Below are 72,089 nucleotides of genomic sequence, written 5' to 3'. Positions count from 1 at the left end.
CATATAGTTAGGTGTTTGAAATACATACTAACTGAGTAATGCAACTCTCAAGCAGATCATTTTATACAGTAATCTGAAAGCATAACATATGTTGCTGTCCAGGCCAAGGCCTTTAAGTAGTACAACAGTAAAGTCAGACTGGGCCAGAGGATAACAATCAATCAACAGTAAGTAATACAGATGTATAGTTCAGCAGCCCCCAATTACACTCTGTACTCAACCCCTAGGGAGAAAAGAATTAAGTTGCCATAATGAGGATGTATCTGTTACATAACAATGCTTAACTGAAAACATCACTATCACATTAACAAACAAGAGTGTTACATACACTGACCTCTGGACTGCAGAAGGGCACATATTTTTTGTCCAGCTGTAGCCACATATATATGGACCCTACCCCACAATATGTGTGGGGACCACAACAGCACTGGAATGATGGCAGGAATGGCAGCATGACATAATCACAGGCCACTACATAACAACCCTGACTGTATGTCATATGGACAAAGCCTGGTATGTAGGTGGAGGACAGAGGCAGGGACACAGAGCCATATTTGAAATAGTGTTATTATACGCTGAGAAAGTTGCTTGTGTTACAGGATAGTTTGAAACATAACCTTAGTCAGGAATATGAAGTCAGAAACACAAATGGATGTAGCCATGTACTGATAGCACTCAACAGACACAATGCCAGTGATATATCTGACACAAGACCTGTGTGGTGGACAGAAAAAACATAACAGGCAATCCTCTGGCCATCATGTGGATAGGCCAACAGTTGAGAGATATGCAGACAGACTGCATTCCATGCTAAACTAGTATGTGCACACAAACCCTGTAACACTGGTGGTATACAATGCATATAACAACACTACTCACACTGCCTGTAGGTCTGGAACCTTAACAAATATGTAGCTGGCCTGAGTCTGAAAGTCCTCTTATAAGAGGTATTGTTACCTGCTGTCTGTAACACTGCTGCCTACATACAAGAAGGATGTCTTCCATACATGAAAGGTAAAGGGACCACGCCCACATAATGTTGGAATTTATAGTAGTGGGTTGCCATGACAGTGGTAATTGGAAGTACTACACAGCAGGCTGCATGCAGATAGCAAGTGATGGACACTGATTGGTCCAGAGGCCATCACCTGATCATGTGCATCACCTACAAAATCCATGCTGCAATCTATTCAACGCAGCTAAATCCATTTAGTGGAGAGAGAGAGAAAGAAATATAAAAAAAAAATACAACAAACAAACAAACACACATCCATCCAGCCATCCACACAGCAAACTGTATCCAGAAGAGACATCATTCCCACAAAAAGTATGTGAAGTGGGGTCTATATCATATGAGCAAATTGCACAAATTGCGAACACTCATAATATCAAACATATCGGACCTCAAACTTCTTATTGTGTGGGGCTGTGCCACCCACACCCCCGCTAAATATATATTCCAACTCTGAGATCACACTACAGTGAGGAAAGGACAAATATCCCATTCTTCACTGTACCGCAACCTCAGAAAAAGCACTTTGAGGTCCGGTACATTCGATATTATGAGCGTTCGCAATTTGTGCGATTTGATCATATGATATAGACCCTGTAAAGCATATATGCATGTAATTCAGTGTAGTACTTGGTCCATAATAATGGGATAGATGATGTGGAATGATTTATATGTGCCATCAGGTGTTGTAGTAATGATGTCCAGGTGAACAACTGTTATGGACAATAGTGTCTGTCCCTGTGGGCAGTGGGCCATACCTGTCAACTGTGCAAATCAGCACTGACTGACAAGATGTAAGCCATCATAGTGTGTGTTGTGTAATGCAAGACGTATATTAGCATGGCCAATAGCTGGTAGAACTAATGCCGTTATGATGGACACGTGGTTTCCAGAGCCCAACACTTGCAGAACAGTCATGTTAACATGTAATATAGCATGCACAAATGTCATAGGTGTGTAATAGGCTTACCTGCAATTTGTCCCTATATATACCCCCCTAATGTTAGGCTGTGGCACTTGTCTGTGTTGTAGCAAGAACAGAACAGTGCAGCTGTGCAGGAAGGAGAGTTAGAGAGTGTGGACCTTATGTCTGAATGCACCTATATATATATATATATATATATATATATATATATATATATATATATATATATATATATATATATATATATATATATATACATATATATAAATATATATATATATATATATATAGATATAGATATAGATATAGATATATGTCTACAGATGACAATACACTGGTCATGTTATGGCCATGGTATATTCCATGCACACATTTAACACACCTACCCATAATGCATGCTGTACATGTTCACGTGTTGTTGCTGTTAACTGCACTGCATCACAGTGGTTACCATGATGGTGTATCTGAAGGGTATGTCAGACTCCTGCAATATATCTAACATCCTGTCATTGCAAAATGTGTACACAGAGATGAATATAATGGTGGGACAAATGGCATACAGTAGGGACATGTGTGAAACATCACCCTTATACAGTGCTACCACAGTGTATATACCAGTATTACAATGGCAACTGTTACAGATCGACATTACGGCATATCACAATACTGCAGTCCACAACCCTTACAACCTGCAATGTGGTTCTAACATGAGTAATGAGTGTGTAATATGGAATTGTATGTTAGGACAGCAAATATGGGGAATGCATACCTTCACAAACACTGGAAGCATATATGTGCACACACTCCAGATAAAATATAGTGGAAGCAGCTGTTGAGGTAGTGACAGCATGAATTCTTCATGAGAATGGACCTTCCAGCAAGTACATGTTCCCAGTGTCACACCAAGAAATGGTCTGCTGTCCAAGACGTTTGGCAAGCAAATGTGCCCATATACCTCCAACAGAGGCAGCCATGGCTTGCACACATCTTACATGGTGTGGACCCCATGCCCAAAAGGTAGCACCAAGGAGTTGGACATGTAACCATACCTCACCATTGCATATACCATGACAAACAATGCAGACAGTAATGTATGTGGCGAGGATGTATGGGACAGGATTAATGTAGAAAATAAGCAGATGGCCATCCCTGACAGATGATGTCACATGTAGCAAACCGGTCATGCAGGCTGCCTAGTGACATGCCACAGCACTGAGGGAGTTGCAGGAATGTCTAGCAAGTATTAGCTGTGCAGTACCCATGTCAGCAATTGCCTGGACTCTGCATACTTGTGGCCCATGGGTTAGGGTAATCATATGAGACAGTTGTACTACAGGAACCATCAGACAGGCCTCTCTACAGGTAGCATATGTATAACAGAAAAGGTCTCCAAAAGGCATACATTACAATGTGTACTGGTGTACCAAGACCACATTGGAAACCTACAGACAATATTAAGTAAAATATAAGTGCTGCACAACCAACACCTCACCCCAACTCAGGCCCACCATCTCCATTTGTACCTTGCCGGTGCCAGTGTACACCTGTATGTTTGCCATTCATTAGCTGGGACTAGGCTGGCACACATGGTATTCAGTGTTTGGGACACTGCAAAATGACACACATTTGTAGGCCATAATTGTCAAGCATCTGCAAAAAGGCTAAGGGTGGGGAGGGGGTGTCATCATTGACACAACAGTGCACTGCAGCAGGGATCCAAAGGATGCTACAAATGCCTGTATCTGCACACAGTCAGGGTCAGGAACTGCGGCAGACATAACCCTGACTCCACAGCAATAGTGATGGCAGTGTGTGAACTACAAGGGATGTGCACATGAGTTGACCTTGCAATCATGCTGAGTTGGGGGACATGTGTAGGGCAGACTGACCAAATACTGGCAAATGCAGATGCCCCATGCTAGTATACCCCTGCCAGGAATAGTGACTGCTGTAGTACACATTACAGTAGGTACAACAAACCATCATGATAAGGGAGTGCACACATATGCTCCCACAAAGTGTACGCATCTCAATCAGCATCTGAAAAACTAACACATTTGTTTGACAGTGCATTTGATTGTACAGATCATATGTCACATATCAGGTTCATGTAATGTGAACATATGCGGTAATGTGGTCCCATGGCATATCAAGGAAGAGGGCATCATATCAATAAGGGTGTGAACACTCCCCATAACCACGATAAGGTTTGAAGGTTGTCAGTGTAATTGTATCTTATTGGCCATATATGCACTGCTGATGATGAGATCTATAAATCAGACATCAGGCATTCACAAATGACATCTGTCCAAATATTATCCCAGGTATGTATCGGACAAACACATAGGGGCTGTAAGCAGCAGAGCAGACATAACTGACACAATAATACACATTCAATCATGCATACACCAGTGAGGTATGGTGTACAGTAAATGCCAGGGTGCCAAATACACAGCAATACTGTGTACATGGGTGCAGTGTGTTCCTGGGGAAGGGGCATCACCTACTAACACAACCATTGCATCGCACACATGTATAATGTGCTAGCATGAATTGACTATAGCTGCACTGCATGCTGTTGAGTGCCATATGTCGTCCATGTTGACTGATGGGTAATGGGAGGTCTGTGTGTAATATCTTTGTGCAACAACACCTGTGTTTCCACAACAACGTCCAAAGGATCATTCAATGGCTAATGGAATAATAACAGCAGGTTTATTGGTAAGCATTTTCGTGATGTTCATCACACCTATAACTAACACAACAGATTGTGCTTATATACTCAGTTAATTTAAAAACAACCAATCATATTCAACATCAGTAGTTATACATCCCTTTCTTAAAGAGATACATCAAAAAACTGAAACAATCAAAAATATAGATAAAAAAACATAAAAAACAAACTTTCTTTAAAAATTATTATAACATTTACATTGTGAAAACTTAATATTAAAAGGGTGGTATTTACACTAACTGTAGCAGATTATATATACATAAAGGATCAATTAAATACATTAAATGCTTCAAGCTAGTTACTTCCTAGCTAGTGGTCTTGATTTTAACAGGGGTTTGAGGGGTACCCTATCATTCAGGCCCGTCCCTCTGTCCGCCCTTAACCTTACTGTCCATCTGCTCTCTGATGTTTCAGTTGAGTTCACTATATCCCCTCCTCGTTCATTTTCATGTACCATCTCAACTGCCATGAATCTGAAAGTATGTGTGGCATCTGTTTTATTTACATGCTTTGCCAATGCATTAGTATTGTCACAATTCCTAATTTTAAGCATGTGTTCCCTTATCCTATACCTAAATTTCCTGTTGGTTTTGTCAACATAGAAGGAAGAGCATAAATCACATATAGCTAAATAAACAATATTTGTACTGTTACAACATGCTTTGACATTACATCTAAATTTCATTTGAAGGTCAGGATGTGCAAATTTATTACTTGTGTCAATAAATCTACATTGGTTGCAATTATGGCATGGAATGGTACCTTTCTTACCACCCTGTTCAGTCGTATTTCCTTTATTATTAGATTAACACAAACATTGTTTAAGTGATTTTTTTATTCCTATAGGAAAAATATGGTCTGTCACCTACAATAGGTGCTATGTCAGGATCTTGAGCTAAGACAGGCCAGTATTTCCTAATAACATCTGTTACAACCTTCACATCACCTGAGAACACAACTGGCATATGTATCTATCTATCTACCCTCTTCCTGTATTTCTGATTCCTTCCACTTAATACTCCTTCATCTGAAAAATAAGGTCTCACTTCATTGTGCCTTAATTTTGCTACACCAAATATTATCTCATGGGTTCTCAAGTCAGTATACCCCCTCTCCACAAACCTCTGTTCCAGCACTCCTTACTCAGTGTCAACTATCTCATCTTCAGCGGTAAGTCTGGATACCTGCAGGATTTGCCCCTTCACTACATTTCTGAAGATATGTCAGGGGGGCATGATACTCCTATGCAGGAAATGATTCCTATGACATTCCTTTCTGTGTATTCTGATGGATAGTTTCCCATCTCCATCCCAATATATAGAAATATCAAGGAAGTTAATTTTACTAAAAGAGAAACTGACCTCCAATTCAACTAAAGGTGTAGTTGCATTTATGAAATCACAGAAGCTCATCAACTCTGCTTCATCACCCCTCCATAACAGAAACAGGTTGTCAACAAAACACCTGTAAAAAATTAATTGTTCCCATCTGTCCTGTGATAACACATATTTATTCTCCCATCCAGCCATTACTAGACTGACGTAGCTGTTGGCACTTGAAATGCACATAACTACACCTTCTGTCTGCAAATATATCCTGTGTTCGAACATCATAACATTATTCTCTAGTATAGGCATCATTAATTGGCATATCAAATCAACATGTCTGCCTTCATAAGTTTTATCCAATATCAAATATTCGTGTAACATGTAAACCCCCTGTATATTCGGAATGCATGTAAACAAGGAGCATACATCTAATGTGACAAGCAACACTGCACCCATCTCTAAATCAACACTCTTAATAAAGTTAAATAAATCCTGTAAAATTTGTCTAGAGTCTCTAAGAATATTGCGATTTTTATCAACAACTGGCCTCAGGTTTTTCCTCTACAAATATAGAAAGGGGCTCCGTTACCCAGTTGTTGCCAGAAACAACAGGCCTCAAAAGAGGTGTGACCGGGTTCTTATGGACCTAATCCTTTTATAACTGATGTGAAAGGTTTCACAACTTTAAAATAATTATATAGATTAAGATCTATTGTGTGATTTAACAGCATGTCATACAACGTATGCTCAACATTAGTTATCAATTTCCTAAGTTCAGAGGGATTAATCAGCTTATACACATTACTGTCATTAAACATCTCATGCATAGTCATATTATAGTAAACACTGTCCATGATTACTATCGGACCTCCTTTGTCAGCAGGTTTGATAGTAATGTCCATGTCTATCTGCAACATTCTCAAAGCCTCATTTTCTTGTTTATTCATGTTAAAGAAATTTTCCTTTCTACCACTACTCATTTTATTAAACAATTCTGCTTCACATAACTGTGAAAACATATTGATAGTGGTATTAATGAATGGCATAAATGTACTAGGTTTCCTATATCTTGAGGCATTAGAATCTATACCATTGTTAAACATTAATTTCAATAAAACATTCCTGTGAAACATTTTCAAATTAAAAATAGTTTCTGTTACCTCAGACTTTCTAGAAGGTATAAATGACAATCCCTTGTTCAGTAAACTGCATTGCGCTTCATTTAATGTTCTCAAGGAAATATTCCAAATAAGGTCATCCTGAGGGCCTTCTCGACTAGAAAGTCCTGTCAATATCTCCTTCTCATGCAATTCCTGTAATGGTTTGGTGTCTATTACTGAAATGCATGAGCATCGTTTGTTAAATGTATCACTGCAAAGTTTAATCAACATGTTAGAAGAAGTATTCAGAACTAAGTTCTCCTCTGACCTCTCTGTGTCATCTTGCCTGAGAAATCCTGCGAGTACCTCCATTTCATTTGGTTTCTGTTGGTATCCCTCTGTTCCCTTGTCTCTAATCGCTTGTCCAGGCTTATAGGAAGTGCTCAAAAACCCTCTGTGTCCCAAGTTTTCAACAACTCTGTTGCTGCTGACAGGCTCACCCTTATAGAGGGATTAGGTATTTCATTGCCCACACTTTCAATCCTTCTTTCAAGAGATATCCTCTTGTTGGAGTTGCAAATGCCGTCCACTATCTCATCTGTTGTAGTTAAGGGCATGGCATTCGCTTTCCGTTTGGTGCCAAGTTGTTCCTCTGTGGGTGTATTATTCGAAGTGCACGCTTTTGCTGTTTGTACATCATCCACTAGATTTTGTACCCTTAAGGTAGACTGGAAATCATCATGTTCTGCTGTGCAGTTTCTCGGCCACACAAATACATGGCCTGCCGTAAAGTCAACAATGTCCCTTTGCAACTTGCCTAGCTTTTGCCTTAATAATCTCTTTTCAAAGATATGTACTGAGTCAAGTATATTCTGCAGTTTCTCTTCAACTAGTGCACGAGTATGTGCAAAATATCTTATCTCTATGAGAAACAATTTGTTGCATAGTATAATCCTCCTCCTTATCGCCAAACTCTAGAAGTAAGCATATATAATTAAAGCTCATCTCTAAATTTAACTGTTGCCACCTTGATAATAGCTCCAGTTACTATTCACCATATGTGGGCATTTTTAAGATTCTAAGTTCCCTAGGAATTACTTTATTTTTAAGGCAAGCCAAAGATGCACTCGTTGCGCTTGTATTCTCTTTACTTTGTATGAGAGATCTTCAAACTTGTGTACATCTCTCAGAAAAGCAGCAAAGTCTATGTCATTATTTTCAATGTTGAACTCACTGTTGTTCAGTGTGTTGTCCAACATCAGATAAGGTTTCTTCTTCAAAAACTCCATCATTTTAGATGTAAAATTCTCACTCAGTCCTTCTGGAGTATATACATTACGATTCAAACCATCCACGAGCATTGTAGTCAAACAAGAGTCTTTAACATTATGAGTTTCCGCCACTGCTGCTAACCACAACCAAAAAATGTATAAATATCAAAGTATAAAACAAGTGGTGGCCAACAAAATGGGATCCTTGGATAAAATATATATGCACAGTTTCCACAACAACATCCAAAGGATCACTCATTGGCTAATGGAATAATAACAGCAGGTTTATTGGTAAACGCTTTCATGATGTAGATACACCACTTCATCAGACCTATAACTAACACAACAGATTGTGCTTATATACTCAATTAATTTAAAAACAGTCAATCATATTCAACATCAGCAGTTATACATCCCTTTCTTAAAGAGATACATCAAAAAAACTGAAACAATCAAAAATATATATAAAAAAACATAAAAAAACAAACTTTCTTTAATAATTATTATATTTACATTGTCAAAACTTAATATTAAAAGGTTGGTATTTACACTAACTGTAGCAGATTATATATACATAAAGGATCAATTAAATACATTAAATGCTTCAAGTTAGTTACTTCCTAGCTAGTGGTCTTGATTTTAACAGGGGTTTGAGGGGTACCCTATCATTCAGGCCCGTCCCTCTGTCCGCCCTTAACCTTACTGTCCATCTGCTCTCTGATGTTTCAGTTGAGTTCACTATATCCCCTCCTCGTTCATTTTCATGTACCATCTCAACTGCCATTAATCTGAAAGTATGTGTGGCATCTGTTTTATTTACATGCTTTGCCAATGCATTAGTATTGTCACAATTCCTAATTTTAAGCATGTGTTCCCTTATCCTATGCCCAAATTTCCTGTTGGTTTTGCCAACATAGAAGAAAGAGCATAAATCACATATAGCTAAATAAACAATATTTGTACTGTTACAACATGCTTTGACATTAAATCTAAATTCTGTTTGAAGGTCAGGATATGTAAATTTATTACTTGTGTCAATAAATCTACATTGGTTGCAATTATGGCATGGACTGGTACCTTTCTTACCACCCTGTTCAGTCTTATTTCCTTTATTATTAGAGTAACATAAAAGTTATTTAAGTGATTTTTTTTATTCCTATAGGAAAAATACTGTCTGTCACGTACAATAGGTGCTATGTCAGGATCTTGAGTTAAGACAGGCCAGTATTTCCTAAAATCATCTGTTACAACCTTCACATCACTTGAGAACTCAACTAGCATATGTATCTGTTTATCTACACTCTTCCTATATTTCTGATTCCTTCCATTTAATACTCCTTTATCTGAAAAATAAGGTATCTCTTCTTTGTGCTTTAATTCTGCTGCACCAGAAATTATCTCATGGGTTCTCAAGTCAGTATACCCCCTCTCCACAATCCTCTGCTCCAGCACTCCTAACTCAGTGTCAGCTATCTCATCTTCAGTAGTAAGTCTGGATACCCGCAGGGTTTGCCCCTTCACTACATTTCTGAAGATATGTTGGGGGTGCATGCGACTTTTATGCAGGAAATGATTCCTATGACATTCTTTTCTGTGTATTCTGGTGGATAGTTTCCCATCTCCATCCCAATATATACAAATGTCAAGGAAGTTAATTTCACTAAAAGAGAAACTGACGTCAAATTCAAGAAAAGTTGTAGTTACATTTATGAAATTACAGAAGCTCATCAACTCTGCTTCATCACCCCTCCATAACAGAAACAGGTTGTCAACAAAACGCCTGTAAAAAATCAGTTGGTCCCATCTGTCCTGTGATAACACAAGTTTATTCTCCCATCCAGCCATTACTAGATTGGCGTAGCTGTTGGCACCTGAGGTGCCCATAGCTACCCCTTCTGTCTGCAAATATATCCTGTGTTCGAACATCATAACATTATTCTCTAGTATAAGCATCATTAATTGGCATATCAAATCAACACATCTGCCCTCATAAGTTTTATCCAATATCAAATATTTGCATAACATGTCAACCCCCTGTGTATTCTGAATGCATGTAAACAAGGAGCGTATATCTAATGTGACAAGCAACACTGCACTCATCTCTAAATCAACATTCTTACTAAAGTTAAATAAATCCTGTTAAAATTGTCTCTAAGAATATTGCTTTTTTATCAACAACTGGCCTCAGGTTTTCCTCTACAAATATAGAAAGGGGCTCTGTTACCCAGTTGTTGCCAAAAACAATAGGCCTCAAAGGAGACGTGACTGGGTTCTTATGGACCTTGGGTAATCAGTTTATAACTGGTGTCAAAGGTTTCACAACTTTAAAATAATTATATATATCAAGATCTATTGTATGATCTAACAGCATGTCATACAACGTATGCTCAACATTAGTTATCAATTTCAAAGTTCAGAGGGATTAATCAGCTTATACACGTTACTGTCATTCAACATCTCATGCATAGTCATATTATAGTAAACACTATCCATGATTACTATCGGACCTCCTTTGTCCGCAGGCTTGATAGTAATGTCCATGTCCATTTGCAACATTCTCAAAGCCTCATTTTCTTGTTTGTTCATGTTAAAGAAATTTTCCTTTCTACCACTACTCAATTTATTAAACAATTCTGCTTCACATAACTGTGAAAACATATCTATAGTGGTATTACTGGATGGCATAAACGTACTAGGTTTCCTATATCTTGAGGCATTAGAATCTATACCATTGTTAAACATTAATTTCAATAAAACATTCCTGTTAAACATTTTTAAATTAAAAATAGTTTCTCTTACCTAAGACTTTCTAGAAGGTATAAATGACAATCCCTTGTTCAATAAACTGCACCTGTAATTGTGCGTTTGGGGAGGGGTGGGGGTGGGGGGTTATGTCTGTAAGTGGAACCTGGTGGAGCGGAGGGGATTGATGTATGTAGGATGCGTGTGTATATGTGTGTGCGTTTGTGTGTGTGTCCATGTATGCACATCTGCACATCTGTGATTGTGGGGTTGTTCATACCTCTCGACTTCCCTTTGCAATTGGGCAGGACATGGACAGACACATGAGACACCAGGAATACTTGTCTGACATGTAATCTCAGGACAGCTGATAGTATAATAAGGTATGTAGAATGGAACATACATTGGGAGGGAAACTAGACACCGGGGATACTGTTATAATTGCAATCAGCAAAAAGGTGAAAGAATACCCATGTATGCAGCACTACAGATGCATCAGGGAATTAGTAGACAACACCAGAGAGTGTTTCCAAATATTACTGTAGTCCACATAATAAGTTAATAGAGCAACAGATATTGCACTGACTGAACAATAGTTACGTATGACACTCAAGTGCATTACATTATTGAGTGACTGTAGTAGGCCCTAACATATAGGGGCCATGCTCAAGATGTCTGGACAAACCCAGGGTGAACACTGGATGACAGCAGTGAGTCTTTGAAAAACTGACTCCAATCAAGTCAAAGAGGCAATGGAGTAACAGGTCATGTTTTGTGATCACTTGTCTAGGCAATTAGAAGAATGATACATTAATGATCGGTATTAATGTAAGTTTCCAAGTCTGATGCAGGATGGGGAACTTAAAAGAATAAACTATGGACAGTCTGTAAACTCAGGGACAGGTAAGTATTATGGTGGAATGTCAGGGTGTGTGTGTATGTGTGTGTGTGTGTGTGTGTGTGTGTGTGTGTGTGTGTGTGTGTGTGTGTGTGTGTGTGTGTGTGTGTATATATACTGTTAAGCAATGATGTACAGGTCTTAAAGTGCATTTCTTGTTCTCCCTTCCCAGGTGGCGAGGTGGGTCAGTGTCCATCCTGCAGGCAATCTGATGTTGGTGTCCATACAGACACTGAAAATGATGATAGGTGTGTTGAGGCACAGGTGGGGTTGTCAGAGGCCAAAACTGTGCCATCGTTTGACATCCCCCTGTTATCCACCCCATCCTTGCACACAGTCACAGTGCCTATAGATACCCCATCACCAGTGGCCATAGCACAGGGACATTGGCGGTTGGTGGCAGTGCACAGGACATTGTGGTATCTATGGCACATGTGTCTGGACACAGCAGTCATAGCTGGATGTCCGGCAGGGTGCCACATAGGCAGATGTACAGGGGTGTTCATTGGAGGGCTGCTGCTCATCGTGCCCCTGGCAGAAGTGCCACATCTGGTACCACCAGATGCATGTTTCAAGGCTGTCATGAAGGCGCAGGCACATATAGAATGTTACACCAGACAGGGTCTAAGGCTGCAGAGGTCTACTCTTTCAGCTGTTACTGACAACATCCGTGATCTAGCAGGTTCCCTCCATTATTATACAGAGGTCATGGATGGACAGTGGGGTGAGATGGTGGGACTCATCGACCGTGGATTGTCCATGCTCGAGCATGTAGTGGGAGTTGTGGGATGGCCACATAGATGTAGGCCAGCAACACCAACAGCTGGAGGTCAACGTGGACATGCAAGGACACCAAGCCACTCCTGTAGTGGCAGTACCAGCTCCTGGACTGCAGGGGGAGTGCTTTCCACACCACACCACAGCAGGCCATGTGCACATGGTTCCAGAGGACATATGTCATCATCAGGGGAAAGTACTATATCATGGCTTGTAAATGGACGTGCCCGTGGAACCCCTGGCAGGCACAGTTCTCGTGTCCATGGCTGGAGGTGATGAACTGCACACCCTGCCAGGTATGGTCTTCAGCTGTACAACAAACACCTGTATAGAGCAGCCACATGGCAGAACTGTGTGCATACATGCTCAAACATAATACAAACACGGGCAACCCCATACCTACACACACCACATCACCATGGCCATATCAATAATTAAAACCCCTCACTCACACACATGGTGTCAAACATGTGGCTCAGCCTAGGTCTCTGGCAAACCTACAACACACCTCGTGCATATGATGATACCTGTGCCACATCCCTGTCATCCATAACATTGATGTAGGGACAGGCTAATATGGTTCTGATGCACACGGTGACTGTACTATGGTGTACCAATGTACTGCTGTGTAACATGTCAGCAGTAAAGTTTAATGTTCACATGTCAGAAAGTGTAGCTGTCCAGCCATGATGCATTATAGCTGTTATTAACACTGAGTGTTTGCGGTCTCCATAATGTTAGCCGTTTGTGTTGCAGGTGTCTATGTGACAGCAGGATGATGGTCTGCTCTCATATCTCACAAGGGGCATGGTGCTGTGGTGACACCTTGGCTGTGCCATATCCTAGGTACAGGTGAACTGTATAACAGTTACTGCCTGTGGCACATGGCTGATAGCTCTGGGAGTGGTGTATACAGCTGAGTGCATGGTGGCTGATGTTAGCAGCCCTTCTACAGTGGACAATGGTAGTTGTACTGGGTGGTACACACCACATGTTTGTGTATAACACACACAGAGGCTTTGGTGTTGATGCATTACACAAAGAATGTTGTACACATGGATGTATATACCTGTGCAAGGAACCCATTGTAGCCTATGTAATTCAGCCAAGCCAGACTAGGCACAACAACACATTGGGGAATAAGCAGTCTGCTAGTTTAATAACATTGGTGACGGTACTGTAGTGCAATCCTCAACTCAGTAAACATATGCGTGCTGGTGTGGGTGGCACACCCCTACCCTTTGGAAGGTGAGAGGTGCTGTAGAACCACAGATAGTGTGATATACAACTGCCTAACCTGTTAACATGAACTGTACAGTATTAGGGCCAGCTACACGGGGGGATACACTCAAAAGTAACCGCAATGATGTTGGCTGTGTCCACAATAGCCGCACCCAGCTATATATACCAACCCCAGTATCACTGCACACCTATACAGTGGGGAAGAGGTCATTTACACATCTAACACTAGTTGTGATGGAATGTATGTCCACAGGATGATACTTGTGAAATGTTAGCATATGCCAGGCAGTTCTTGGACAGATGACCTCCTGGGACATGTATATTCGGCAAACTGAAGTAGATTCCTCCACATACACGCACACTCTTATTTGGCAAGACTAAGGCTAGATCCCTACCTAGGTAAGTAGTGCTAGTGATGTGTGTGGCTTTAACTACACACACCACACAGCTTTTAGGATGAGGTGTGTTCCAGGTTACATGTTACATGCAGAACATCCCCAGGCATGTACAGTATGGTAATGGGGGATATAATGGTTGTTTGTGGACAATACATAGTGTGAGATACCGTCAAATACACATTGACAAACACATAACAGTCAGGCACACATCTGGGAGACCTGGGCCTATCAGTGCTAACTACCTTGTCAGTGTGTCCATTGTGTTATAGGTAGGTTGCACACAGCACATGCATAACTGGGCTGGATAGTGTTATCAGTTACCTGTATGGTTGATGGTGACAGTGGTCCCCTCCCCATACACTGATACATGGGATATGTACCAGGAGTACCATGATGTACTGACAGTATACCCAGCACCCACACCCCACTGTGGATATCGTATGAACTGAAACCCATGATAACACTCTGACATACCCACCATCACACATTGACCAAGACTGCAATACAACCCCTTGTCCATCCCAAGAGTGCTACTACAGGGATATGCATCTAATGCACATGCCACAGACATAATAGGGTGATGCATTGTCATGCCTCTCCTATGGTCAGCAACATCACTATCCCTAATACTGTATGGCAATACATATTGTAATAGGAGAATGTGGCCTTCGAATGCTGTACCCTACAGATATACACATATGCACACATACGCATACTTGCCAGAACTCTGTGGGTATCCCATGCCTATCAACCCATTTGTGCAACAGTGGTGTGCTGGTACTGCAAGGCCCAGGTAGCCCTTAGGGAGAAGAGCGTAACAAGGTACATGTAATGTCCGGTACAGCAGCAGCCACATCTAACTATGGCAACGGGGGGTGTGGTAGGTGTGAAGGACCTCAGGGTATTCTCAACTACAGGTTTACTAACAGACACTGATATTCTCAGTAATGCACACATACACATTTGTCAGAACTGTGGTGCATCAGTGCAGGTGTTCATAGGTATGTACCAGGCTATTGTCCATGGAGAGATGGGAAGTGTATGGGATGTGTGTACAGTGGTATCATGCCACTTGCCATGTGCCAGCAGGCCATCAATCAACAGACACCACTGGAGTGATCCTCAGGGTGAGAGTAACATGCATCAGCCAATCATCTGGGTGCCTCTTGGAGAGGGCCATTGAGATGCTCCAGTTGATGTGTATGCAACATGTATTACATAACATGGTCAGTGTCTGTCTTGGAGACCTGTACCCAAGCATGTTCAGTTGACTGTGGTAGTGTAGTTGCGGTATCCATGGCATGTGGTGCGTACAGGGTGTAGAGTCCTATCTGTGGCATTTATAACACAGCTGGGCAGACATGTCAGTGTCAGTCAAGCATAGATTGCCTGTAAGTATCCAAGATGGATACCTGACATCTGCACATCTGTACAGACGACTGACAGATATCAGCTAGCCAACTAGTTATGCATTAGGATGAATGTGTTGACAGATAGACAACTGATACCAATAGGTATACCATTACTACATGACAACAGCCCTCACTGACATGTGCTATACACACAGTAGTCTACAGTTATTTTCCACATGTCAGATCATTGTCCAGTAGGAAATATTTAATGAGACACAGCTCACACACCAGGAACACAACAGTGAGGACTCAGAGTCCATCTTTGCATGCAGGTGGTGTTTGTTTCCATCTACTCTTACTTGGGAAAGTACTGTCAACAGTAGTAACATAATGATACACTACATGCCAGTGTGACTGCATATAACCTGGGATACTACCCATGTATGCAACACATTCACATGGATAAGAGTGTTGTACAAGCCATATATACTCAAGTGACCCAGACAGTAGACTCAAACCCCTTGCTGCTGTAAAGACAGCACATAGACGCATGTGATGTATATGGCATTATATACACTTATTACAGATGTCATTACCCTGCTATGTTATCAGAGTGGAATGTAAGCACTGGTTACCAGGGCGGATCCATGCTTAGAAATTGTCAGCATTACTGCAATATTATAGCTAAGCACATTTGCGCACTGGAAAGCAAAGCCTACACGGTGTAAGCGCCTATACGTTTAACCATACATTAGCACCACGTAGCTTCATGTTAACCCATGCAAACGTGGCTAAAGCTGCTCAAAACTGCCTAAACTACTCTGTATCCAACAGCCCTGTTCTGCCCAGCAACAAAATAAATAGACGTTGTTGGTCTTGAACCCAGGACCTGCACTCTGTAGTTAACCACTACATCATGACAGCTATAAAGACAGTTGTTTTTTCCAATATATCTGTCAGTACATATACTGAATAGTATTGAACAATTGGGGTTCAGGCACCTAGGCGGTGAGACATTTCCCTGTGGTACATTTGACTGGGGACACATGGCTGAAATGACATTCAGCTGCAGAGAAATATGGCTGTTTGCAAATTCCCTGTGGGCAAAGAGTAGCATACACTGCCATGCCCACAGCTTTAATAACCAAATACACATGGGGAAAACAATGCCCATGGTCCCCAGAGGAACATGAGACAGCAAGCAATATCGCAGGCATCAGCAGCAGGCTGGCCAGAGGGCATGTCAGTGGCAGTAAAAATGCAGTGCAGAATGGGCAGTGCCTTTATAATTGGAGTGTGTGGACCACTACCCCTTCACAGTGTCTAGGGAACATTACCTAAAATGCATACTGGAGCATAAATGTGACTATAGTAGCCTGCAGGATTTCCTCCATGCTGTAGCACACTTATACATGTTGTAGTTATATAAGTATGTACTGTACATGGAGCACAACACTTATGACTTCTTCTGCCGCCATGCATTTGGCTATTAAAGCTGTGAGCATGGCAGTGTGTGCTTTTCTTTGCCCACAGGTAATTTGTAAACAGCCATATTTCTCTGCAGCTGAATGTCACTTCAGCCATGTTTCCCCAGTCAAATGAACCACAGGGAAATGTCCTGCTGCCTAGGTGCCTGAACCCGAACAATTGCTGTGACTTCTACAATTGTGTAGTACTTGTTAGTGATATTACCGTTGCATCACATATGTTGTTAAATCTAAATATACACATAGATAAATAAGGTGCGATACATCTGGGAAGGTATACACAACAGTAATGTTTACGCATAACAAGGATATGTATATGTGTGTGTGTGTATATATATATATATATATATATATATATATATATATATATATATATATATATATATATATATCTATATCTTCTTCTTTCGGCTTTTCCCAGTTAGGGGTCGCCACAGCAGAACTCCGATCCGCTAATGATTGGCAGTAGATTTTTATGGTGCCAATGTGCCAGCCCGATGCCCAAGCTTCAATGAAGGCACACCAATTCACGCATGCTTTTCGAATGCCACTCGAACGTGGGGAGGACATGCAGACTCCACATAGGAGGAGCTCCAGCCAAGAATCGAACGGGAGAACCTCTTGCTGTGAGGCGACAATGCTACCGCTGCATGCAGCTTATATGGCTGTATATATATATATATATATTAATATATATATATATATATATATATATATATATATATATATATATATATATATATATATATATAGGTAGATATCTATAACTATATGTGCATATATATATATATATATATATATCTGTGTAGACATATATAGATGTGTATGTGTATATATATATATATATATATATATATATATATATATATATATATATATATATAGATATATATGTATGTGTGTATATATATATATATATATATATATATATATATATATATATATATATACACACACACATACATGTTTAGTTTAACATATGTCCAGAACATGGAGTGGAGTCATACCTCAGTACCAATAGTCTTAACCTCTTAGTGCAAGGGAATGTCATGTACATATTGTAGGTATAAATGTAGACTGTTGCTACTGTGACAGGGGTTGTCTTAACAGAAATGTTGTGTGTGGGAGGTCACATCTGCTTTTGACATGTACTCCATCAGTTACTGACAGTCTTCCTAAGGTCATCATAGTACAGTACCACAGATATCATAGTAATGGTCCTGTGGAATACAGCAGCGATATGACCAATAAATGTGGACAGTCTGACATACTCTGGTCAGTCCAGAGGTATACACAGAACCCCTTTGTGCAAGACGTGGACCAAGCCTGACTATGTGGATGTTAACAGCAATGTAAATGGGTATATCACGTAAATACTGGAGTACATATGCCTACACAGTTTATGCATTCACACACTCCTGTCTGTCCTGACACATAATAACTGGTGGTGCAGAGGTCACATGGCCACATACTACCCCCTAGTTAGTGAGATACATCTGTACAGCATCCCACTGCTTTGTCAGAAATACATGACAGTGATGTTGGCCCGGCAGCAGTACATTTGAAAAATACCTGGACATAATATTACACTGGATAAGTACACTGAGCTGCTAGGCATGTCACAAAGCACTGTGCAAACTACATACAGACTGCCACAACACTGGTCTATATTTCTTATGGGGGAATACACATGTACCTGCAAATATAGCAGGCTCTACAGGCATGTCACAGCGCAGAGTAACAGACACCTGTGTGAAAGTACATACCCACAACCATTGTGAACACAGCCACAGCCACATATGGTAAGCGAGCTTAATATTACAGTATATGGGCTGTCTGATCAACACCGTCCTCATATGTGCCACTCACACACTAACCCTACATATACTGGGCCACTATACAGTGTAGTCCGATGCCTGACTGTTGTATGAGACATGTGTGTTTGGCCCTACAAGCATGTAAGCTGATAGGGTACCATACACTGGAGCAGCATGTAACATCAGATAGAACAGGATCAAGAACAATGACATCTACCACAGTCTGTGCACAGGCCAAGGTACATATTCGCAATACACACACTGTCAACAATCACCATAAGTACACAAACCTCACTACTGTGCACACAACCACAAAAAGGCCAGGTTATGTCCTCAAATATAACCCCTACTATACACAACGTGTAGCAGTCTGATATCTCACTTGCTTGTTATCAAGTATGATGTCAATAAATAATGGTGTACAGAACATATGCACCTCTTACTGCATGACATATGTACAAAGGTTTACAGAGTTGTGGCTGGAGGCACAAACTCAGGGCCAATATTGACATGTTGCTGTGATAACTTCATACATTTACAGTTGTAACAGGGTTTGTTGTGACATATGTCCTGTGAGGTATATGAAGTCAGTAACTCTCATGGCTGTCACCATGGACTGACTGCAGTCCTCAGACTATGCTTCTGCAGTTCTAAGATAGGTAATCTGTGAGTAAATTACGACACATAAGACTCCAAACATTGGCCAGTCTGCAGATAACCCTACAGGTGGGAGTTTCCTCAACCACATAACACTGTCATGACAGGTATTATATCATGTAGCCAGCCATATCCACACAAACCTTGTTACACTAACATTACTTCAAATGCAGAAGAGCAAAACTTACATTCTATAGTCATGTCTGGAACATCCCCGTCCTGTTTGTTGGCCTGTCTCCACAGTGTATGTTGCTGAGGTATATCCAACTACCATCTGTGATGCTGTTGCCAAATACTGACATGAAGTCCTGCTCACAGTGAATGAAAAGGGCCAACATCCACATTATGTTCCTAGTTATAGGAGTGTATTTCCATGCAATTGGCTATGGGAATGTTACCACAGCTGTTCTACATGCAATCAGCTAGTGGGGACTGCAATTCATGCACAGGCCATCAACTGATCATGAGCGTCACTTACAAAACACAAGCTGCTGCCTAAGCAAAGCAGGTGTACTTTCCCACATCCACAAGCGAGGGAGTGAGAGAGACAGAGACAAAGTAAGACAGGGAGGGGTTAGGAGTGTAAAATCTAAGCTTATTTGTGTCACACACTTACCAGTACAGAGTTTCAAACCCCTGCCTATGTATTGCTATTACATGTGACAATTGAGGAGAGATGGGCGAAGGCTGCCAGCCTAGTCAAATAGAATTTGATATCTAATTCTGGCATTTGTAAATAAATGTAAAATACAGGCATGTTTTCTTTATAATAAATGTAAAATACAGGCATGTTTCTTGAGTGTAAAGAAAACACTGTAAAATATGAACTTCAAGATTGTGGCAACATTGCCATCTGCTGTAAGGAAAACCAAGCCAAGTATTTCAAATGTGTCTTTTTAGGTTGAAAAGATCTTATGAATCACTTATATGTTAGAATTCGCCTCCAAGGCAGCTGGATGAAGATTTCGTGCCCATTGTTTTAAGGCTAAAGTTTATGGCCAGAATTTAGATGTGGAATGTGTTTTATTGCTCTGGTTTCTTTTAGACTATACATGTGGAATGTCTTCTATTGTTGTAAGTTTCTGTGCAGGCGTTAGATTGCTAAATAATGCAGTTTGTTTGCCTAGGAAAACCTAAGTGTCAAAAATGATGTAATTTGGGGAGGGTGTTTGTTAGTAATGTTTAAATACTATTTCTCACAAAAAAACAAAAAGCATTTTGATCTTGATATCAAATTTACCAGCACTGCTTATGCTCTTCGTGTATATAAGTAGAATTGTAGCACTGTGTTAGCTAAAGATTAGAAAGTTAGATTAAGTATTTTTCTGTGTAATCAGATCTTTCCTACAATATTATTTTAAGTTTCTGTGTGATCTCTGAGCTCTTAGATATCTCTGTGGTGTAGTAGTTTTGTCTTGTGTTTTAATTATTTATTATTAAATATTTTTAAAACCTTCTAACTGTGGCTGTTTTGTGTAGAGATAAGCTCTTGAATACATTGCATATTTATAGAGGCTATTGTAATAGGCCACTCTAAAGTAATCCTTGACTGTTAGTCATACGTCTTCTTCTTCATTCGGCTTTTCCTGGTTAGGGGTTGCCACAGCAGAACTCCGGTCCGCTAATGACCGGAAGTAGATTTTTACGGTGCCAAGGTGCCAGCTCGACACCCAACCTTCAACGAAGGCACGCCCATTCACGCATGTCTTTTGACCACCTGCCACTCAACCATGGGGAGGGTATAAAGACTCCACACAGAATGCACTCCAGACGAGAATCAAATGGGAGAACCTCTTGCTGTGAGGCGATAATGCTACCACTGCACCACTGCGGCTTATAGTCATACTACCATTGGATAATAATATTGCACAATAATAATTGGACACCCTTTTAGGGGCATTTTAGTAGCTGATATTATTAACTGGGTGGTGGCAGTTATTACTACCATATAGTCTGGGTAAAGGGGCACAGCTAGGGAATCTGTGTCAGCCTTTCCCAGGAGTGTCTGTGAAGTTGTATAAATACTTATCTCAAAGTGTGTGTGTGCTGTGTCAGCTACTTGGCAGGGACACAAATCACTGGCTGGACAGAGAGGGTACTGGAGGTTCTAGCTTGCCCAATTAGGCTGAGACCTGACCCCTATAGCTGTGCCATTGGGGAGTCTTATTGGGGATCTGGTGAGCAAGGGAGTAGCCAGCCCCAGACTGACTGTGATCTCTGTGTGCACTTAAGGGAAATTGTACTTTACTGTGTGTATTAGTTATCCTTTTTTCTTCTAGAAGATGACCTCCCTGGTGTTAGTGGTGAGGATTGAGGCTCCTTGATTGCTGGGCCTGGGCACAGTCATCATAAGGGGTGGCAGTGCTGGGATTTACTTCACATACTAATTGGCTTGTAGTGGTGTGGGGTAGAGTGAATTCCTGTAGCTTATGTACAGTGATCTCTAAAAGTGTTTTGTACTCTAAAACAGCCACGCAGTGTATAGTCAGAGTTCAGATCACAATTGTTTTATTTCTTTTGTTACCTTAGTGTTAGTCAGGGTGAGCAGGAAGCATGTCAGCAGTAGAGTATGGAAAGCTGACAAGAAGCCAGTTGGTGGAGATGTGCCAGGCTAGGGGACTGGTGCATGGAAACCTGACTAAAGCAGACCTGATGGCAGCCTTGGTTACAGCTGCATCAGAAAACAGCAGCCTGGAGGACAATCAGACTGACAGTGGAGATACAATATCCTCGGAGAATGGACAGCTCAACCTTTCTGCAGTGGACTTAAAAATTCAGCTGGAGTTAAAGAGACTTGAGTTGGAGACCAGGCATATGGAACTAGAAGCAGATGAGAAAATGAGGAGTCTACAAGCTGAGGAAAATGAACGGCAGATGAGGCATGAGAGGGAAATGCTGACACTTCGCCAGAGTCATGGAAGTAACGGGGAAGGGAGTAACCGGATCCCAGAAGCACAAAAGGTCAGTAAATTTCTTCCACAGTTTAAAGAGGGGGATCATTTTGATAGCTTATCTCATATGTTTGAGCGGGTATGTAAACAGTATGAAGTTGACCAAAGGCTCTGGGTGTGGTTCCTGACCTCCTTACTCCATGGTAAAGCTGTAACATCTTTAGCAAAAATGCATGACACTGACTGTTTTGATTATACTGCTGTAAAAAAGACATTTATTAGAATGTTTTAAGCTAACACCTGAAATGTATAGGAAAAATTTCTTTAGCATAGACGCAAGGTAGATGAAAATGTATGTGAATATGTTGTTTAACTGAGCACTTATTTTCATAGCTGGGTGAGTCGATGTCAGGTCACCACTTTTGAAGGGCTGGCAGACCTTTTGGTAAGGGAACAAGCCCTTAGCACTTTGCCTGAGGACATGAGGGTCTGGTTAGCAGATAAACAGTGTGCTACTTCAGAGGAGTTACGGAAGAAGGGAGACCTATACCTGTCATGCAGAGCAGCCCTGCTCAGGAAAGGGACCCCCAGTACTGCTCATGGGTCTAAAGGACCCCATGGCGGGCAGCACAGACTGCCCCAACAGAATCTACCAGTAGCAGGGGAAGCCACTTGTTCAGGTACATGTCCAGGAGCTAGGCTTAAATGTTTTAAATGCAACCAGTGGGGCCATGTGGCATACAGATGTCCACAGAGGCAAGGTGGAGAACCAAAGATGAGGGAGCCAGTAAGTGGGAAAGACAAAATGCCAACAGTGTGTTGTCTTGAGACAACATGGGTATGGAACTACCATCCTGCAGATGTCCCGAGAGGGAAGGATTTGGATGAGACAGTACTATGTACTTATGTAGTTACATGCAGTGAGGCTAGGAGACAAGCATGTGGGTCTGGTAGCCTGGGTGAGACCCAGAAAGACTACATACTTGCAGCCAGGACTGCTGTGGTGGTTACTTCAGGGAGTGAGCTACACTGTATCAGTGAGACTGAATGTGAGCCACAGCTGCTTATGGGTACTGATGTTCCCTTGGACAGGGTAACTGCAAAGATAGAGGTGAGTAGTAGTACCCAGGCTGATAGTGAGGCACCACTGTCAGAGGATGCCAGACTTCCTGTGGAAGGGGAGCTGGGAAGGGTTACAAGGAGAGAGCTGAGACAGGTTCAGCTCTCAGACCCTACATTGCAAGGCTTGAGACAGGTAGCTAGGGAGGCACCTGATTCTCAAGGGAAGGGGAAATCTGTATACTGGAACAAAGGGTTACTATACAGAGAGTGGACCCCTGAGGGAGGGCTAGAAGGTGAGAAAGTATAGCAGTTGGTAGTGCCTAGAGCTTACTATCTGGTGCTTCTAGCCATAGCCCATGATATTCCCTTTGCAGGTCATATGGGCATAAAATGCACAAAGAGGCATGCTATGCAAAACTTCTATTGGCTTGGAATTTCCAATGATGTAACAGAGTACTGCAGGACTGGTGAGCAGTGCCAAAAGGTAGGCAAGGCAGGAGACAAGGTGAGAGCTCCTTTGATGCCTTTGCCTGTGACTGAGGAGCCATTTCAGAGTGTAGCTATGGATATTGTGGGTCCTGTGAGTACATCAAGTTCCACAGGGAAAAAGTATATCCTAGTGATTGTAGATTATGCTACACGATACCCTGAGGCAGTGGCCTTGTCCTCCATTGAAGCCGAGAAGGTGGCAAATGTTTTGCTAGAGATTTTCAGCAGGGTATGTTTCCCATAGGAAATACTGTCTGACAGAGGTGCTAATTTTATGTCAGACCTACTGGCTTGTCTGTGGAAGTCCTGTGGGGTGAAGCACATGAAGACCACCCCCTACCATCCCCAGACTAATGGTCTTGCTGAGAGGTTAAACTCCTCAATCAAGTTCATGCTGCGGGCATTTGCAGATCAGTTTAAGAGGGAGTGGGACAAATATTTGCCCCATCTGTTGTTTGCTTACAGAGAGGTTCCCCAGGAATTCACAGTTATTTCACCCTTTGAGTTGTTGTATGGGCATAGGTTGAGGGAACCTCTAGATTTAATTTGAGATAAGGGGGAAGGTGAGTTTGAATCTCACAAGGAGTCTGTTGTGGCATATGCCCTGAACCTCATGACAAGGCTTAGGGAACTCATGTGCCTGGCCCAGGAGAACTTGGCAGAAGCCCTACATCAGAAAAAGGTGTAGTATGACAGGAATGCTAGAGCTAAAGAGTATGCTGTAGGGCAGCAGGCGATGGTTCTCATTCCTGTCAGACACAACAAGCTGCAAGCAGCTTGCAAGGGACTCTACAAGGTAGTAAGAAAGGTAAGTGATGTTAACTACATGGTGGAAGTGCTAGGCAGATAGCAGGGGCACAAATTGTACCATGTTAACATGATAAAACCTTACCATGATAGGGAGGCCCTTGTGCTGAGCATTTGCAGTGGATTGCAGGAGGAGTCTGAGGGAGATCTGTGGACTGATCTCCTCAGTGCAGCTTGGGCTGACACCTCGGTGGAAGGGGTAGCAATGTCCCAGCAGTTATCTCCTACCCAGGTTCAAGAAATCCAAGCAGTGTTGCAGGAGTTTGGGGGCATGTTCACCGGGAAACCGGGGGGCACCCACCTAGTGCAGCACCAGGTGAATACAGGACCCCAAAGGCCTATCAGGCAGACCCCTTATAGGGTGCCTGAGAGAGTCAAACAGGCTCTGAGGGAGGAGGTATAGGAGATGTTGGAACTAAGGGTGATTCAAGAGTCCAACAGTCCCTGGGCCTCACCAGAGGTGTTGGTGCCAAAGATGGATGGCAGCAACAGGTTCTGTGTGGATTACAGGAAATTAAATAGGCACACAGAGTCGGATGCTTACCCCATGCCTAGGACAGATGAGGCCCAAGAGCAGCTGGGTGGGGCTAAGTATCTTACAACCATTGATCTTACCAAGGGTTACTGGCAGGTGCCCTTGACTCTCAGCGCTAGAGAGAAGTCAGCCTCTGTGACTCCTTTTGGCTTATATGAGTTCACAAAGATGCCCTTTGGGATGAAGAATGCCCCAGTGACTTTCCAGAGGCTGGTAGATCATATCTTAGCAGGAGCAGGAGGGTTTGCCCTTGCTTACATGGATGATATTACTATCTACAGTCATTCCTGGCAAGAGCACCTTCAGCACGTCAAGGAGGTGCTGGGCAAACTACAGAGGGCAGGGTTGACCATTAAGCCGAGCAAATATCAGGTGGGTATGGCAGAGGTCTCCTACCTAGGACATGGAATGGGGAGTAGTAAGATAAGGTCAGAGCCTGCCAAAGTGGAAGCTATTCAAGCATGGCCTGCACCTATTACCAAAAAGCAGGTGAGAGCATTCTTAGGGACAGCAGGGTACTACAGAGAGTTTGTTCCCAATTATAGTACCATAGCAGCTCCCCTCACAGCCCTGACAAGGAAGAACAGGCCAGATAGGGTAGTGTGGACCCCAGCATGTGAGCAGGCATTTCAGAAGCTTCAAGAAGTTATCCCAAAGAAAAAACAGACAGAAGACAGAACCACCAGAGTGATGTTAACTTAAAGCACAGACAGCACACAAGTTAAATCCATAATAAGGCAGTTTTGGCCAATCCTCACCCAGAATGCCAAGCTAAAAGACATTGTAGGTGAAACACCATGCTTTGGCTACAAGAATAAGAAAAATTTAAAGAGGTTACTTTGCACAAAGGATGGGTTTAACAAACATAAAATCGTTGGACATAAAGGCATGTTCAAGTGTGGCCACTACACAGCATGCCCACTAATTGACTGTAATAACGAATTTGAACATCCAAAGACAAAGAAGAAATACATCTTTAATGTCAAAGCCACTTGTATAACCCCCAATGTGGTGTACATGGCTACCTGTAAACTATACCCTGCATTCTATGTAGGAAAAACTAATCAGATGTTTAAAAATCGCATTTTGAGACATCAAAGAGACATTATCAATAAAGATCCACATAATGCTTTAGCAACGCATGCTGAAAGAAATGTTGGTCATTCTTTCACTTATAAGGTGATAGAGAATGTATATAGTGGAATAAGGAAAGGTGACATTGAAAATATTACTGAATGCAGGGAGAGTAAGTGGATTGTGAACCTCCGTGCTGATATTGAGCCAGGCTTGAATAACATCATTTTACTGAAACCTATACTAAAAGCTAGAAGACCAACTATCAGCTAACATGGAGGCGTGTCTGGCTTAATAATTCATGATTGGTCACACCCCTCAAAAGCAAAAGGTATAGGAAATGGAACACCCCCAGGTGAGAGGAAAGAAGATTGGTGCATTTAAACAGCTGATTGACAGTGTGATGATTGAATGGTTGTCGCAACAGTAAAGGAAGCAAGCACTATAAATATGAACTTCCAGTCCCAATCTCTATGATCTGAAGAAGATACCAAAAGCGCTTATCATTTGGAATACATAGGGACTGTTTTATTCTACATCAAGATTTTAACTTGACATGAAGATTTTAACTTTTCCTACAATAAAAGGATTTTAACTGCCATTAAAGCTAGAAGCTTTTATTTGATCTGTTAGACTGGTTAAGCTGTTATCACAGTTCATCACAGTCACACAGCAGCTACTACATCTTCAGTGTGGTTACTTTGTATATCAAACCAAAAAGGTTGGATACTTTGAAGCCATCATAAGACTGGAAATTCTGGAGCCATCATTTCACTATGGTATAACTGCATTCACAGCGTGAATATCTTGTAAGTGCATTTAATTTAACTACTGGAAATGTATGCAAGTTTTTTGCTATATATGTTGCACTTTTAAGTTTTATATCATTTAACCACATTACCTCTTCTCCAAGAGAACTTTACTTCATTGGCCATTGTTGTACAGCGTTTCATTTTGAATAATGCTTCAAACTATGGGGTGGGGGCTGTACTTAGCCAGATTACTTCAGAGGGAAAAGAGCACCCAGTGGTTTATCTCAGTCATAGGCTCCAACCCAGGGAGGAATGCTATGCAGCAGTAGAAAAGGAATGTCTAGCCATAGTGTGGGCACTACAAAAACTTCAGCCTTATCTGTGTAGAAGAAAATTCACTGTGATGACAAGATCACAACCCTCTAACATGGTTAAACAGAGCCAGTCAGCAAAACGCCAAGTTGCGCCAAGTTGCTAAGATGGAGTCTGGGGTTACAAGCATATGATATGTCAGTGCAGCACCACAGTGGGAGTAGCAATTCCAATGCAGATGGGCTCTCAAGACAGGGAATGGCGTGAGGTACACCCAGATAGACCTGGCACTCTCAAGCGATGTTTCTCAAGTGGCACTTGAAAAACTTGCTTGAGTTGATTAGGGGGTGGGGGGAGATGTGACGATTGGGGAGAGATGGGTGAAGGCTGCCAGCCTAGTCAAATAGAATCTGATATCTATTTTTAGCATTTGTAAATAAATGTAAAATATAGGCGTGTTTTCTTGATAATAAATGTAAAATACAGGCATGTTTCTTGAGTGTAAAGAAAACACTGCAAAATGTGAACTTCAAGATTGTTACAACATTGCCATCTGCTGTAAGGAAAACCAAGCCAAGTATTTCAAATGTGTCTTTTTAAGTTGAAAAGATCTTATGACTCTCTTTCATGTTAGAATTCAGCTCCAAGGCGGCGGGATGAAGATTTCATGCCCATTGTTTTAAGGCTAAAGTTTATGACCAGAATTTAGATGTGGAATGTGTTTTATTGCTCTGGTTTCTTTTAGAATACACATGTGAAATGTCTTCTATTGTTGTAAGTTTCTGTGCAGGTGTTAGATTGCTAAATAATGCAGTTTGTTTGTCTGGGAAAACCTAAGTGTCAAAAATGATGGAATTTGTGGAGGGACCCAGCAAACATGCTGTTAGTAATGTTTAAATACTATTTCTCACAAGAGACCAAAAAGCATTTTGATCTTAATATCCAACTAACCAGCACTGCTTATGCTCTTTATGTATGTAAGCAGGACTGTAGCACTGTGTTTTCTCTTAAGATTAGCTAAAGATTAGAAAGTTAGATTAAGTATTTTTCTGTGTAATCAGATCTTTCCTACAATATTATTTTAAGTTTCTGTGTGATCTCTGAACTCTTAGATATCTCTGTGGTGTAGTAGTTTTGTCTTGTGTTTTAATTATTTATTATTAAATATTTTTAAAACCGTCTACCTGTGGCTGCTTTGAGTACAGATAAGCTCTAGAATACATTGCATATTTATAGAGGTTATTGTAATAGGCCACTCTAAAGTAAGCCTTGATTGTTAGTCATACTACCATTGGATAATAATATTGCAGTAATAATTGGACACCCTTTTAAGGGCCTTTTAGTAGCTGATATTATTAACTGGGTGGTGGCAGTAATTACTACCATATAGTCTGTGTAAAGGGGCACAGCTGGGGAATCCGTGTCACCCTTTCCCAGGAGTGTCTGTGAAGTTGTATAAATACTTATCTCAAAGTGTGTGTGTGTTGTGTTAGCTACTTGGCAGGGACATGAAGCACAGGTTGGACAGAGAGGGTACTGGAGGTTCTAGCTTGCCCAGTTAGGCTGAGACTTGGACCCTATAGCTGTGCCAGTGGGGAGTCTTATTGGGGATCTGGTGAGCAAGGGAGCAGCCAGCCCCAGACTGACTGTGATCTCTGTGTGCACATAAGGGAAATTGTTCTTTACTGTGTGTATTAGTTATCCTTTCCTCTTCTAGGAGATGACCTCCCTAGTGTTAGTGGTGAGGATTGAGGCTCCTTAATTGCTGGGTCAGGGCATGGTCATCACATATGTCTGTGCAGTTATTGCATGTGACCCAGAGCTTACATGTTGTGGGTACTGTCCAAAGGTATATTTGATGGTGAGTGACATCAGCAACAGTGATAAAGGAGGGATAAGGTAGGTATAGTACATGTGCTTTTCCACAAGAACAGGTGTCAAGGATGACACAGCCACACTCTCTCAGGGACTCACACACATTATCACAGTTGGCAGGGTCAGGAGTAGACTTCCTAACTAACTAGTTTGCCACACTACAGTAATATGCAGGTATCACATGCACCACAGAGGTTATCAGGCTGATATATGGGCAAAGGGTATGTCAAGGTGTCTGACTTCAGAAGGCATGCTTCAGTAGGTGAATGGGATATTTAGTTAGTGTGAATGGCATCCAAATCATTATACTCCACACACACACACACACACACACACACACACACACATACACACACACACACACACACACACACACACACACACACACACACACGTTTGCCAGTACTGACATGCATTGGTGCATTGCTTCACAGGTATGTAGTGGCTGACTGTGCCAGAAGGCAGTACAAGGCTAGGTAAAGGGTTTACCTTGGTGACAGGCCACATGACAATGGTCTGCAGTGTGGCTCAGGGCTGTACTGTCTGGATTGGCCCACACAGGTGGGTATTGTCTGGGATGTGCAGATATTCCACATGCATGTTCTGTGACATGTGGACGTGTACCTGTGGTGTCTGGGGCATGTTGTGTAGACAGATTGTTATCATCAGATGTGCCATTCCTGACCTCATGTGGTGATAACTGGCAATGGAAACCAAATGAAATATGTAAGGAGAAAATACCACTCTGGACACAGAAATAAAACTTTATATTTATTTCTGTGTCCAGAGTGGTATTTTCTCCTTACATATTTCATTCAGTTTTTGTTTTGCACTGGCAATGGAAACCAGGTTGACCCTGAACCTACATTGACAGCATGATACAGGTATTCACTGGCATCTGTCCATACAGGAAATGTGTATAAGGCATGGTATTTCCTTTGTGGGTTTCATTTGCTGACTCTACAGTTGTTGCAGGCTTCCAGTGGGGAACATCCCAAAGGGCCACTGTATGCAATGCTTTGCCTATTGTAGGGATGTGACAGGGTGCTATGTCCTCTGTAGTCCACTGCAATCACACCATGGTTACTATCTGTGGTCAATATGCAGGGAACTACCAGCATAGTGGTTGTTGCCTAGCCAAGTGTGTTTGTGTATGAGACATGGGTGGAGAGGGTTTTCTGGGTAATACAAAGGTCGCCTATATTGTTCCTCAATCCATGATGTCACATGTAGGGGTATGGATTGTCTACTACAGCCTCTCTTTTGTTTACCATCTGTTGTCCTTGTAAGGTGGACATTTTGACATATAATAGGCCCACCATACAAGAAATTTGCAAAACCCGCTTCTCAATGAGTACACACACACAGCTACCTCCACACAGGATACTAATGATAAACACACACACACACACACACACACACACACACAGAGTCTCACAGTTGCCATGTCTGGGATTAAAACTCCTAAATCCCACTACAGCATTACACAGTTATAGCATGCACCGTGGAGCATATTGGCTATTATTTCCCCAAAGGTGTATTTCAAAGTGAATGATATCAGCAGGCTTGCCAAAGTAGGGCAATGGAAGTTGTAGCGACTGTGAATGGCATCAAAAGTATTAACCCTACACAGACAAACACACAGAATTTTATTGTTGCCATGTCTGGGATTAGAACTCCTACCTAATTAATACATCACATTATAGCATTATGCAATTATAGCACGAGCCATGGAGCTTACTAGGCTACTTCTTTCCCAAAGGTGTATTTCAAAGTGAATGACACCAGCAGGCTTGCCAAGGTAGGGCAATGGAAAGTGTAGGTCATAGGTTCATTGGTTGGTACTAGGCTATCGGCCCTAAGGCCTAGCCATGGCAATTCCCCTGGCTATGTCTTCCCATAATATTTACTTCCCTGGACCCCTGTCTAGCAGGGTGACTGACATGATCCCCGGGGTCAATTTCCTATCTCCCATCCAATAGTCAAGGTTCCTTTTGAAGAGGGCCAAAGAGGCACTCTGCTTGACATGTATGGGCAGTCTATTCCAAAGTCTGCGGAGTCTCTGGGTCAGGAACACATCCCTCCCGCATGTTTTGTTCATTGCAATGACAAGGTTAGGATCTCTAGAGCATGTGGCTGTGAGGGATTTGGATTTCTTTAGGTGTAGCATGTCCAACAGCTCTGGGTTTGAAATGGCATTGTATGTTAAGCAGAGATCGCCTCTGAGTACACTATATGTGACAGAGTCTAGCTGGATGAGTTTCAGATGGTCAGCATATGGAATCTGGTTTAGGCCTGTGACTCTTTTAGTGAGGTATGTCTGCAGTATGTCTAGTTGTTGCAGATGTCTTGTGAGGTACATACCAAATGGGGCATTGTAGTCTGTACTGGGTCAACTGAGAGATGACTACAGTGGGACAATGGCTCCTTTTTCCTGGATGAAAAGCCCTTAGTGATGAGGTGTGCCACACAGGTGGATTTCCTGTCTGTTGTGTCAATGTGATTATCAAAAGTGAGACCACTGTCCACCTGTGTCCCTAAGGCTCTTATCACACTTTAGGTGTTTAGTGTACTGCCACCTATGTGGTACTTGACAGGTACATGTCCCTTCCAAAAGGGGATAACTATATATTTCTTGGCATTGAGCTTGAGGCCATGGGTTAGGCACCAAGCATCTATTTCTGTAAGACCCTTCTGTAGAATATCCACATCATTTGGGGATTCAGTATTGGCTCCCAGTTTGCAGTCATCTGCAAACTTTGTTAGCCAGAGTCCCTTAGTGTTGGTCTGTACTTCAGAGCAGTAGATGCCAAACAAGAGCGGTCCCAAGACTGAACCCTGAGTTACTCCAACCGTCACTTGTCTGGGGCTGGATTTGGAGTCACCTACTTTTACAGTGTGGGTTCTGTCAGTACAGCAGTTGGCAACCCATTGGGTGATGTAGGGATTAATGGCCAGCTTAGTACATTTATCTATGATTCCAGACTGGGGGATGGTGTTGAAGGCCTTGGTGAGGTCCGGATAGGCTGTGTGAACCGTCTTGCCCTCATCCACAGCTCTGGAGACTGATTCAAAGATGTCAATCAGGTTCAGGAGACATGATCAGCCCTTCACAAACCCAACCTGGGTGGGGTCCAGTGTTTGCAGGTTGCCAATGTTTTTGTTTATAAGTTCCATGATAATACATTCCATGGCCTTGCAGATCAGGCATGTCATATCGCTGGGGCAGTAGTTCCCAATATTCAAGATGGATCAACCCTTGTGGACCGGGACAACTGTAGCTGTCCACCACTCAGTGGGCATGAAGCCTGAGGTGTGGCTATGATTAGACATGGCACGTAGGTGAGGTGCCAGTTCATTTTGTAGTTCATGGAGTACACAGCCCGGGATGTTGTCTGATCCCATGGATGCTGTTTTTGTAGCTCTGGACAGTGCAGTTTTTACCTGCGTGGTCATTATTACCGGAATCTGGCAATCTTTCAGTATTGAGATGGGCCCTTTAGGGGGTGGCACTGAATCGATCTGCCAGGATTTTGGCAATATCCTTGGGATCAGTATATTTAATGCCATCCTGTTGTATCTCAGACCAGATCTGAGCATTGACATTTAGATTCCTGACATAGCTATGGAAAGGCTTGCAGCTGTCTTTGGCATCTTTGGCTATATTACATTCGTAAGTAGCTTTGGAGGATTTTATGAGAGAACTCAGCTTCTTACTGAGGGTGGTAAGGGAGTGTTTTGCATCTTGGAAATTCCCTCTTTTCTGCAACAGTTTCTTCCTTTTGTTGTTCATTTTGTTTATGGCAGGGGACCACAACATTGCCTTCCTTTTTTTGGTGGGGAGCATCTTGGTTTTATTTGGGATGGCACGATTCATGCACGAATGGATGTGCTCGTACAGTGCCTTAGTGTAGGATTCAGCATTCATCCTTTCATTTCCTGCCTGCATGGGTGTCATGATGTTAGTCACATCTGACATGTGTAGCATGAAGTTGGCTTTGGAGATGTGTGTAATGGAGGTTTCCTTACTGGGGTGTGGGGGAGAGATGTGGATGTTAAGGGTGATTAGCTTATGGGCAGACCTGACCACCGATGGGGTGACCATAGGTGTGGAGCATTGATTTTCCATGTTGGTAATGACCAGATCTAGGATATTGGAGCTCCTGGTGGGACTATTGGTTACTTGATCCAGGGTATTGGGAATTATGACTTCCAAGAACCATTGGGCACAAGTGTTGGTACACAAGTAGTTTTCGCAGTTAATGGCATGATAGTGTAAGTCACCCAGTATTAGGGTGTATGGTTGTATCATAATATTTTCGAGTATATTTAGAAAGGTGTAGTGGGAATCTTGGGGCATGGTGGGGGAACTGTAGCAAGCTATACAATTTGGATTGCAGTCTTACCTAGTGTTAGTTGCGCTGGGAGTATTTCAGATGCATTCTGTTAGGCAAGTAGCCTGGCGGTGTGAATATCCTTGGTGAATATGGACACTCCTCCACCTTTAGTGTTTTGGTCCCGGTTTGGTGGCCGACAGGTGTGGTAAGAGCTGTACCTGGTATTGCAGCAGTGCTCTCTGGAGCCTTGGATCAGGTCTCTGTTACTACACAGATATCGATGTTCTCCATTTTTAGGAGTGCCTAGTTACTGTGAATGGCCACAAAAGCATTGATCCCTAAACACACACAACCAAACACACACACAGAGTTTCACAGTTGCCATGTCTGTGATTAGAACTCCTACTCCCTTCACACTACAGCATTATGCAGTTACAGCACTTGCCATGGAGCTTACTGAGCTACTTCTTCCCCAAAGGTGTATTTCAAAGTGAATGATATCAGCAGCCCTGCCAAAGTAGGGCAATGGAGATTGTAGTGAGTATGACTGGTCTCAAATGCATTGATCCCTACACAGACAAATACACAAAGTTTTACAGTTGCCATGTCTGGGAATAGAACTCCTACTTAACTAGTACATTACATTACAGCTTTACTTAATTATAGGACATGTCACAGAGCTTATTGGACTACTTCTTTCCCAAAGGTATAGTTCAAAGTCAAAGACATCAGCAGCCCTGCCAAAGTAGGACAATGGATATTGTAGTGAGTGTGAATGGTCTCAAAAGCATTGATCCCTACACAGGCAAACACACACCAACAGTTGGCATGTCTAAGAATAAAACCCCTACCTAACTTGTACATCACAGTAAATCATTACGCAGTTATAGGATGCACCACGGAACCTACTGGGTTATGTTTTCCCCATAGGTGTATTTCAAGGTGAATGACATCAGCAGGCTTGACAAACTAGGGCAATGGGGAGTGTAGTGACTGTGAATGGCCACAAAAGCATTGATCCCTACACACACACAACCAACCACACACACACAGTTGCCATATCTGGGATTAGAACTCCTACCTAACTAGCACATCACACAGTTATTGCACGTGCCATGGAGCTTACAAGCTTACACTTTCTCCAAAGGTGTATTTCAAGGTGAATGACATCAGCAGGCTTGCCAAAGTAGGGCAATGGAGAGTGTAGTGTGTGTGCATGGGCCATAAACCATTCATCTGGAAGCAGACACACAATACTCAGGCACACACAAGTTTATATTTTACAGGTTTGTGTATACAACTGCTAGATGAATACTGACTTGTACAGTCATGTTACACAGTTATCTCAAGCACCACAGACACTATAGTGCTGAGGGATACCAGAGACACATGTCTACAGTGATTGACATTTGCACATCATGTGGTTTTAGCCAATTGGATGTGTGCTGGATGTGACAGGCCTCATTATGGGATGCTCTTTGTCACCATCTGTTACTTTCTTCCACACATCTCTGTATGTGTAAGGTAGGCCTATTATACTGTGTTATCCTTGAATATATGTGTGTATTCATATCCAATGTGTGTGCAAAGCATGCTTGGTCTGCAATGTGGAGTGTATGCACAAACATCTGTGACTGTCAGATATGTATAGTCTACTGTTGTTGCCAGACATGGGCTTCATTAAGTGTGGGAGCATGCCCAGTATGACCTTTCAGTATTTTGTTGTCAGACATAGGCTTTGTTTCTCTAAGTGTAGGAGCATGCCCAGTATGACCTTCTGTATTGAATGTGTGAATCCATTCCAGGTAGGTTGTACTCCATTGCAGGCTTTTGTGCTCTGCACCTACAGTTAGCAACCTGTTTCTGTGGGATATCTGTTGATCGGTTGACAATATGGGGTCAAAATGGGCAAAGAATAGTGGATTACTGTAGGTAATTGTGTCTGCGCTGCTTCTGCTATATGATTTTGGTGTTAGCAGAGATATTCAGACATATGTACTGTTTTACACTGTGACGTTTTATGTCAACAACTACTGTCAGGTATACATATTTGCTTGGAGTAATTTCCTGCAGAACACAGGATGAATTAAGCTGTGTCCAGTATTGTGGTCTGCAGCCTACATACTCTTGCACAATCATGCCATTCTGGAGGGGAAGCTGCAGACACTTGCTGATGGATCTGTGTAAATGGTTCAGCACCTTGGTACAGTGGCAGCTGAGGATCCCATGCTAGTACACCCATCGACATGACAGTATGGCCATATCCTGCTGTGGCCATACCTCACAGCTGTACAGATTCACACAGATTACCCAGAGGCAGGGGTCATATTTGTGGTCATTACCCCTTCACATTGTGGTTTACAAGCAGGTTTGTAGCCACCCATTCCTGTGTTTGCAGGCAGATAGTATGTGCACACGGCTGAGTTTCAGACTTCACACACTCCATGGCGTTCATGCTCCTACCCCCCCCATTATTCTATCCTCTTCCAAACATTATGTAAACATTATCTGATAAGTTCCCTATAGTTATCACTTCATCTCAGCAGTAATTTGGTGTTGGTACACAGTTCATGCAGTAGGACATGGTGGACATTTTACTGAGATTTGTCGACATGGCCTTGCATTTGGGTTCTGTGGACTGTGTTATGTTGTTACTTGGGAGTGCATGACATAACATACATTGACAATACAGGTGAGACACAGGCCTTTGGCAGAAGACTGCAGGGCATTTGGTAGTGATGCAGGCCATCTGTAGCAGGCCGGTGCATCGTGTCACTCCTACAGTCCCAGACTGCAAGCCACTATATTCCCCTGGGGTGACAGGGTAGGTGTGCGAGGTGTTAATGTTGATATTTTCTAGCATTATTGATCTAGTGGTGTGGATGCTGGCAGGGTGCTCCTTACAGCTAGCGACACACCTGCATGGGACACCACTTCAGCATGCTGCATTCTGTGGCTATTTCCATACAGAGGTGGTGGTCATATTGTACTCATTCTCAACAGCAGGGACAAACCCTCTGAGGTAATTGTAGGTGATGGTTGGGAGAGCTGGGTGCATGTGTGCTATGGATGCTACTTGCATCTGACTCAAAGATATACATGGAACATTCCACTTATGCTGGCTTGTGCAGGGACATCAGCAGTTTTTCAATACTTCATACCTGTGACCTTTGTGGTCTGCCAGTGCCAGATGACATCGGTATTCCATACTACAAACTCAACTAATATGCTGCTAACCTGTATGTACAATTCCAAAGGTGTGTCCATTTGACAGTAACATTTTATACACTGTCTGTCTGAGGTACTTCCACCTGTGTACTGTTTGTATGTCTGGGCCCACATTCATGCCATGTCCATCTTTCAGATGGTGACAGATATTACATACAAACAATTACTATGGTTTACTGCTGGAATGTGTCTTGCTGGGATGCATTGTGTTTGGCACGGCAGTTGTGAGAACTTGGCCCTGTCATCGGCAGTAATGGCCAGTGGCCACTAGGACAAAACTCACCATGCCTACATGCTGACCACTCTCACACAATATAGAACACACACCAACTTAACACACACAGCCCTGCATATTGTACACATGCTACAATCTATCCTGCTACTTTGACCGGCTCAGGTAATCTGTGCTCCACTGTTATTATACCTACACATACATGTTACTACATTTCTACATAGGATTGTGGGGGGCTATACCTGACAACTGTACACATTTGCTATGACTGTACTGGTATTTCAGATACTCCATTTCATTCTGTATTTTTACCTGTCATGCAGACTAGAGGCATATCAGTGTACTACAGTTCTTAGGTTTTATTGGCCTACATTTCAGTTTTAAACTTCTTACCCTTCAGAACTAACATCCCACTGCCTGACCTGTTGTAGTCTGTCTGTGTAGGTCTGGAGGGAGGCTGTTCTCCATAGCCACGAATCAGAGGCCTTAGCACAACCTTTCTTTGTGTTTGTCTATACCTGTCCTGCTAGTTGAGACTGTTGTTGGATATGTGAGCCTCCCTGACTGGCATGTGTGTGTCCTATGGACACACATTTGGCCCACCACATTTCCTGCAGTGGGTTTTGTCACCTTGTCTAGTACTAGCCACTATGGTGACACCAGTATTTGTTACAGATTTCATGCTGCCACTATAGGTGTCTACTATCTGCTGGCATCCTATTCAGCCACCCAATTCCCTTGCATGCTCACATCCATACCATATATACAAGTAACAAAACATACTACTCCATTCTGCAATTGATAGGGAGAGTGACTTACCTTGTGGCTGTGCCAGTATTGAGGATGGCACTGGATGGCTATGTTGGATGCACATAGTACACTCCCTATACAAGGTTAAGCACAGGTAGTGTAATGTTTGGCATCCCTTTTCTGTATGTGCGAGTCAGAGATAGGTGTCATTCCCTGGGTTCATACTGTGTCAGTGTATGTGCTATATGTTGCCTCTTTGCTAAGGCCTGGGCATACTGGGCACGCCTCCTTCTGCCTACTGGGGCAGGCTCAGGTTGTTCCTCCTATGAGTCACTCTGTGTCTGTGCAGGCCTTGGCAATGATGGGGGGCTGTGTGGCCCTGCCCCGTGCTGTTCCTGCTGAAGCTGTTTCCACAGGATCATATTGTATAACATGGCACATATGATGACAATTTGGGTACATGTAGCTGGTGAGTACTGCAAGGCTCTACTGGATATATCCAGGCACCAGAACCATAACTTGAGCATCCCAAAAACACACTCTGTTATGATTCTGGTCTATGCGTGTGCCTCATTATGCAGTTCTTGTTCAGGTGTATGTGCATTTCTGATGGGTGTCATCAGCCATGGCTCCAGTGTGTAACCAGCATCCCCCAATTTGTGACCATAAGGGATATCCCGATTGGCAAATCTCTGGTACAGCTGTGTCGTATGCCAGACGTTGGAGTCATGATAGCTTCCAGGACAGCCAGCACACACATTATTTATAATGCCCTGGGCATTGCACATGACCTGGCAGTTGATGGAGGGGAAGCCCTTGAGGTTGAGGTAGACCCTACCCCGCTCACCGGGTGGTGCTTTAATGTGTATGTGCATGCAGTCTATAGTACCCACTACCTCAGGGTATTCTGCTATTTAGTGGAAGAGAAGCATATTGCTGGTCAACTCCTCACCGGTTTTGTGGAAATATACATGCTCACCGGCATGTGCTGACATGGCATCCAGGAACTGTTGGAGTACCCTGGATGCTGATGCCTTTGAGATCCCCATGATATCCACAGCTGGCCTTTGGAAGGTACCTGTGGCTAGTATCCTTAGGCCTACACATACCTTGGCATCCACTGGGATGGGTTCCCCTCTGTTGATTCTGTGTGTGAGGCATGGCTGGCATAGCTCAACAATTTGCTGTAGGAGGTCCCTGTTGACCCTATAGCACTCTACTATCTCCAGCTCATGTAGCCCCTGGTAGGTTACCCTGGGTCTGTACACTCTTATCCTTCTCCTTAGTGTGGGTTGGTCATCAGCATTCTCATCCCCACCACCCTCAGCTTCTTCCACATATTGATTTATGAGAGCTAATAAAGCCCCTATCATTTTGTTGCTTTGTTGGATAAAATTTCCCTGGTTGTGTACACCGGTGGTGTAGAGTTTGTGGGAAAAACCAAAGGGAAAGGTGTTTGCATAGTTTATAGTAGTGTGCTGGGCTGGGCTGCTGCCTGTATAATTGGCTGATTCTGATACATTTCACCTACCAGCTACGCTAGTTCTCCTTGATTACCTTCCTACTGCTGTTTTCCCTTCCCATTGCCTTCCTGTTTAAGCCCCGAGGCACGCTGCACAAACACAGTGCTCAAATGTGAACAGAGCTGCTATTTCCTGGTTTACTTTTCTTTATTCATTTAAAACATGGTGGGTGGTGCACACACCTGCTTAGGCAATGTAAAGAATGCTTGGCAGCTTCAGACACACCCCTTGCATAGCTCTGCTAAGCTAAGGGCAAACCCAAGGCACAAGGCTCCAATAAGCCTACAGTATGCCTGACACACCACTCTATGATGACAGCTAGCTCTTAGACTTGCACCATGGTTTTCCTGCACCTACATGGTTGGATGCAGGCTAGCCATGAGGGGAAATCTGGAGTTCAGTATCAGGGTTGGGAGGGTGGCTTAATGGCTAAGGTGTTTGTCTTACAAACACAAGGTGCAGGGTTTGAGTCTCAGAAGGGATAATTGGCTAGGCTTAAAATGGCTCGCAAGGGCAGTTAGCTTAGTACTAAACTATGAACTATGAACTATGAACCTATTCCCCTCATTTGCATAGGATTGCCTGTTAATACCTAGTTACAAGTCTGACACTGAGCCTTCTCCCTTAGCAACTACTATTCACTGGCCTTGTTGTCTTCTGCCTGCCATTGACTTTAATGGCAAAATTGTGATTTTGCAGGGAAAGCTTTTTTCAGGGTTTTTTTGTTATTTTCCAGTCGATCCCATTTGCACGCCGCTGCCCTACGCTTATATGGCCGAAATCAGCCAAAAAAAAAAATAAAAGTTATTTTTTTTTTTATTTTTACAACTGTTTTCCATGTCAATGGTCATATATTTGGCCATTGGCATGCTTTACACATTATATACACCCTTTATTTGGAGTTGCCATGGCTCAGTTTTGTAGTTTGCAGAAATGCACTCGGTTACTAACCGAGTACATTTCTGCAGATTACACTAGTCCTGCACGGATGACTGCCAGCTTCCTGGATTGCAAATTCACCTCATTTGCATGGTTTTCACATGCAAATGGGGTAATTTGCATACAGGAGCTGTGTCCATGCAGGAATAGTGCAGGAGCGTTCATGCACATCCCGGGAGCTTATTCCTGGATCTCTCGGTGGCCATATTGCCTCCAGCAGCTCCTGCACTATTCTTGCACGCCATGCAGAGCTTGCTGAATCCTGGGGACTATCCTAGACAACAGATACATTCACAAATTAAATTATCCTCCTGGGTGATGTAAACATTGATTGGCAGTCTTTATCTGCAAATTCAGCAATTAACAGTATGAACCTGTTTGGATTCACTCAGTTTATTAACACACCAACAAGATATGGCAAAATAACCCCAGCAGTTTGACCTGGACTGGATTCTGGTGATCAGCTCAAATAGTTTTACCTCCTAGGGTACCCTGTCTGATACAGTGTGACCACTTGCCAGCTTATACTAACAGAAGTACTTACTACACAACTTATAAAGGAACATAAACTCAAAACTACCCATAATCTCTCCATTTTTCTTCAAAAAGTCTTTCACTGAAGCTTGGAAAGTAGCTAAGTGGTCCAGTCGAAAAAAACTCCCCTTAAATGATGTCATTTGAATACTTCAGTGCAACATTTCTAAATATCCTTGCCATCTTAGCCCCACATCATATAAAAAAAATTAAAAAACAGCCATACTTCATGGCTCACCAACCAATGCAAACTTCTTATGAAACACAGAGACAAAGCATGGATTAACTGGCAAAAGAATAAAAATGACAAAAACTGGCAACCATTCAGACATCTATGAAACCAAGTCAAGAAACAAGTTAATAGAGATAAAATTTCTTATACTCACCTACAAGATAGTCATAAAAAAAACTCAAAAAAATTCTGCCCTCCATATCCTATCTCATCAAGCCAGGTACAAAAAAGGATTCCGAATCCATACCCAGATAGTCCCCCTCTTCAAATAGCTACATATTTCAATACATATTTCATGGAATGAATAGCCAACTTAACCTCAAACTCACCTAACACACCCCCTTCCACGCAGCTAACTTTCCCTGCTTTAGACCCTAGCATATCTCCTTCACAAAACTCACCTAACTCCAACCTTTCAGCTGCATACTTAAAACTCCACTCACTTTACCTTTCAATCAGTTTCTATAACTTTCATAAAAAGGCTTTTACATAAACTTGGTCTAACAATCTCTCACAGGAATGCCTAAATCTAGCTACACATGCAATGGCATACCAAATCATCATTCTTATTAACAGATAAATGGCAGAATCTTGTGTCCCTAACTTATGGAAAATGGCAAATATTATTCCCCCTTACATAAAGGAGGTAATTCTACCAACATTACAAATTTCCATCCCATAGCCACCCCGTCTCCCCTCTCTAACATCCTTGAAAGATGTATGCATGATTTCTCCACTATATCTTTTAAAATAAACTAATCAACACTATCTCTTACAAAATAAGCTAATCACCAATATGCAAAATGGATGTCAGTCAGATCATAGCACCTCCACTGCATTACTGTCATTTACAGACACTGTCAATAAAGCTCACAGCTCTAATAAACTTGCATCTGCAGTATTTCTAGATCTATCAAAAACCTTTGGCATGGTCTCTCACACTAAATATCTCGATCAACTTTCCAGCCTGGATCTATCATCTCCATCCACTTAATGGCTCTCTAGCTGCTTTGCCAACAGGCAACAAACTGTAAAATGGCAAGGGTCCATCTCTACATACCTTCCCATTTCCACAGGAGTTCCACAACAATCTATCCTTGGCCCTCTACTATTCAGTACTTTTATTAATAGCGTGCATTCATCTTCTTGTGAAAGTACCTTGATTCAAAATGCAGATGGCTTTTCCATCATATGTTCTTCAAACACCTTAACTCCCCTCCAAGAAATTATTCAACAAGCTATCATCTCTGTTGAAACCTGGCTTACAGAAGTACAACTCTTACTCAACCCCAAAACCCCTCCTCCTGTTTTCCCTAAAAGCTCACACCCCTAAAAAGCATATTTGAAAATCTTTTCAGCAAATGGCACTGAAACTGAATTAGTTCATCATAACAAACTATTATGACTCACAATAGATGATAATTTTAAATTTGACCTTCACATCCAAAGCAATTTCAAGAAAACTCATCAAAAACTAGGCATGCTAAACATAAACAAACATTTTCTGAGCACACCCACAAAATTTATTCGAGACAAAACTTACTTTCTGCCCTCCCTACTCTGTGGAACCGCAGTTCTAGCCAATTTACAATCATCCAGAAAAAGCAAAAACTTAAAAGCTGTTACAACAAAATAGTGTTAAGTTTGCAACTAATTCATCCTTCTTTACCCATCTCAGTAAAGCTCTGCATACTCTTAGCTGGCTGGAACTCTCCCTCCACCTGTCCTACATTCAGCTTATAACAGTGCATGCAATCATGCACAAACCATTAGCCTGCCTATCTGTTACCCCTTTAATCAGCATATATTTCCCTAAAAAAACTCTCAGATCAGAAGCAACTTACCATAAATAAACTAAATAAATCATCTGGAGAAAGCCTATAATCATAATCAGAAGCAAAAACAAAAAAAGGAACTCCTTACCTCTAACCACCAGAGCACTTCACAACCCTCTCCACCCTCCTACTCCATACGTTCATAGGTTCATGGGTGCTTACTAGGCTAATGACCACAAGGGCCTTATTAAGCCTAGCCATACATCCCAAATCTCTGACAAGTTCTGATACCCTTGATAAGTGTAAGCATGGGCCTGGGAGATTAACCCTTTACAGGCTTCCTCTATCCATTAGAGACATAGGTGCCAAACTAGGGATGAATTTCTGGTTTCCCATCCAATTGTCCAAGCTGTACTTGAATTGAGTTATGGAGGATCTCTGCTTCACATGGATGGTGAGTCTGTCCCATAGACGGGGTAGTCTCTGGGATACATAACTATCTCTCCGGCAAGTCCTATTTATATCACAGGCAAGGTTTAAGTATTTTGAATGGGTAATTCTGGTGCTGTTTGTTTTGTGGATATGCAGGAGATCCATCAGAGTGGGGTCTGACAATGCCCTGCATGCCAGGCATAGATCTCCTCTCAAAAGCCTGTAGGAGACAGAATACAGGGATAAGGCCTTGAGCTGTCTGCATAAGACATATTACTTACGCCCTGTATTCTTTTAGTGAGAAACCTCTGTGGACATTCCAATTGTTGGATATGCCTGATTAGGTTCATACCAAAGGGGGCATTGTACTCAATGATAGGTCTGATGAATGCCAAATATAGTGGAACAATGACTTCCTTGGATTTATGCCATACCTTTGTTTATAAGTTGCACAACACAGAATTAGTTCCTCACCACTGTAGACACATAATGTTGAAAGACCAGATTACTATTTATGTGTGTCCCCAAGTCCCTGACTACTGGGTCAACCCTAAGGGGTGTGTTGTCAATATGATAGTTACCAGGGATGTATGACTTCCCAAAGGGTACTACTGTACATTTCTTGGCATTTAGTTTTAGTCCATGACTCTGACACCAGTTGTTTGTCTGTGTCAGCCCCTCCTGGAGAACATTTGTATCAGTGTGAGATTCTATGATCATCTGCAAATTAATCAGCCAGAGACCATTGACATTGGTCTTGACTTCTGAGAAGTAAATGCCAAAAAGGAACAGTCCAAGGGCTGTTCTCTGAGAGACTCCACTTGTGACTGGTCTCTTTGTAGAGGTGGACTTCCCAATTCTAACTTCCTGGATCCTGTCTGTGAGCCAGTTGGCTATCCACTGGGTGACATTTATTTATTTATTTATTTATTTATTTATTTCAGTTTGATTACCAGGGAGGTCCACTGGGCTTGGGGGCCCATTTTCAGTGGAGGCCCAGGGAGAAAAGCACCAACAAGGAAATACAACAGTTAAAATATTTTGATTACAAAACAGTTTCAATTAACATGCAAAGTCATAGACAGTATGTATTACAGATAACAGGTAGTTACAAAAGAATAAACACTAACAATTTCAATTATTGTTAAGGATGAAAAAGGCTTACATAATGAAAATACAAGTTTTACTGTTTTGTTCCCTAAGATAAATAATTTTTAGAAAGGAATAGGAAGGTGAATAGGAGGAGGCTAGCCTGGAGTAAAGGGAGAAGGTAGTTTAAGAGTTGTAGGCTGAAGTGTGCAGTTGCAAATTCTGTTTAGATAGAGGTAGGAATGAAGTTGGGTTTTGAAGTTATTAAGGTTGGTACGTCCTTAGTGACGAGGACAGGACATTCCATTTTTTAGCTAGGGTAAAGGATAAGAGAAGCTGACCTACAGGGCGCTGGGGTTTGTACCTAAATTTTGGACTTTGTCAACAATACCCTAGTGAGGTATTATGTCATATGCCTTGGCCAGGTCATGGTAGGCAGTGTGAAAGACTTTGTCCTCATCCATTGCTTTGGTGACCTTATCAGAGAAGTCCACCAGGTTAAGTAGGCATGATCTGTCCTTGACGCAACCAAACTGGGCTGGGTCCAGTGTCTGGAGGTTTACTAGATCTCTAGTGATCATCTCCATGATAATTATTTCCATGAGTTTACATATAAGAGTAGTGAGACTGATGGGTCTGTAGTTTCCGGGGTCTGCAGATGGCCCACGTTTGTGCAGAGGGATGATTGTTGCCTTTCTCCATTGATGAGGAATGAAGCCTGTTTGGAGGCTACAGTTAAATATTAATTCCAGAGGCCCTGACAGGTCACGTTTCATGCTACTTAGAAAGCATCCTAGGATATTGTCTAGGCCCATTGCTGCAGTGTCCTTGGTCTTAGAGAGAGCATTAAGGACCTATTCCCTTGTGATAGTAGGTGGAGTTATATTTGATATTTCCTGAGGGAAGGTTGAGGGGTAGAGAAGGGTAAGGCTGGAGCTAAATTTATCAGCAAGGAGGATTGCTATATCTTCTGGCTCAGTATAGGTGGTGCCATTTACAATGAGCTCTGCACACAATTGTGTATTATCTTTGAGGTTGTAGAAAATGTTAAAGAATGCTTTGTGGTTGTCCTTGGCCCGGTAGGCCAAACTTACCTCAAATTTGTTTTTGGTAGACTTTATTTGTCCTCTGAGTTGTTTGTTTAGTTTGGTGAGAGTGCTTTTATTCTGCTGGGTGCTGCACTTCCTAATTTTTGTCATGATTTTCTTCCTCTTGTTATACAGCCTATTGATTTTGTGATTCCACCAGGGTGGCTTGATTTTTGAGTTAGTTCTGTACTTCTTCCTGGTGGGTACAACTGCCTCTATGCAGGTATTAACATACTTATACAGGGTTTCTTTGAACAGTTCTGCATAGGTAGAAATGTTCTCACAGTTTATGGGTGCTTGAAATTTTGCCAGGTTCTCACTTAATAGCAGGAGTTTAGCCTTAGAATTGTTTCTCAATATTACAGGTTTAGCTGGGGCTCTGGGTTTTATTTTTACTTCAAAGGAGACCATTCTGTGGTCTTACCTTACCAGAGAAGGCATTACAATAGGGGGTGTGCAGCAGTCTCCCATATCAGTGAGGACCAGATCCAGTATGGTTGCACCCCTGGTTGGTGTACTGATATTCTGGTCCAGGGAGTTTGTGTTTACAAAATCCAGGAATCTCTGTGCACATACATTTGGTGTCATATAGGATTCCCATTTAATAGTGGGGTAATTAAAGTCACCCATAAATATAGTATTGAGTTGGATGGTTAGTTTTTCTAATAAGTTTAAATACATGGTATGGGCTTCCTGGGTCATTGAGGGGGACCTATATATTGCAAGAAAGTGGTATTGGATTTTAGTTATGATGATTTGAGCATGTATCATCTCAAGTGCATTGTCCTGTTTGACCAGCCTTGAAGTATAATTATTTTTGATGTAAATAGAGACACCTCCACCTTTAGTCCCTGCCTGTGTATAGCTGGCCTAAATGTGTGGAAGGCATTATAACCTTGTACTGTTGATGTAGTCTCTGCAGCTTTAAACCATGTTTCAGTGACCACACAGACATCAACATTCTCTAGGGTAAAGAGAGCTTCTAGGGAGTGGAGTTTTTTTTGTTGTTGTTGTTTAGACTCCTAGCATTGAGCAGTAATACCTTTATATTTTCTTGGTTTTGATTTGCTATGTCGGAAGTACTTTCAGTTTGGCATTGCCTAAAAAGGCACTATGGGGGAAGAAATATTTTAGCTAATATTTGAAAGTCTAGAGGAGAGAGGTGCAGACCATCCCTGGCAAAGCAGCATGGTTAGTTGATTATCTTCTTCCATGCTGACAAATGTTGCACTCCCTTAGAATGACACCAGAAACTAAGCCAATTATTAAAGTCAATCATTTTTTGTTCGTATTGTGGCATCATCCTTGGTGAAGGTAAAATGTTGCTCAATGCTAGGTTCTTACCAGCCTGAGACACATATTTCAAGAGCTCCATTATCTCTCTCTTCATATAGTCTAGGGAGAGGTACATCTCAGGTCATTTACTCTCACATGGACTATGACTGAGTCATATTGGCAGTTGTGGTCCAATGACATGAGTGCATGCATAATGTGATAGATCCTAGCATTTTGTTTTTCCGACTACCTTACCTTATCCACTTAATTTCTTCAGACCTTTCCTCTACATATTTTTCTATCCACCTTACTCATGCTAGCCGCCCAAAGACACCCTACCTGCACTCCTCTTACAATTTCATTTTCTCTCTATTGTTCTTCTTCCCCTCTGTAACCATAATATGAACGCCGTCTCTCATACTAAGATATCACTCAGTTTCCCCTCACTGTCTCTAATCATGTAATGTCTAATATCTCTCTTAAATATCATATTAAATTTGTCTCCGGTCTCATTAATCGCATACTAATCCATGTAACAAATAATATGACGAATGAGGATTTTCTGACATATTTTCTCCAGCTCACTTTTTTTTTTTATTGCACTCTACTATGAAACATATCTTCTATGTTTTTCGCATGACAACATTTTGTCAGTTCTATGTTATGCAGTGTAACATGATACTTGTGATTTGAAATATCTGTAATTGATTTTTGAAAGGTTGTGATTTTAGAACATTATCCCCTGGACCTCGGCTAAAAATGGGCACTTTCTGGCCAAGTCAGACTTTCACAGTAAACAAATGTCAAATAAATAATAAATAAATGAACTTCAACTGGTTTTTATCCATGCATCCAAAAGGCAACATGGCAGCATTTTATTTATTGGGCAAGCTCACTGTCACAGCCCAATTTACATTATAAATAACTATATCCCAAATACCTGTGAGTTTCTCACCTTCGTGGAAATAGTCTGAATTTGAAACTCCCATCTCTAACAATTACTTGTATTACTCCATCCTTGTGACAATAGTCTTATTGAGGAATATTGCTACATATTAACTATTTTATTTAAGCTAAATTAAATGCTTAGTGGCATGGAGGTAAGTAATTAGATTTTAGTTTATTAATTACCTTAAACCATTTTTTTTTTTTTTTTTTTTTTAGTAAATTGTATATTTGTGAAATCCAATAATTTTTCAGCAGAAATCATCAAAGGTGTTCATGTTATGGTTCATTAAATCCTGACTTTAGGTATGACTTCACTGCATTCTTGAAGAAAATGCTGCAAGGTAGTATATTAACCATTAATACCTTGTCAGTAACCTTCCTCAGGCCAATCCTTTTTTCTCCAAGACACCCCTGCCAGTCATTCCCAGATTAAATTTATGAATGCCTATCCGGTCAACTTGTTTATGTTCAAAGGAAAACAGTGAGCTTTGTTGCTTAACATATAAGGCATATTTACTCAAATAGTTTGGGAGGTGCTGAGATATAAACCTGTCTCAGCACTTTATTTTCTGTTGGGAAAATTGAGATCCCTAGTTGACTATTGCTGGAGATTTTGGACTTGCAGAGAAACAGAAGGTCCAGGACAGTAGGTTCTCTAATGGTGAGGTAAGTGAGGCAAAATATCCAGTCATAGCTCAAGGACTTTAGGCCTTTTGGGTGATAACCTCTAACTAGGCAGAACTCAAAAGTAGCCCCAAAGTACTAAGTTATATATATGTTTCATCTTTTTGAAAACTTCATTTAGAATAAGCAGAAAGATACTTAAAGTTTGCCTCCATCAGATGTTGAAAGTGCTGGCCGAGGAACTCACATTCTTCATGCTTTCTGGTGTGGAGGAAGAGTTCTTCATATCTGTAGACTTAACATTTTACCATTTGGGTAAGTTTTTGCATTGAGCATACTAGAGTTATTCATGCACGATACTGAAACCTGTTACTGGCAACATAGCCACAGCTGGATAAGAACAACTCTTAGTTTTATAGTTGCAGTCATGAAAACAAAATTTAAAGGAAATACAGATCAGTTACAAAATTAGATCATCTACATTGTGTATACTCGTAAATTATGGGAATGACACAGTGCTTAATGATGATACCTGATAACACCCGATTCTCCAGTTTGGTTCTCATCAACTATAGTTTCCTGTGAATTCCTTGTGTTACTCCTTTAACCGCACAGTGTTTAGATGAATACTCCAGGCTTCTCTCATGCAGAAGAGGCATGCAGTGGATAAATTCACAATCCTCCAATTGTGTATTTGTGTGCGTGTGTGCATATGTACATGCGTGCGTGTGTGCTTGCGTGTGTGTGTGCGTGTGTGTGTGTGTGTGTGTGTGTGTGTGTGTGTGTGTGTGTGTGTGTGTGTGTTTTGTCTGCTCTAGCATAAGTTTTGTTGCTTTGTGTCTATTGAGTGCTGGGATAGGTTCCCACTCCCCTTTGACTGTGAAATGGATAGCAAGGATAATCTGATAATGAATGAATGAACGCTATGCTATTATAATAGCATTTTTAGTTTTCATTTATTTAGGTAACTTGCATTTGATGGCATGATTAGCAACACTGGTATGAGGAAAAAGAACACTCAGTAGGAGGCTCAAACTGGCAAAAGATCAAAATTGAATTAAATAATAAATAGTTGCATTGCTGCTTTGCTTGCAGCCTAAAAACAATGTTTCATGATGTTGCCTGTTTTAATACAATGCTTATTGATAACACATTTTCTATTATTAATAAAAATGTAATGACAGTGAATGTCAATTAGAAAGAGTCATTTTTGTAACTATAAGTAGCAAAAAGCTGGGATGGATACCTGATGATGTGTGTTTATGAATACAGTTAGATTAGTTACTTCATTCACACACACAGTGGTATTAATATTTCTCTAGTGGACGTGAATGTTGAAGTGAGATAAGTTCTGTTTTTCATCATTGTTTGCTAACAGCACACAGCAGTGTTGCTGCAATTATTTTTGTAGATGCAGAAAACAACAATGTCCCATAGTTTGCACTAGCTGTACAAAACATTTTCCTATTTCCATGTTATGTGAATAGCATTCACTAGTGAAAAATAAGTAAAAAATGTCATGTCCAAGGTACAAGCCTCCCTGTACACCATACATGGAGGGACTGCACTCCCAACATCACTATTTATTTATATATGCTAACACTGAGTTTACAACCCCTCAGGGATAGAAGATATGCCCCAAATACCTCAAACTTAGTGTGTGGAACAAAAAAATATAGTCACACATTAAAGTATGTCAGTCACTTGTGTGTCACAAACAAGCCCGTTACCCATCAAAAAATTTATAAAAAAGAGCACATTGTGTGTGTGTGTGTGTGTGTGTGTGTGTGTGTGTGTGTGTGTGTGTGTGTGTGTGTGTGTGTGTGTGTGTGTGTGTGTGTGTGTGTGTGTGTTTGAGTGTGTATGTGTGTGTGTGTGTGTGTGTGTGTGTGTGTGTGTGTGTGTGTGTGTGTGTGTGTGTGTGTGTGTGTGTGTGTGTGTTGTGGGGGTTATAGGGAAACCTCAGCATATGAGCCACCAAGCTTTGACATTAAAATGAGGGGATACATCTCCTTGTGCACCTCCAATGGATATGCCACATTTACTTTCCTTGTATTTCTCACTTACTGTGGACAACAGCACATTCCTGTTATTTGCATGCATCTTATTTTTTACTTTTTAATAGACCTGTAGTGGCTTTATTACTCCAGACATCAACTGTATATAACACTGTGTTGCTATGTTACACACAAATATGCATACCTGGACATTCTTTTTTTTTTTAAATATTTTTATTCATTTCCAAAAACAAGAAAACATGAATGCAGGTTATTTATGACAGTGAAGTATTTACAAATTATTTACAAAGGTAGGCTAAAACCTCTAAACAGATATCAAACATTAAAACCAAATAAAGTATTTGCAAGGGTGTCTATTGTTGACATATAATTGACTTTCTATACAATTGTTTCCTGATTATAATCTGCTGCAGTCATTGTTCTCCAGTATTTCAGTTACTTTTTGCCATGCTACGTATAATGATGTAGTTCTTTCAGTTCTTCCTTTAATAGTGTTCATTTCCAATTGCAATACTGCTGACACCATATTCATGAATTGCTTAAAAGTTGGAGAACCTTTGGATTTCCAGTTTGATGTAATGTTCTTCCTTGCAATAGCTAGGAGAGCCCATAAGATTACATATTTTGATCTTGGCACACAATCGGGTACAGGTGCATTAAACAAAATAATAGATCTGGAAATCTGCAATTTATCATTGAATACCATTTGAGAAAATAATTTATTTTATCCCAATACAGTTTAATCAAATGGCATTCGTAGAACATATGTTGCCAGTCTGCTTTTATTGATAAATCACATCTCCAGCAGCCAATATTTTTCTTAAACATAAGTTCCATTTTATGAGGGGTTACATAAGATCTGTGTATGAATTGCCATGTAAAAAGTCTCCAATGTAATGAAAGTGATGTCTGCTTTGGAGAGAGAAGAATTAGTTTTTCATATCTGTCATTTGGCACATGTCCATTAACTGATCTATAATAATTCCATATTTTGTCATTATTATGCATTTTTATTTTTTTGTTTGTTTTATAAATAGATGATAAGTATCCCTTTCCAGTAATGGGTTGATTCATTAGTAATATTATATGTTCTATAAGGTTAGGAACATTTTGTCTTATTGATGGTTGCATTGTTTCTTGTTTGCTTAATATATACTGTCTTAATTCTTGTACATGTAACCACAAACTATCTTCCATATTTAATTTCTGTTTAATCTGGTCTATTGTCAGAGGTTTTCCAGAGTTTGGCAATTGATGCCAATATATTAATCCCTTTTCTTTAAGCATGTTGACTACTTCCATATTAAATGTTATTATATTACCTTGTGTGTAGGGTACTGGATATAAAAGAAATGACCATGCTTTAATATCAGGATTGCTATTAATAACATTTTGGAATTTTTTTAATGTATAAGTAATGTATTTGGAACTTATATTTTTATTCTTATGTATCATCATATATTCCTTCATCAGCCATAGAAAATTATTTGGTATGAAATATGTATACTTATTTGCTACTACAAATCCTGATTTTAACCAGATTCTCTCATGAACTAGCTTCCATTTTGATGTATATTTTGTATTTAGCCATAATGATATTGTTTTAATAATGGATGAATGCAAATATATTTCTATGTCTGGTAAACCTATGCCACCTATATCCCAATCATCTAGATGATACTTCATAGCTATCCTTGTTTTTTTTGGATACCATAGGAATCTTACCATTAAATCATTTAATTGTTTTAGGTGCGATTTAGCTGGTGGCAAAGAACAAGCTTGTATGACATAAAGAATTTTTGGAAATATGATCATTTTAATTATATAAAGCCTTTCTTCCATTGAAAAGAAGAATTTATTCCATCTTTGTATTAGATTTTTAATATTATTTAAGGTCTCTTTATAATTTGTTTCAATTGTAGTATCTAGGTTGTTAGTTATTATAATTCCCAAGTATTTAATTATATTATCGGTAGAGATATATTTATGGTATTTTTTATTTAGATCTTTTTTATTAGTATTTATAAGCAATACATTTGTTTTGTTCTCATTAAATTTAAGACTTGAAAAGTTTTGAAAGTTTTGAATGGAGTCCTATAATGCTTTTAAACTGCTATTATTATTTTTTAAGGTAATTAAAATATCATCAGCAAAAAGTTGAATTTTAAGCTCTAGGCTGTTGTCTAGTTGTATTCCTTCAATATTTTTATCCATACATTATATTTGCTAAGGGTTCAATGACTAGCAAACAATAACGGAGAAAGAGGGCAGCCTTGTTTTGTGCCCTTAGTTATTTTAATAGATTTAGACAGACAAGATCCCAGTTTTATATAAGCCAATGATTTTTCATATAATGATTTTATTAACAAAGTGAAGTTGTTTGAGAAGCCATATTCTTCTAAAACTAACCACAGATAATCCCAGTTCACTGAATCAAATGCGCTATTTATGTCTAAGCTAATAACATTCATTTTGTTTTTTGTGACATTTATATAATCAATTAAGGAAAGAATTCTTTTAATGTTGTCATAAGTGTTCCTATCTTTTATAAAAGCTGTTTGAGCCTCCTCTATCAAAAGTGGTAGTAACTGTTTTATTCGAGCAACATGTATTGCCATAAAAATTTTATAATCTATATTAAGAAGTGAAATGGGTCTGTATGATGAACATTCACTGGGATCTTTATTTTGTTTCAGAATTGGTGATATTAATGTGTACTTTCAAGAAGGAGGAATGTCTTTACCATTTTTAACTGATGTAAAGACATCCAATAACAACAGCAAAGCCTCATTTGATAGTAATTTAAACATTTCTGGGGTGATATTATCTATACCTGGAGCTTTGTTTAATTTTAGCTTATTTACTTCAGCTTTAAGTTCTGTCATTGTTATTTGTTTATCTATTAGTTGTACCTGCTCCTCTAATAACCTAACTTTAACATTGGTTTTGAGAAAAGCTTTTAATGCTGAATGTGTTTCTGTTTTCTCATTTTGATTAATAAGTTTATGAAAAAATAGCCTAAAAGCTTCTAGTATTCCTTCTAAATCAGATACTTTCTTTTTGGTTTCTATATTATGTATTTCCTTGATTTGATTTGTTTTAATAATCTTTTTAGTCCTATTTGCTATTTTTTGTTGGATTTTAGGGTTCATTGAATAGTAACATAGTTTAATTTTTTCTAAGTTGATCATTGTTTTGTGGTGTAGCGTCTCTGAGTATTTTTTATTAGTATCTTCTAGTTCTTTTATTAAGTTGGTGTTTCCATTTTGAATATCAAGCTTTAAATTATCTACTTTTGACTGTAATTCCATTAATTCCTTATTCCACTGTTTTTGTTTATTTTTATACCATCCCACCGCTCTTCCATATAGGTATGCTTTCAATGCATCCCATATATATATTTCAGATACATCTTTTGTAAGATTGATATCTAGGAATGTTTGTGTCTCTTTAATATAAAATTCCTTAAAATCTTTGAGATTTGTTATGTAAGATGGTATTCTTGTTAATGATATCCTTCTCTTGAAACATGTCTATCTCAAACGTTATGCTGTTATGGTCCGAAAATGGAAATGAAATTGTCTTGACTTTATTTAATTTAGAGGTTAAATCCTTTGTTATGTACACTCTATCTATTCTAGAGTATGTATTATGTCTATGGGAAAAATGTGTAAAGAATAGTGAATCTGGGATAGCATACTCATTTATGTCAACTATATTAAAAGTTTCAACAAACTCAGATAACAACTTTGTTAAAGGTGATCTCTTACGTGTAGTTTTAGTATTTGTGTCAGTTTCTTTTATAATGCAATTGAAATCTCCAGCTATGATTAAATTGCCTCTGGTATATTGTACAATGTCTTCTAAGTGTTGTTTGGCCACTCTAACACCTAGTCCTGGTATCCAATAAATATTCACTAATGTATATATCATTTCATTGATAGATATTGTCACTAGACAAAACATTCCTGAGTTGTCATGGAACGTGTTTATGATTTTAGGCATTAAAGTAGTGTTTTTCCACAAAATTGCTACTCCCCTTCGCTTCTGATTATAGGTGGAACTTACTAGTATTGTATAATTTTTATTGTTTATTTTATTTATGTCTTCCTGTGTAAGGTGTGTTTCCTGTAAAAATACTAGTTGCGCTTCACATAGCTTTAAATATCTATAAAGACTTACCCTTTTGCAGCTATTATTTAAACCATTTACATTAAGAGATATACATTTTGCAATTGGATTTATATTAGCTTTGCTTTTATCCATATACATATACTCCCAATAATCAATGCTAGGTGCTGAAATGGTTCCTCCAAAGGCACACACAAGCGAAGCAAAAAACAGAAAAATCCTGGAAGAACACCGCTGGATGGATCCAGCTGTGTTCTTCCAGGATTTTTCTGTTTTATATTCATATACTCATAACAATGTGTAGATGTGTGTACATGAAGAGAATGACTTGTTCTTTCTTCTTCCAACAGTATTACAATAGATTATAGACACCCAATAAAAGTAAATTACAAGATCATAACTGAGAACAATATAAGATAAACAACCACCAAACCCCTCTATGAGAAAAAACATCTCATCCTTGAATGATCTAATCATTCAAGCGATCTCTCTAAGTCTGCATTGCAGCATCCTCCCCCGGCCCCGCCATATGGTAGTTTTATAATGAAAAGTATCTTATATATCTTTTAAGTATATATGTATCTGTCTTTACAGATTACTTAAATACAGTCTTTATCTATTTTTAATATTTTATAAAACACTAAGGCAACACAACTATACATAGATTTAATACTTAACTATTTGGTTTTGTTTAAATTGTAAAGGAAAATCTTTTATTTTAATATATCTTTTGTGTAGCAATAACGGTTATGCATCTTAAAAATAATATGCTTGCATTCATAGGTATCAAATTTATTGTAATGGTCTACCTATATATATATATATATATATATATATATATATATATATATATATATATATATATATATATATATATATATATATATATATATATACATATACATACATACACTTACACACACACACACACATATATATATATATATATATATATATATATATATATATATATATACACACATACATACATACACACATATATGCATACATACATAAAAAAAAATGTTAAGCATTATATGCATCAGTTAACCATGCCACAAGTTGATTAAATCAGAAAGTATCCATAACAATGAATATAACATTACATTTGTATTGTCATTTATCAGTAATCTTATAGTTTTCTTTTAATCCAAAAAGTCATATTTTAGTGGTATGAATGCTACTAATTTGTTTTCGTTATTGGTATTATATAGTTTAAGACTATATTTCTTAGCAATTCCTATATATTTATTAGTGCCACTGGCATATTTCATTGCTAGTGTACCACATATGTCATATGTCAAATAGCAACTCATACTCCTTATGATATTACAGGATTTATCTGCAGCGTTATAACTGTAAGGTTGGAAAATATGAGAAGCAAAGTAGGCTTTAAATATGCTATAACACAATTGTTTGGTACTTATTACTGTCAACTCTTCTACATACACAGGAAAAGATAACCTTATATGACCATCAACCATTTTCCTTCATTTTTCTCTTCATCTTTCTATTCTCCATTTTTAATAAATATTTGTTTCTATTGTGGCTTCTTTGAATTTAGTGAGGGTACTCCACATCATATTACAGATAATATACAACGTTCAAACAGAGAACATGCCCAATATAGAGACATATTCTCAACTCAAGTGGTCCACACCATATATTTACAACACTGCAGTCAGAAATATACTAATGAATATGCAATAACTAGCAGCTTTGCAGCATGTGTGTGTCTCTAACAAGTACATTCCTATAGGATATTAAAAAGAATAGATAGCATGCTCATGTTTCATAATTAACAAATGCACACAGCCTGGTATTTACTTTCATTGACAGAAATTAGACCTGCTACTTATATGCATATCAGGTACCAACAGCAATATGTTAGTAAATGCCTATGCTATTCAAATCATATTTTAATGCTGATTGATATGAGATGTAGCTGACAATGGCTTTAGTGTTTGTGATGTTATATAATATATATTCAGTATTATAAGTAAAAGTATGTTGCATGTCTATTTGCAATCTAAGGTTCAAGGCTGATCAATTTAGACATACAAGACAATCTCTTTAGCCTTGGTTATATAATGGGAGTTACTGTGTCTCTACACAACCATTCATTTTCAGTGAGGATGTTCATTATTAATATAACTTGCCTTTAATAAAAGCATACTTATAATTCAGCAGTTCTTTCCTATATATATATATATATATATATATATATATATATATATATATATATAAAACAATATCATAAGCAAGACTGAGATTTTTTTCTTGCTCATTACTGCTTAATGATTGTGCTACATGAACAATTTAATATTTACAGAGTATCTTGATAATTAAACAGCAACTCCTTTTTACCCTTAAAATGCCTAATAATACATAGCTAAATTCATGAACCTTAATTGACTTACTATCCTTAAGGTTGCGTACACTAGCTGCAGTGTGTTTACAAATATGTTATATAGTTCCAGTCAAGGACTTAAATATATTACATTTTTATAAAATTAAGTTAAATTATAGTAATTTACGTGGGTGATCTTATCAGAAAAGATTATAGTAAAGTCTGTATGTGTTAACTATTCATACAGTTTCTTCCAAGTGATATACTTCTTTTTAAGCTTTGTGTGCTGTTTATGTGTACAATTCAAAATGAATAACAAATATTACAATATAATAAAATGTCATGTATGTGTTGATACCTTCTAAATTCATTAGGTACTTCAGAGTACTTTTAATATTTGTTAAAACTGTAAAAGCACTTTGCCATCTCATAAATAGTTAGGAGCTGACACCACACCCATACTGTTGTGTTTTAGTGCTGACATCACTCATGACTGTTTACTTTCATTTTGTGCTGTTAGAAGGTTTAACACACTGTAATGGATTCTAACTGAAGAACCTTCATTCAGTGGTGGTAAAATAAGAGTTCCCAGCTCGTGACCATGGCGGGAAGACAAAAACAAAGTAAGTGAAGTTTTTAGGGCTTTTTTTTTAAACTGAACACCAGCTCATTAAACTTCTATTAGTTTTCTTAACATTAAGGGCAGATATACAAGCCAAACAGTTGTTTGTTAGTCAAAAAGGAACTTTTAGCATCAAAGAATAGATAATTACTTTTCAAGGCACTTTTTGACAGTTATTACTATCAGTTTTTATATATTAGTATGTGTATTAAATACATCAGTTTAGATATTTCATGCAGCTTAGTGTAAATAATATAAAAAGGAATCATGCTCATTTAAACACACCACATTAATATGTCAGTGTAAATACATCATATTCTATACTAGCAGTAAAAGGCAGGTAATTTATAAATGAACTATCTAAACATCATTTAGAGTTAGAAAAATCATGACTGTAAGTATTTACACTGTAATAGAGAAAGATATGTTACCTTGCTTTCTTTTAGGGTTGTTTCCTTTAGTTATAAAATGTCCTGCTTATCTTGTATTTATATTGTTTTAAAGACTGACATGTGTAAAGCATGAATGCTTTCAAAGAACTTTTTTTGCCTTACAGAGCAAATAGAAGGCAATAATGTTTGTGTTTTTCATATGTCTTTTATCATTTCTTCTTATACCTGGACATTCCGAGGATCAAGCACTGTTGTCCTTGATTTAATTTAAGTGGCTTACATACTGTATGTTAATACTTTGTTTTTATTATGCCTAAACTAGATGTAATATTTTGCCTGTTTAGTTCACTTCATTTGCTTGTTCTGTAAGTTCTTCCTTCTCAGTCACCGATGTATATCTTAATGGTGCATTTTAGACAGTTGACTAAAATACATCCAGTGATGTCATGTGCTGGTCTGAGTGTATTCAACTTTTTGAAAGATACCCCAAAAATGACTGATAGCTCTAGATGTTTTGGGTTTGTACAAATTAAAATGCTTCTCAGAGAAACTTAGAAAAGTAAAAGCTGAACATGCTAGGTGTGTTCAGCTGTAGCTTTAGTTTTGAAATTTAGAATGAAAATTGTTTATATTTGAGGGGGCTATGGTAGCACGGGACATAGTATTTGTTCATTCCTTAGTTACCTGTAATGTGATTGTTATTTTACTGCATTTGTAAATGTGGACTGCTAACTCACTTAACACCCATTTGTGTCAAGTACGTATTCAGTTATAATGTGTCATCACAGTGTCAGTTGTTGTCTTACTAACTGCATGAACACTCAAACCAAGGATACGTACATACATACAAATATTTCAAACAAAAGCATTAATGCCCTTCTAGCTTGCCAGTATACCAGCACACTTGTTCCCATAGTAAGTGTCCAGACTGTTCTTAAAATATCTAACTAGTACTTGCTTTAATGTTATTAGGTAGTCTGTTCCATACATCGGCTACTCTGTCAGAGAACCAATTAGTACAATTCTCATTCCTATAGAATGTTCTACATAGGTTGTCTAATGATTATCTAGTACTTTGTGATAACCCCAAACATTCCCAGACGTGGCTGTCTCTAAATGCCCTATATACCTGAATAATATCTCCTCTTAGATATCTGTAAGAGACACTGTACAAGTTTAGATATTTCAGTCTTTCATAATAACTTAAATTTTCATATCCATGGATGCCCTTGGTATATTTTCGCTGTACTCTTTGCAGTTTATTCATGCTTGTTTTCTTATAGGGTTTCCATATTGTTATTCCATACTCAAGTAATGTAACTAACAAACAATTACTTCATTATTTTTGATTTCCTATACTTTATAAATCTTTTTATACAACCTATAGTTCTATAACTATCATTACCAACTGGTTGACGTGATTAGAAAAACTCATAGCTGAATCTACCCATATGCCCAGGTCCTTAAATGAGTCTACAGCTTCAATCACTGTGTGCTGAATTAAACATTCACCTTTCAATTTACATCTCCCAAATCTCATATGCTTAGTTTTTGATATATTTATCAGCATATTATCCTCCTGAGTCCAAATGGTCAATTTAGTCAAGTTATTTTGCAGACATGCCTTATCTGTCACACATGTAATCAGTTTACCCAATTTCAGTTCATCTGCATATAGACTGTAGAACACCTCAGATGAAAACTTTAGGTCTGAAATATCCAATCTAAACAAGTAAGGGCCTAGGACACAGCCCTGTGGGACACCCTGACTTTCCAGTTGCTGTTTGATACTTGCCATGTCCTATTTGTAAGCCAGGAAGTTATCTTATCAACAGTACATCAATACCTAGTTGAACTAATTTATTGGTCAGTGTTTTGTGTATGACCCTGTCAAATGCTAAAGTTAAATCTATATAAATGACATTATAGCACAATTTTCCATTCATAGGTGTTATTATATTGTTATAGAACATCATGCTGCAGGTGGTAATGGATCTGTTTTCAATATATGCATGCTGATATATGGTTTCAAGTCCCAACCTATCCAGTTCTGACAATAACTATTACCTTCCCCATTATTCTCCCCAGCATGAAAGCAGACGTAAGGGTCTATATGACTCTGGGTTTGTCCTACTCCTTTCCCCTTAAAGACAGGTTTAATAAGCGCATGTCTCCAATGTTGAGGAATCTCCCCATATTTATATGACCTAGTAAATAATAGATATAATGGTACTGTAAGTTCTTGCTGAAGTGTTCTCAGGTCATTGTTACTAATTCCATCTCCTTCCTGGGCTTTGTTTGGATCCATTTTGTACAGTTATTTTTCAATATAATCTAATTTGTTTCCAGTATCTGGAGTTAATTGGATGTCACTTGGACAACCTTTTTTGTGGAGCCAAACTGTTTTGCATAAGATTTTGTAAATATATCTATAATCTGTTGTATATGAGAATGAGTTTTAGAATCGGCACACAGTTTATCAATGTATGTGTCTTTACTCCTTCCACATCTTATGTATCTATAAAAAAGGTTTCCTATTATGTTCAATATCTTTATATAAACTGTCATCAAATTTTTCTTGATCTTGTCTCACACTATGCTTAATCTGTTTGTCCAGCTTGTTTAGTTCAGTTTTCAAAGTTGTAGTTCGACCTCTCTTCCATTTCTTATATTTTTGTCTCTCAGCTTTATCAGATATCCTGTTCTTATGGAAATATATCCCCTTGATGTTGTATGCCTAGATCCTGAAGGTAAAATTTTTTTTGATTTTTTTGCACTCATTACAATTTCTCTTTCAAAACTTTCCACATTCCATCTGCAGTTTTTCTACTGAACACCTCACTGCAGTTAGTTTTACACAGTGACTGTTTTGCTTCCATATAATGTGCAATTAACCTTCTGTGCATTGGCTTAGATTTCAGTTTGGCAGAATTATCTAGCAACAAATTAACCTTTATAACCCCATGATCACTGCACATCAATGGTCGTAAAACTTGACTTGAAGTTGCAGTAATTTCTTTGGGAACACAAACAATATCTAGTATGTTCCGAACCCTGACAGGTTTTTTTTACATTCTGAAGCAATTGTTGTTCCTGAATATACACTGTGAATAATTTCCATACTAATGTTGTTGAGCCAATATTATTTCAATCTGTTTTTGGTAAATTTAAGTCCCAAGCTAATATTATTCTTCCCTCCTGTGCTTCATGCAAGAAATGTATGAATTCCTCTAGGTCATCTGCACTTGACTTTGGTGGTCTATACACTCCAACAATTGTTATATGTTCCAGGATTGTCTTTATTTTCATAGTTAGTCTATAGTATTGGTGTTATCACTGAACATGTAATAATCAGAGGTCTCACAGCTATCTTTAATCCCTGTCCTAACACCTCCACCTGATTTTTTATTAGAATGTCTGTTACAGTAAAACATTTATACCCTGACAGAATTGGCTTCCAGTCATTGTTCTTTAACCAGGTTTCACAAATAATAACAACATCAATCGTGTGGGAACGTAGCAATTTTTCCAATAAAAAACTTTATTATTTATGCTCCTAGCATTAACAACCATCAGAGATGCATCAAATTTTGCTATCTGTGAAATGTTAAATTTTCAACCTGGCAAAAATCCTACCTAGTGTTTGTCAACTACTGCAAAATATCTGCTGCATAAATTCTCCTCCCTGATCTTGACAAATGCACATCATCCTTTCTAAACATGTGTGCTCCAAAATAGGCTTGAATGCTCTAAACATTTCCATTTTTTAAAACAGGACATTTTTTCCATGTAGGAATTTACCCAAAAAATCTTTTACTTCAGAATGACTTGACTATCCTTTCTATAGGTGATCTGTGAAAAATATGTCCTAACAACAGTGGTGCAGCGGTAGCATTGTCGCCTCACAGCAAGAGGTTCTCCCGTTTGATTCTCGGCTGGAGCGTCTTCTGTGTGGAGTCTGCATGTCCTCCACGTGGTCGAGTGGCGTTCAAAAGACAAGCGTGAAATGGGCTTGCCTTCATTGAAGGTTGAGCGTCAAGCTGGCACCTCGGCACTGTAAAACTCTACTGCCAGTCATTAGTGGACCAGAGTTCTGCTGTGGCGACCACTAACCAGGAAAAGAAGAACAAACAACCAGTACAAGCTATACTGTCTAAGAGGCCTGTCAGTTCCCTACTAACAGTCAGAGAATCCTTGCGGGTGACATCATTTGTACCAACATAAATAAAAACAGATCCATACTTACTTACATTAAGGCATTCCAAGGCTTGTCTCACATCTTCTATTCTTGCTTTTGGCAAGCATAATACTATTTGATGTTCATTATCATCTCTGCAGATATGAGTACCAGTTGCTCTAATAACTGTGTCTCCAATTACAAGAATATCTTTGCTGGAAAGCTCTGAAGGATCTCCATCTTCTAATACAGTAATATCGCCTCTATCAGCTGTTATGATGGCTAGATCTTCATCATTATTAGCCTTGTTAATCCTACTGTTTTCATTGTGTATTGAATTCTTATGCAGCTGATATTGTAAATCCACAGCTTGAGCCAAGTAGTCAGCATCTGTCTTTCTCTTCTTTTTTCTTACAGTAACGGTCTTCAATCCTTTCACATTTAGTTTTGATTTTTTCCTTTTCACCTGCCCCCTGCCTCTTTTTTCTGCCTTTTCCATTGGAAAAATTATGCCTTTTTCTGTACACTGAAGGTTTTCTGATATTAAAATATCATCATTCCCTGTCACCAGTGTGTTACATAACAAAGCAGAATCCTTTTTGCTACGTATTCTCTTTCCTTTACAGTCATTAGTTAGTTTCTTTTTCTTCCTTATTATTTGTTGCGAATTTCTTCCTTTCTTTCTTTTTTTGTTTCCTTATAAACAAACTGGATCCTCAGATTGCTGAATACTTGCACCCAGAATTCCAAAATTGTCAGGGGCATCATCTTATTTCATAGGGGTTGAATGATCTTTGCAGAAAACAGATGCATCATTTACTAAATGTGTTCTATTTGCTCTACATTATTTATCTCATCAGTCCAGTCAATATATGATACAACAATTCTCCAAGCCATTACAATTACACAAGTGCAATCACCACCATTAAGTCTAGATTTACTTCTAACAATGGTAAGCAAATCATCCAACTTTTGACACGAGAAGCACAGATCACCAGTGTTATCAGCTGTTATCTTTAAATATGCATAGCATTTATTACAAACATTTGAAATGAACCTCTGTGTAGCATGATTGTTTTCTTTAATTATAATTATTGTTTAAAATGTCTCATTATGCAAGGTTTTAGGGTGGCAGGCAATATATTTTTCCTGTCCTAATCACATTTTTTGGTGTCCATAAGGATCCATATTCCTTTATTGCTGCCTACATTTATAGCCATGTGACCTGCACTATTTGTGATGCCACTGATAGCTTGTTATGGTTCTTTATTGCATAACAGTCTCATATCAAGTGTTTATTTTTATAAATGCCAGCATTTTCCTTCAGTGTTGTCAAAAGTAGTGGGAGTATATAGGTAAAGTGATGCCCAGATGGGACTACTTGCAGGTGGTTTTACCGCTGCATATTTCATAACCAATGACTGGCATAATAACTGACTTGTTTAGCATTTTGTTCCTTATATATTTTGGTCTTACTTTGTTGCTCCCTACTTTTCTACTTATATTCAACCACCCACCAGTGTTTTGACAAGCAGCCTCTCTCCTTTTCAAGGTCCACTAATCCATGTTCCCTACTCCAGCATTGTGGTATCCTCAAAGGAGGTACAACTCAGTAAAGGACATGAGTGGGTTATGGTAAGTGTCATTCTAGACTGTCTTAATGATTTTCTACATCAACAAGTTGGCAGATATGGCAGTGCCTGCAGCACTATAGCTGGTATATATGTCCATTTCCACCTTTCCATATCCACCTGCCAAACTACACAGCACTCCTTGACCAACTTCAGCCCTCTCCCTTATCCCTGATCCCATCAATAAGTCCAATAGGTCATTCCTTGCAAGTAGTACTTAGAATTGTACGTCTCCTACCACTTGCGGTGGCTCAGCTAATCTTGTCTGCTAATGCTCATTCTGCCTTGTATATCTTCTCCAGGGGCCATCAGATTTCCACCCTGAGCACCACTAAGCCAGTTATTTCAATGGAATTAATGTCTTTATGTGCAGCCGGTAACAGATGCTTCATTGCTAAGTGATATTGTAATGGAGAGAAATTTGCTTCTTATATCTGGAAGGGCAATAAAAGCAAGAAATAGTAATAGAGATGGAATATTTTATATTCTAAGAAACAAAACTTATTCAGGCAGATTAAAGAAAAAAAATAGACTGACTGTTTTCATTAATCTTGCTGTTTGTAAGAATAAATGTTTGACAAGAAGTTGCAGGGAGAGATAACATAAGAAAGGCTAAACCACTCAATAAAAACTGAAAGAAAAATCTAACCAAGCTAAAGTTTCAACTGTGCGATTCCTTAAACCTCTTGTATTAAAGGCACATAGGATATATGCAAATGACCCTTTAAGAACATCAAGTGCCATGGAGCCAAACCCCACTAACTATAAACATGTCTTTTATTCTTCTTATGACTTCATTAAAACAACATAACTGGACTGTTTGGTTAACCTTTTGAAAACACAGGGCTGTCATGCACAACTGTTATCCATAACCCTTAGGGTATCTGCAAAATAGCCCAACTAACAAATTAAAAAAATGAGTAAAAAGGTCACACAGACAAACCAATCAGTAAAAACTAAAAGAGAAATCTAGCCAAGCTAGAGTTGCCACTGTGTGTTTCCTTAAACCTCTTGTATTAGAGGCACATGAGATATATGCAAATGGCCTTTTAGGTGGCAGGGTGGCATAATGGTTAAGGTACTTACCCTAGAAACACAGAGTACAAGGTTTGATTCTCACAGGGGATAATTGGTTAGGCTCAAATTGGTCCATGAGGGCAGTTAGCCTAGTAATAATCTATGACTCTAAGGACATCATGTGTTTCAGCTATATGACAGTTCTGAATGCAAATGACTTTTTTCTTTTTAAGTCTGATATGGACAAATTTAAGCCAATAAAGCCTGAATGTCCATGACAGACTTAAAAAGTCCACAGCTAGTAAGGTTTGGCTTTATTGGCCTGAATTTGTCCATTACAGACTTAAAAAGAAAAAAGTCAAGGACATTCAGAACTGCCATATAGCTGAAACACCACTCATAATTCCACTTAATTCCATTCATATGCAGGAATGTATTAAATTGTATCAGGACATGAAAATGATTTGTATGCTGCCCACAAACCTAGTGTAATATAACTGTCAAAGGAAAAATAAACTTCAAAAAGATCAATAATTGGCAGGTTCAGGTTAAGGCACTTTAATCTTGCAGCAAGGAGAAAAAAACGTGCTAATACAGAGTTTGTCTAACTAAAATCAGGAAGTAAAACCAACTTTATACATTTTCTAACAAGACATTGCCTACCAAGCTGACGTAACAGATCACAGGTTCTAACATCATTACTTCATAGCAGCTGTTTATCCATGATTTTCTGCTCGCACTATCAATTTTATGAAAAACTTCCTAAGAAAAACAACGTGGCATTGATGACCACCGGTTAGATACAACTTCCCACTATGTTATGTTACCATTCAAGATACTATGGCTAATTCGAGCACAAAGCAAGTACAGATTCTTTACGCAGTCTTTGTTTGATGTATCTCTTCTTTTCTGCAGCTGTGCATATTCTCATAACACAAACAGAGCTGATTGTTCATATTCAATCACATTATAGAAAACAGTATTGTTCTATTCATTCACTATTCATTCATTTTCCTGACCTAGCAGATAATCACCTGCTTCTCAGTACATTTCCAAAAGGCATAACATGAATTTTGCTGTGCTAGCAAATACTAGGTCAGGGTGCATCTTGCAATTTCAGAAAGCATACTGCAGTTTGAAAAAGCATCTTATAATTTCATACAGAATTAAGCTGTACATAAAATAGAATGAAATGTGTTAACCCTTTTAGCTTCCAATAAGCACTAAACATATACACTAATACATATTTTTCTGACATTTCCCCCGTTAATACTTTTTATTCTATTTTCAAAAGCATAAACAGTTTGCTTCTTCTCCTAACCTCTTTCATTTTGGATTTGCAGTTAAGAGAGTCATTTAGTTTAGACTTATGAAAGCATTTCACTTTTCAACAATTCTTCAATTTCAGTACTTTGATACAAAGTCTCAGAAACTGACATGTCTATAAAATCTTTGATTAATTTTTTCATGCAGGGAATACCACAACAGATGCATGCTCCTAATAGGAGTAATCCCACACAAATGGCAATCAGGATGTTCATTAGGATGGAACCCCACCCCCCAAACAAATTCTGGAAAAAGTCCGTCACAGGGTTTGGGCCTGGTTTGGTCATGGTCGACACTTGCTGAATCACCTCAAGATGGTCGTTTATCTCATGCTGGTTGTCAGGAATATACGAACAGCATTCTTCTTTGATTAAAGTGCACGTACCACCTCTCGCCACTAGGGTGAAATCGAGAGCCATGCGGTTTTGAAGCACAACAGTTCTCGTAGCGTTTAGTTCATCAGTCACTAATTCGAGAGCAGAAAAAGTTGCATTGCTCATAACTTCGAGAAGTCTGGACAGTTTTCTCAGCTGCCAAATCGATTTTACTGCGTCATATGCAGCGGCTATGCCTGTCCATGATATAATAGTGTCACTCAAGTCCATGTGTGTTAGTTTATCTTTGTTCTTCACGGAATTATGGTTTCTCCATCCTGCTTCGATTCATCCCATTGGATTCTCGGGTCTCTTGATTGGATTTCCAGGTTTACTGCTGACCTCTCTGATGTTTCGAATTTTCCCTCGAGGCAAAGCTGCAGTGTGTCGTATGGCCGGAACCAGGTAACCCAAAAAACAACTGCCGGACCAATTCTCAGGTAGCTATTTGTATGACTTTTTCCCACAAACAAAATAGCAATTCTCTACTTTAGTATTGACATATGCTTGCCCTGCATGAAACATTTTCTTATCAATGATAGAAAGTTGCTTCAAAAGAACAGGATTATGCTGTATTTCACTAACAGTTTTTTGCATTTTCTCAAGATATGAGTCATAGTTTGCATCACAAATAGTTTCTGCCTTATTAGTCTTAATATAACATTTATAAGAAACAGTCACATTGCAATTGCTCCAACCCACCTGAATAGTGTCATTTTTATAAAAACATACAATACCTTTTTGTGTAACAGGTAGGTACGATGCTATTTTGTCTTGTGATTTTACAGGTGTAGTATGAAAAATCAAAATTTCCCAGGTCTCATTGATCCCAGCAGTCATTAATAATCCCCTGTATGCTGTTGGTATAGCTGTGCAAATCCAGCAGTTCGAAACATTAAAAGTCTCATCATACACATATTTAATTGTTTGGTAAGTGTTAAAGTTTGGATGCCAGTCTATGAGTAACGTATCACGTTTGTTCAGTTCAACTCATGTGGCTGAAAAAAGGAAAGGCCATAGCAAAAAGATCATTGTTACCAGTATAGCTAACAGGATGATCATGCAATTTTTTTGAGGTTGTTCTGCACCCCTGTTTACTCTATACCTGGTCATTTTGTTCTCGTTGTATAACAGTAACAAGGTTTTTGTCCACTTCAAAGTTCTTGACCAGTTTACAGTGCGTCAAATGGATCCAGGACACATGTTCAGCTATCTTGACTGCAGTGGGTGTCGCCAGCAAAACTTGGAATGATCCTTCCCACTTTGGAGAACTCCAGTTTCTTTTCTTCACGACCTTCACCCAGATCCACGACCCTGGTTGTACTACTGATTCCGATGGTCTGGTCTGTTCTTTATCTAAAAGAGAATTTAACTGCAGAAGTTTGTTATTCAAAAATTGCGTCATATACTCTGCAAGTGAACTGTCAGCCTCCTGGTCTGCAGGCATGAGAGGTTTCCACTGAGGTATATAATATGCCCTCCCGAACAGTATTTCAAAAGGAGTTAACCCCTTTGCATTTGGAGCAGTTCTCATGCTCAACAATGCCAGAGGCAGACAGTGCACCCAGTTCTTCTGTGTCTCACTAATCAATTTCCTAAGTTTGTTTTTCAAAACCCCATTATGCCTCTCTACTAATCCTGCAGAATGGGGGTGGTATGCACAATGGTTCTTTAAAGAAATTCCGAAATATTGACTCAACTGTTGTATGGTTTGATTTACGAAATGTGTGCCATTGTCACTGTCGATCTTTTCTGATATGCCAAATCTAGGAATAATTTCTTTAACAAGGACTTTTGCAACAGTAGCTGCATCTGGATTTTTGGTCGGAAAAGCTTCCACCCATTTGGAAAACACATCTATAATGACAAGACAGTACTTTTTATTTTCACATTTGTTTTGTTCTATGAAATCCATACAAATAGTATGGAACGGGTACGGTGGTGTAGGGAAACTCCCTTGCTTAGGCTTCAGTGCCCCTTGTGCATGATGCCTGTTACAAATATGGCATGCTGCACAAAAATGTTTTGTGTAGTTTGTAAATCCATACGTTGTAAACACTCGATTCACTAACTGTACCATCCCCCCCTGTTGAGACATGGCACTGCCCATGGCTAAACAAAGCTGCATATCTAAACAAGTTAGACGGCAAAATCGGTTTTCCTTCATAGGTTCATAGGTTCATACTAGGCTATCTGCCCAAGGGCATTTATAAACCTAGCCCATAGTTATTTGGCTTTCGTTTAGTTTGAATAAAACTATGCCTATTATTTTGCTGTGCCTCTGTCAAGCAGTGACACTGAAGTAATCCCTGGGGTATATCTGCGATCCCCCATCAATTGGTCAAGATTCCTCTTGAACAAGGCCAGCGAGGTGCTCTGCCTCACATGTACCGGGATTTTGTTCCACAGCATAGGGAGTCTCTGGGTGATGAATCTGTCCCTCCAGCACGTTCTATTAATAACCGTGTCAAGGTTTAAGTCTCCCACCCTTGTGGTTCTGAGGGATCTAGATTTTTGAGGTGAAGCATATTCATCAAATCAGGGTTTGACATGGCCTTATATGTCAGGCACAGGTCACCTCTGAGCAAGCGGTATGAGACTGAATAGAGCTGGAGTTCTTTCAGTCGGGCAGCATAAGACATTTTGAGACCCTTTATCCTTTTGGTGAGGAACTTTTGGGGCCTTTCCAGCTGCTGCAGGTGTCGGGTCAGATACATTCCGAATGGGGCATTGTACTCAATCATAGGTCTAATAAGTGATGAGTACAGGGGGACGATGACCTCCCTTGATCTAGATGTGAATCCCTTCATGATCAGGTGGGCAATGTAGAAGGTTTTCCTAACTACTTTAGCAACATGAGTGTCAAACGAAAGGCTACTGTCAACCTGGGTCCCCAGATCCCTGATGACTTCTTCTGTGCTCAGTGGATTGCCACCTCTTCCTTGTAGATGTACAGCCCTTTCTCAAGAATTGCTCCTCGTTTTTCCCATTTATGTTTCTCTATTTTCGTAGTAAGTGTCTGCATTGTTTTTAACATTTCTAGATCTAAAATCTCAGAAGGTTGTAATTCCTCACTCAAAAGAAATACTTCTGGAGCTGGAGCTGCTTGCTTTGCAGCTGTGTCAGCTGTCGCATTACCTTTTGAAATTCTATCCTGTTGCTTGGTATGAGCTATGCATTTACAAATAGCTACTTTCTGAGGTAACTGAATAGATTCTAACAAACCCAAAATAAACTGCGCATGATTAATCTGTTTGCCAGTAGATGTTATCATTCCTCTATCTTTCCACTGTTGCGCAAAAACATGTACAGTAGAAAAAGCATACTGGCTGTCAGTAAAAATATTTAAACATTTACCCTTTGCTAAGGTACATGCTCATGTCAAGGCAATCAATTCTGCTGCTTGTGCAGATAAGTTGTGTGGTAAAGACTTTGCTTCTAAAATCTCAGTATCAGAAACTACTGCATATCCTACTAGGTTCCGCCCTGTAGGACCCTTTTTGCATGAGCCATCCACATAGTATGTCACCTCGGCATCATCCAAGGGAACATCCATGAGATTTTTTCTAGGTAGTGTCTTTTGCTCAATCTCCTGTAGGCAGCAGTGTGGTTTGCCATCTGCAGGGGTTGGGAGCAAGGTTGACGGATTCAAAGTTGTGCATCGTTCAATTGTCATATGAGGTTGGCTCAACAGTATAGTCATACAGGAAAGATGTCTAGCAGGAGAAAGATATGCTACTTTTTCTTGCAGTAAAATAATCGCGACTGCATGAGGCACTCTCAATGTGAAAGGGTGGAACAACACCACTGAGGCTGAAGCCTGTACTGCCATTGCAGCTGCGACTACTGCTTGTACACAGTGGGGCAAGGATCGCGTCACTGGGTCTAGTTGTGATGAATAGTAAGCTATGGGGCGTTGCTTGTCTCCATGTTGCTGTGTTAACACTGATGTCATATAGCCTTGCTTACAATCTACAGTTTGGAAAAATCTTTTATGATAGTTCGGTAATCCTAAAACTAATGAAGATGCTATCAATTGCTTCAGTTTGCAGAAAGCTGATTCTGCTTCTGGTGTCCATTGTAATAAATCTTGTGCTGCCATAGGTTTCTTGTATATCAAGTTGGTCAGTGGAGCAGACTCCAAGGCATAGTTTGGAATCCAACTCCGACAAAAATTAGTCGTACCTAGGAAGGACATCATTTCCTTCTTGGTAGTCGGTTTGGGTGCTTGTAAAATTGCTATTTTCCTGTCTTAATCTAATATTCTGCCTTCTTTGGATATTACATATCCCAGGTATTTAACCTGCTTTTTCCAAAGCTGCAGTTTGTTTTTGTTTACTTTGTGTCCTTGAGTGGCTAGAAATTGTAGTAATGCTATGGTATCTTCTCTGCATTCTTGCTGTTGGGGGCTGCCAGCAGAATGTCGTCTACATAAAGTAAAATCTGGCTGCCTCTCGGTGGGATAAATCCCGCCAGGTTACTTGCCATTTCCTGTGCGAATATTGTTGGGCTCTCACAATATCCCTGTGGTAGTCGCGTGTATGTATACCTTTTCCCCTGAAATGTAAATGCAAACCAATTTTGGCTGTCAGGGTGTATCGGTATTGAGAAAAATGCGTTGATAATATCTACCACAGAAAAATACTTCTGTTGGGGTTTTAAATCATTCAATAAAGTGTGTGGATCTGGCACTGTAGGTGCTCTAGGTATTACTGCGTCATTTACAGCTTGTAAATCTTGGACCATACGCCATTCTCCATTTGCTTTCTTAACAGGAAATAAGGGTGTGTTACATGGTGAATCGAGAGATTCTACCAGTACTCCTTCCTTAAGTAAAGCTGCTATTATAGGTTTGATTACTACCTCTGCATCTTTTCTTAAGGGGTATTGTCTCTTCTGTGGTCTAAATGCTGATTTTGGCATGATAGTAACTGGTCCTGCTGTACGAATAAGTCCTACATCTGATTTTCCTGTTGACCAGAGAGTTTCTGGTATGCCTAGGAAGGCTTTTTCTTCTTCCTCTAGTAAGAGTGTTACTCAGCTTACCTCACTTGCCTGCAAGTGCACAGCTGGGTGTGTCTGTGTTATCCAATTCAACTTATGCTTTTGTACACCCTGTTCTGATAGTTCTAATTCTGTCTGTTTTTCCCACCTTGTGACTTTTTCTCCTAGGTCTGCCCACTTCACATTCTTGTTCTTAGTTAAACTGACATGTGGTAGTCGATTAAATTTATAAAGCGCTAGGAATTCCTGGGGCAATGAACAGCTAACTACACTGTTCCCTTCTGTGTCCCAGTACAGATTACGCAATACTAATCTGTTAGCATGGTTTCTAAACAGTTCTTGCTCATATTCTTTATTAGGTCCTGGCGTGCTACAGTAATATAGAGTTCAATGCAACAAATGCTGTTTATCAGTGTCAAGGGAGGGGAACTTACTGATGGCTACATTCATCAGTTCTTCAGTTACTGCCCCTGGACCAGTCGTAACCAAGTCCTGGCTGTACCA

Source organism: Protopterus annectens, chromosome 13.part0 (assembly GCF_019279795.1).
Source record: "Protopterus annectens isolate FY-2018-M chromosome 13.part0, PAN1.0, whole genome shotgun sequence".
Taxonomy (NCBI): Eukaryota; Metazoa; Chordata; order Ceratodontiformes; family Protopteridae; genus Protopterus; species Protopterus annectens.
This window is presented reverse-complemented; position numbering follows the sequence as displayed.